Genomic DNA, 54,839 nt, shown 5'->3' with positions numbered 1-54,839 from the left:
TGTTTTGTTTTTTCCCAAGTTGAGAACTTCAGAAGGCCAAGTATATTTTGGAATGTGTGTGACTTTTAACCATATGATTTATTGAAAATATGTTGTGGGAAGGACCTGGCTTATGGCCAGTTGATATTTGAGACTGAACACGTGAATATCATCAGTGCAATATCTAAGATAATGGCCTTATGCAGGCTACAGTACCAAGCTGTACTGCTACATGTATCATTGCCACTGTTCATCGAAATCTCCCTTTTCTCAAATTCTGACTTACTAAATCCATTTTTATAAACTTTCTTAAAAAGGTCATTTGGGAGCAGCAATGTGTGTGTCGTTTTTTATTCAGTATTTTCTTGCCCTGGATCTGAGTTATAGTTGTTTTTTATTCAGTATTATCTTGCCCTGGATCTGAGTTATAGTTGTTTTTTATACAGTATTATCTTGCCCTGGATCTGAGTTATAGTTGTTTTTTTATACAGTATTATCTTGCCCTGGATCTGAGTTATAGTTGTTTTTTATACAGTATTATCTTGCCCTGGATCTGAGTTATAGTTGTTTTTTATACAGTATTATCTTGCCCTGGATCTGAGTTATAGTTGTTTTTTTGTGTTATAGGGATTTGGATATGACCACACTAGTCCCTTTTGCTCCACTTATTAACCATTCTGATTCCACTTTTCATTGTTATTGAGACAGAGTGGAAAGTAGAAAAAAAATGTTACTTTATTTTTCAATGTTTACCTAAACCATACAGATACATGGGAAATGTTTCTTGAAAAACTCATTATAGAATGCATATAAGGGATAAAGAAAAGGAAAATGTAAACATTAGATAAGAAATGACAGGACATTGAAGAGCATATTGGTTTTATACAATCATATCATTTTCATACAAAGACAGATGAATACGGTTGTTGTTCCTGTAAGAATAAATTACAGACACGGTCAAGCAGGTCAGACACATATAAGAAAATGTATGTTTCATGGTTCAAATGTTCACAGAAATAAAATGGGAGTTGAGACTCAATTTAAAGATGAAAAATCTCTGGGAAGACCAATGACAAGATCTTAACTGCGCTGTCAATCTTTCACAAATTATTCTAAGACAGAAATCCTTAAAGACAACTAAATAAAATGCTCATCACCTTCCACACAACCCAGGATTCCTAACAATTCCCTTCACTGCTTAAACGATTTATTAAAATGTCATTTTCACAACATTCCACAAATGAAACATTCATTAATGAATCAATTAAATTAAATCAATAAAGACAAGTTATCCGAATGTAGATAGAAAATATATATTTTTTAAAGGACCCACGTTAAGTGCAAAAAAGGTGGTTAAAAACATGTTAGATAAAATGGTTTCCTTCATAGTAAGTGTTGCTAAAGTTATAGTGCTAAAGTTCAGGTAGGTAAATTACAGTCCTCACATCTGTGATACATTGACATTTTAATACATATTAGCTTTGCATAAACCTCCCCTCTTAATATAACGCATTCTTAAAATGACACCGTAATCTCCATTGTGAATTAATTTGCAAGTCTTTGAAATGGTACAAGCCACAAACCGGTTTAACAGTTGCTGGTCCTATGTGGGTTGTGTACCCACACTGGGTACACTGTACAGTACCTGCCAATGTAATTACTATGTACAGTTGAAGTCGGAAGTTTACATACACTTAGGTTGGAGTCATTAAAACTCGTTTTTCAACCACTCCACAAATTTCTTGTTGACAAACTATAGTTTTGGAAAGTCGGTTAGGACATCTACTTCGTGCATGACACAAGTCATTTTTCAGTAATTGTTTACAGACAGATTATTTCACTTATAATTCACAATTCCAGTTGGTCAGAAGTTTACATACACTAAGTTGACTGTGACTTTAAACAGCTTGGAAAACTTCAGAAAATGATGTTATGGCTTTAGAAGCTTCTGATAGGCTAATCGACATCATTTGAGTCAATTGGAGGTGTACCTGTGGATGTATTTCAAGGCCTACCTTCAAATTCAGGGACTCTTTGCTTGACATCATGGGAAAATCAAAAGAAATCAGCAAAGACCTCAGAAAAAAATGGTAGACCTCCACAAGTCTGGTTCATCCTTGGGAGCAATTTCCAAATGCCTGAAGGTACCACGTTCATCTGTACAAACAATAGTACGCACGTATAAACACCATGGGACCACGCAGCCGTCATACTGCTCAGGATGGAAACACATTCTGTCTCCTAGAGATGAACGTACTTTGGTGCGAAAGTGCAAATCAATCCCAGAACAGCAGCAAAGGACTTTGTGAAGATGCTGGAGGAAACATGTACAAAAGTATCTATATCCACAATAAAACGAGTCCTATATTGACATAACCTGAAAAGCCGCTTAGCAAGGAAGAAGGCACTGCTCAAAAACCGCCATAAAAAAGCCAGACTAAGGTTTGCAACTGCACATGGGGACAAAGATCTTACTTTTTGGAGAAATGTCCTCTGGTCTGATGAAACAAAAATAGAACTGTTTTGAAGCACGAGGGTGGCAGCATCATGTTGTGGGGATGCTTTGCTGCAGGAGGGACTGGTGCATTTCACAAAATAGACAGCATCATGAGGAAGGAAAATTACGTGGATATATTGAAGCAACATCTCAAGACATCAGTCAGGAAGTTAAAGCTTGGTTGCAAATGGGTCTTCCAAATGGACAATGACCCCAAGCACACTTCCAAAGTTGTGGCAAAATGGCTTAAGGACAACAAAGTCAAGGTATTGGAGTGGCCATCACAAAGCCCTGACCTCAATCCTATAGAAAATTTGAGGGCAGAACTGAAAAAGCGTGTGCAAGCAAGGAGGCCTACAAACCTGACTCAGTTACACCAGCTCTGTCAGGAGGAATGGGCCAAAATTCACCCAACTTATTGTGGGAAGCTTGTGGAAGGCTACCTGAAACATTTGACCCAGGTTAAACAATTTAAAGGCAATGCTACCAAATACTAATTGAGTGTATGTAAACTTCTGACCCACTGGTAATGTGATGAAAGAAATAAAAGCTGAAATAAATCATTCTCTCTACTATTATTCTGACATTTCACATTCTTAAAATAAAGTGGTGATTCTAACTGACCTAAGACAGGGAATTTTTACTGGGATTAAATGTCAGGGATTGTGAAACATTTAAACTCAGTTTATTTGGCTAAGGTGCATGTAAACTCCCGGCTTCAACTGTAAATGATGGTCTTAGTCACACTACATACAGTACATGTCACTACTTAATAAACATTCATGTTGGAGTGTTGTATGAATGACAGTACCCAAATGGAAATGGGGAGATGCCAACCATCAGTTTCAACAAAATAACAATGGCAAAAACTAGGACTGCTGAGCCTTCAAATAAACCAGTGCTAATTTGGCTTCCACTATCCAAAATAATTGAGTTACGAGTTCTTAAAGCTGAGATCTGAATAAGGTGAAACAGCATCAATGGTCGCCCCAGGCATATATCTTATTTGTTTTGATTATGAAGAGGATAGTAGCATCTAGCATCGTGGTAAAAACAAGTCGTTGTACATACTGTGCTGTTCTATTGTGTGTGCAATGATGTCCGAAGGGGGGAAAAAACTGTGTTGGTTGTTGAAGTGTCTTTGTTGTTGTAATATCGCAAATGAACATGGCAGTTTCACCACTACGAATTTAGGGATTCCAGCTTTAAGGGTTCTTAAGAACATGGGAATGGTTGTGATTTTTTGTCAGAGACACTTTCCCTCTAACAGCATCTAACATAGTGTGACAGAGAGTGGATCATTATTCGTTACTTATTATTTGCTATCATGGCTGGTATAGTAGGACTTTAAGCTTAACCAAATTAATTATGGTATTCAGCACATCAGAATTCCTGTGGTCTGTTTTCAATCATCAAAGTGCATCACGAACAGAAGGAGTATAGTCAACAGTCCTATCATATAACTCAAATCAAGTAACATTTTATTTGTCACGTGCCAAATACAACAGGTGTAGACCTTACAGTGGAATGCTTACTTACAAGCCCCTAACCAACAATGCTTTAAGAAGTTAAGAAAAATAAGTGTTAAGTAAAAAAATAGATAAGTAAAAAGTTGAAAATAAAAGTCACAAATAATTAAACGGCAGCAGTAAAATAACAACTGAGACTTAGAATCTGCACCTTTGGCTCTCAGTTTTGCTTTAAGATACTACAGTAGTTAACAATATTGTGCTACAACCGAGTCACTTGCTTTCATTTCAACCTGTTACAGTAGGGTACTACAGTATAGCCTACATGTATGTGAATCCAAATGGTATTAGGTAGCTACAGTAGCTTGTTTTCGAGCAGTTTAAAAGTCAAATAACTGTATACTGGAACTAGCCACTTGGACCAGGATTCATTTAGTTAACATTACATAATTTAGTTAACAGGTAAGTTGTTTTTGTTTAAATTACATCATTATAGGGTTGATCCCATAGAATGTATAAATATCGACCCAGCTGCCAAAATCTCCAAGATTTGGATCAGACAGAGACATATAAAGGCCTCCTTTAATAAACAGATTGTTTTAATATCTAGACTGGAGCTCCTTTATCACAAATTAAACAACATGTTAATTGGGTCCCTTATAGCAACAAGCAGGAGGGTGTCCACTGACAGTACAAAATGCACTCTGTTTCCTTTGTTCCACTACAGTACAGTATGTGTCCAGATACTCACTGCAGTTCCACAGGTCAGTGACAGGAGTAGAGGCCATGGAAACAGACTCATCAACTTAAATTCTAAGAGAAAATAAAGAGTGGTTTTGATCACAAAGGGCAAAGTAAATTATTTAAAAAACAAATGTGGAGAGGGCCCGGGCATTTACTTCTGGTTTAAGGGCAAAATTTGTTCATAAAAGCTTAGCAAGGCCTATTTCAAACCAGTAACGTGTTTGAAACCCATTTCCAGGTATACTGTACGTATGAAGCTGAGCTATTATCTCAACTAGCTCTAAATCGCTTCTGCAGTAGCTCAGTCAAACCATTACTCTCCCTCTGTCTGCTTGTTCACAAAGTGTAAGAGGGGAGGGGGGGGGGGGGGGGGGGTGAAATCACAGGACATCATACCTCCTCTTTCACATTGAGTAAAGTAGATGCTGGAGGTGAGACCGATGAGCTACATGAGGAAAGCAGAACAACCCATTAAACATGAAATAAGCAACAATGTCAGATACAATATTATTTAAAAAATACATTTAGAATTTCTCCAACAGTTACAGTTGGCAAGCAATACTATTGTCTACATTAACCTGTCAGCTTCAAAGAACATCCCTCTACGTTATTATTCTGCATTTGCTTTACCCGCCTGGCTTGTGTATACAATAATTATTTAATTATTAAATACTATTATAATTGATGATTGAAGTTTATCATTACTGTATATACAGGTAACCGCCAAAATAAAGTAAACACTCCAGTAAATTAGGGATAAAAAGTATATTGAAAGCAGGTGCTTCCACACAGGTGTGGTTCCTGAGTTAATTATGCAATTAACATCCCATCATGCTTAGGGTCATGTATAAAAATTCTGGGCATGCCATTATTTTGGCTACCATGACAATGCCCCCATACACAGGATACGAATGGTTACTGAATGGTTTGTTAAGTATGAAAACGATGTAAGCCATATGCCATGGCCGTCTCAGTCACCCAATCGCAACATAATTGAACACTTATGGGACATTCTGGAGCGGAGCCTGAGAAAGCGTTTTTCACCACCTTCAACACAACACTTGTGGAAGAATTACATTTACATTTAAGTCATTTAGCAGACGCTCTTATCCAGAGCGACTTACAAATTGGTGCATTCACCTTATGATATCCAGTGGAACAACCACTTTACAATAGTGCATCTAACTCTTTTAAGGGGGGGGGGGGGTTAGAAGGATTACTTTATCCTATCCTAGGTATTCCTTAAAGAGGTGGGGTTTCAGGTGTCTCCGGAAGGTGGTGATTGACTCCGCTGACCTGGCGTCGTAAGAATGGTGTAGCATCCCTCCGATAGAGTTCCAGACACTCGTAGAATCTATGCCACGGTGCATTAAAGCTGTTGGTGGCCCAACGCCCTATTAAGACACTTTATGTTGGTGTTTCCTTTATCTTGGTAGTTACCTGTAACAGCATACAATGATTTACTGGATTTGATCCAAACGGTCACTAAGACTACTGATCATTTGACATTTGAGGTTGGCCTCTATGCTAAATTTAGGACAAAACAAAAGCCATCCCATCGGTGCCTGAGCTTTATTTATTCTGAAACTCAAGTGGTTCTTTCAAGGTTTAACTCATAGTTACCAGGTCACACCTGACACCAGGAAAACACAACATCACTCATGGCTCTATTTTAACAAACCTAACGCAATGTTGAATCTTAGCACTGGCGGTAGCACTTTAGGTTCAGTGGTATAAAAAATATTTTCAATATTTTTACAACTGGAATTATGGGCGCAGTAGATGAGAGGCAGGAAAGGGCTGGGTTTTGATGAATAAACAAGTTGTATGTGTTGATGATTGACTCTTCACTGACCAATCGGAACGTGCTCCATGACTAAATATGCGGTTTCTGGAAGTTGTGTATTTACAGTCTTATGTATTGCGTTGGAATCAACTCCAATTCAAATGTTAGTACATTATAGGCTAGTTAGTTAAAAATAGCCTACAGAAACAAAATGTATGTAGGCCTATCCCATCTTTTCTAAATATGTTTAACATGTAAGAAGCCTAATTGTATGGCTTCAATATGGAAATATACTGTTAAACATAGCATTCACACTGATATAGGGGCTAGGCCTATAGTAAATTGAATTATGTCTGCCATGTCTGAGCCATGGACATGCCAAACGTTGTCAATAAGCAAGATTAAATTCACTATTGATAAGGCTTCAAAAGAGAGTGAATATTTGTAATCAAATGAAACAAGTTGTTTTAAATAGGTTATGTCTTAATACAGTTACAGGCACTACAATTCAAGATGGCACTATCCATACCTCTAATAAACCTGGTTCATTATCAAAATCCTAAAAATAGAGATGTTTCTATGTTAAATGCACATGTTTAGTATTAGTGGATGGAATTTCTTTGCTTAGCTTTACTTCCTAATGTGTTTCCATTCCCCTTTAAAAATTGTTTATTTTCTTGTCTCTACACTTTACATTTTAGCCTCAAGGCAAAAGCAGTTAGCCTACTAATAGCTAACAAAATCTCTTCACCAAGTAATGCTAGCCTATCAAAAATGAATGATTACCCCTCTAATACGAATATAAAAGTACTGTAGGCCTAACTTACAACAAAACATGATTAATTTTGATCAATATCATGCAAATCATTAGGCTTCATGTGGCAAAAGCAAATTGCAACTGAAAACGTGGGTATAATTCACCGGGAGTTGAGATGTTGAGCAGATTTATATGGAAGCCCATTCCCGCCACACAAAAATAAAGGTTGCGTTTCTTCATTTGTGCCATTTTGTGTCGATTTCCATCTATCTATGCTGCAGTGGGCCGCTGGTAGATGTGTGGCGAGCAGGCATTTGCCCCAGCACTTTGATTTGGTTTAATAAAAAATATTGACACAAAAGCGTTGAAAAGAGGGACAAAGCACTGTTGTTTAGACTGATTCGCCTCATGATTTGTTTGACAGGATGTTCATGTTTTCATCCTCCCTAGGGTTTTTCCAGGATTTCATATTTTTTTAAATATTTTAAACCATATGACCGGATAAAAAAAAAAAATTCACATCAAAGCCCATATAAAACAGTTTTTATTTACAGCTGGTTTATTAGTCATACCACCACTCTGGGATCTGTTGTGCCACCTTTGAAATCACCACACAATGTTACAAATTAAAAAACATTCTATTCGTATGAATATTGACTTACGCAGTTTTACTTGCATATCTCAACATTTTGACATACATATCTAAACATTTTGAGGTAGTGCTCGAGACGTGATAATTTCACAAGTTTACACAACAGTATTGTCTCTAAAGAATCGATACCTCTCGAGAACCTGTCGAAAATGTCCCTTTGCTATCGTCATTGTGAAAAAGGTCTAAGAGGACTATATATTTTAAAAGATGAGACATTGAGGATTATAAATACTTATGTCACATGAGCAAGTCAAACACCCGTGAGTCGAAATATGAACTTCACATTTCATGTCATAAAACATATACAGTGTCAATGTTTATGATCACAATGTTTGATGTACAGTTACCAGATTACATGGCATCATACCCTGGGTTGTTCTGAACAGAATCATGTTTGTCTACTGTGAAGAAAATGTACCGCGGCACACGCACCTGAATGCACTCATGACTCCTTTCTATCCGCACCAAAATTACGTTATGTTTCTCTGAATTGCATTGTGAAAACCTAACACTGATATATCGTATTTTATAACTTTGGATTGCGTAAACAACAACAGTAACTTTGTGATGGCAGGGATGCAGGGTTGTGTTCCAAACAAAACTACTACAATTGTGCTTGCTCTAGTTCCTTAATGGCAAGGCTAGGAGAGCTCAAAACAGCACCTTATAGTTGAAGACTGTTCTTTGAAAAGGGCATTGAAATTACTTAGGAAATGTGCGCACTTTGGAGAGGTGTGTGGCCATTTGGAGACACCAGTTAGTACTCTCACTCAAATCCTTGTAATTATTTTGTCTTATGTCGTACCTACAACACATTTTCCAGGAATACTCTTATCATGTTACTGAATGTATCCAAAGCATTTTCAGATTTTGTTATAAACAAATATGTCAACGTACAGTAAATCTAAAATGCACATAAAATCAAAAGTGTAATGTTTGGATTCAGCTTTGTGTCAGGTGAACTGTTGTGTCCTCACATTTGGTCTGATAATTCCCCCATAATCTCCAGTGTTCCCTTTCAATTGCTACTATATTCTTCTGTACGAAACGTTTAAATTTATCCCTATCTGTATAGGCCAATTGCCACGAGTCTAAAGGGTTAAGGGGAGGTTAGGCTATGCATTTCGCTACACCCGCAATAACTGCTAAATATGTGTATTTGACCAATAAAATGTGATTTGATGCTTGGTTTTGTATCAAAATAAACAAAATGGGCAGAAAACAATTGTTATGTTTCACTATATTGGATCACTCCATTATATTGGTATCACTCCACGGTGGAGGGATACATCCGAGGTGAGGATTTACAGATTTACGCCCGTGTACACCTGTGTCACGGCTGCGGTCCGCCCCTATATATAGACCCCATGGCCGCGACACACGTTCTTTCATTTTCTCGGCGGACGTCTGTACGGTTTGAGGTACAAACTTTCTGAAGTTTGCTTGGTAAGTCACTGGTAAGTGTAATATCTTGCGTAGAAGTATACTCACTGGCTGTTTACAGCCTGGAGCAGCTGGCCACATGACCAGCCCCTCCTCTTAAGTGCTCCACTCGCTGCGTGCGGTTGATCTGCATCTTCCGCCCGTGGTTTGTCGTGCTTATATTTCTTTAGTGTTACACTACGACTCTGTGTGCATCTGTCACGGCCGTCGTAGGGAGGAGACCAAGGCGCAGCGTGGTATGCGTACATTCTCTTTAATATAAGAATGAACACTGAACAAAACTAACAAAACAACAAAACGAACCGTGAAGCTATACAAAGAGTGCTGAACAGGCAACTACACATAGACAAGAACCCACAAAACCAAAAGGGAAAATGGCAACCTAAATATGATCCCCAATCAGAGACAACGATAAACAGCTGCCTCTGATTGGGAACCAATTCAGGCCACCATAGACCTACATATACCAAAACCCCTAGATATACAAAAAACCCTAGACAATACAAAAACAAGCATACCCACCCTCGTCACATCCTGACCTAACCAAAATAATAAAGAAAACATAGATAACTAAGGTCAGGGCATGACAGCATCTATTAATATATTGGTGGCTCTTGCGGCCACAAACTGTATTTACCTTACACAATTTGCCGACTGGCTTGTTTTGTGTGTGTTGTGAATTGCTTTAACATGCTGTCCCCACGCTATAGGCGTGGGTTCTCTGCTAATTACTATACATGGGTTCTCTGCTAATTCCCCTACAGGTTTCTTTTGTTCTTTCTCTGCAGAATGTAAGAGTATGGTGGTGGGCTGCCACTACGTTGAGACATTAACTTTGGAGTTCCTTAACATCATACGGTGCTGTGTTTTGTTTTCTGCTTGGATATTAAACCTGCTAGGTAAAATCGCAGTTGGCGTAAAACAAAAACAAAAAACCACAAATCAAATCCATTACCTGGTTGCTGTTTTTTTTTGTCTGCCTGTTTTTCCCACAGGGGCCTTCCCCTGGGTTTGCAGAGGTACTGGGTAATTTATCCCTCACCGGGTTCCTATTCCTCCGGGCGGGTCACACCATAAGGTCTCCCAGGGCGTCGGACCCCTGCTCCGTGGCCTTCTTGGCTGAGCTTATGGCTTCCCTTTGTGACAGGTGTCAACCGTCACCGCCATAGGGACGTGCCTGGGGGACCCATGCGCTCAGGGCGCCAGAGGAGAGTCGGGCCCCGGCAGGTCCCCTGACACACCCTTCCCCTGCCGCTTCTCCCGGTCTCAAAGGGTAAAGTGGGAGGAGTGTGTGGATCACCATGGGTGTTGTCCTCAATGCTCGAGGGGTACTGACTCCAATTCCGGTGCCGGCCTCCGTTCTTCAGGGGCCTTCGTGTCACCACGGTGGCCAACCCCCTGAAGAAAACCCTGCGGCTGGAGATTTCCTCACTCCTGGACAAGTGTGTCGTCCGCAGGATTGAGACATCAGAACAGCTAGGTGGGTTCTACTCCACTTATTTTGTGGTCCCAGATAGAGACGGAGGGTTTCGACCGATTCTGGACCTCCGCAACCTCAATAGGTACTTGAAGGTACTGAGGTTCCACATACTGTCCCCAGACCGCGTGTTGCAGGGACCAGTGGTTTGTGACGCTGGACATGATGGATGCGTACTTCTATGTTCCTGTTCACCCAGCTCATTGGCAGTACCTCTGATTCGCTTTCGAAGGGACGGCTTACGAATTCATGGTTCTACCTTTCGGCCTCTCCTTGGCACCCTGCACTTTCACCAAGTGCATAGGCACTGTCCTGGCACTTCTCACGTCCCGAGGATTGTTGATCCTTAATTACCTGGACAATTGGCTGATTGTGCACTGACCAGGACCCAGGTCCTGTCAGACAGAGACGTGCTCCTGACACACATCGGTGGGCTGGGCATTACTGTAAACGACAAGAGTCGTCTGACGCCCACCAGAGTGTGGCCTTCATTGACATGGAACTGGACTCAGTCCTCATGAGAGCACGCCTGCCCACCAGAAGGGTTCAGGCAATCTTATCTTGCCTCGACTACTTTCGGCAGGGGCGGGTGGTATCCGCCCTAACCTGCCAACGCCTGTTGGGCTTGCTGACAGCGGCCTCGTTGTTGATTCCCCTGGGCCTGCTCCATCTCCGGCCTCTTCAATGGTGGTTCAACTTCCACCAGCTGCACCCAAAGCGCCACAGTCACCGCCAGCTATGGGTGACCACACAGTGCCTCAGGGCATTGTTGAGGTGGCGCTGTCACTCCTTTCTCTCAGGTGGGGTGGAGATGCTGAGGATGTGCCGCCGTGACCTGGTCAGCACAGACGTCTCCCAGATCAGCTGGGGGGGGGGGTGTGACCAAGGGCAGGTCGGCCATCGGCTGTTGGCTACCCCCTTGGAGCGGCAGGCACATCAATACACTATAGCTCCGAGCTGTACTGCTGGCCCTGCAGTCTTTCCTTCCACATCTGAAGGGAAGACATGTCCTGGTGAGAACGGAAAACACCACAGTGGTGGCTTACATCAACCATCAGGGTGGACTGAGGTCCCACCGCCTCCATATTATGGCACGGGAGCTCCTTCTCTAGGCTCAGGGATGTCTAGCGTCTCTACACGCAGCGCACATACCATGCATCTTAAATGTGGCAGCGGCTATGCTCTCGAAGGAGGGCCCGCCAACTTGGGACTGGAGCCTACAGTGGGGAGAACAAGTATTGGATACAGTGCCGATTTTGCAGGTTTTCCTACTTACAAAGCATGTAGAGGTCTGTCATTTTTGTACACTTCAACTGTGAGAGACGGAATCTAAAACAAAAATCCAGAAAATCACATTGTATGATTTTTAAGTAATTAATTTGCATTTTATTGCATTACATAAGTATTTGATACATCAGAAAAGCAGAACTTAATATTTGGTACAGAAACCTTTGTTTGCAATTACAGAGATCATACGTTTCCTGTAGTTCTTGACCAGGTTTACACACACTGCAGCAGGGATTTTGGCCCACTCCTCCATACAGACCTTCTCCAGATCCTTCAGGTTTCGGGGCTGTCGCTGGGCAATACGGACTTTCAGCTCCCTCCAAAGATTTTCTATTGGGTTCAGGTCTGGAGACTGGCTAGGCCACTCCAGGACCTTGAGATGCTTCTTACGGAGTCACTCCTTAGTTGCCCTGGCTGTGTGTTTCGGGTCGTTGTCGTGCTGGAAGACCCAGCCACGACCCATCTTCAATGCTCTTACTGAGGGAAGGAGGTTGTTGGCCAAGATCTCGCGATACATGGCCCCATCCATCCTCCCCTCAATACGGTGCAGTCGTCCTGTCCCCTTTGCAGAAAAGCATCCCCAAAGAATGATGTTTCCACCTCCATGCTTCATGGTTGGGATGGTGTTCTTGGGGTTGTACTCATCCTTCTTCTTCCTCCAAACACAGCGAGTGGAGTTTAGACCAAAAAGCTCTATTTTTGTCTCATCAGACCACATGACCTTCTCCCATTCCTCTTCTGGATCATCCAGATGGTCATTGGCAAACTTCAGACGGGCCTGGACATGCGCTGGCTTGAGCAGGGGGACCTTGTGTGCACTGCAGGATTTTAATCCATGAAGGCATAGTGTGTTACTAATGGTTTTCTTTGAGACTGTGGTCCCAGCTCTCTTCAGGTCATTGACCAGGTCCTGCCGTGTAGTTCTGGGCTGATCCCTCACCTTCCTCATGATTATTGATGCCCCACGAGGTGAGATCTTGCATGGAGCCCCAGACCGAGGGTGATTGACCGTCATCTTGAACTTCTTCCATTTTCTAATAATTGCGCCAACAGTTGTTGCCTTCTCACCAAGCTGCTTGCCTATTGTCCTGTAGCCCATCACAGCCTTGTGCAGGTCTACAATTTTATCCCTGATGTCCTTACACAGCTCTCTGGTCTTGGCCATTGTGGAGAGGTTGGAGTCTGTTTGATTGAGTGTGTGGACAGGTGTCTTTTATACAGGTAACGAGTTCAAACAGGTGCAGTTAATACAGGTAATGAGTGGAGAACAGGAGGGCTTCTTAAAGAAAAACTAACAGGTCTGTGAGAGCCAGAATTCTTACTGGTTGGTAGGTGATCAAATACTTATGTCATGCAATAAAATGCAAATTAATTACTTAAAAATCATACAAATGTGATTTTCTGGATTTTTGAATAAAAATTACAGACCTCTACATGCTTTGTAAGTAGGAAAACCTGCAAAATCGGCAGTGTATCAAATACTTGTTCTCCCCGCTGTACATCCCCAGGTGGTGCAGCACCTGTGGGACAAGTTCGGGAAGTTGCAGGTGGACCTGTTTGCCTCCCTGGACAATGCACACTGACCCCTGTGGTACTCCATGTCGGAGCCACCAGGGCCTCTGGGCTTGGATGCTCTGGCTCACGATTGGCCAGAGCTGGAGCTTACGCATTCCCCCCTTTTCCCCCCTTTTCCCCTGATCCAGGCTGTGCTGGACAGGACCAGGATGGCAGAGCATCGTCTGTTTCTGGTGGCCCCATACTGGCCCAGACGACCCTGGTTCAGCATTCTCCTGTCCCTGTTGTCTGGGACACCTTGGCAACTTCCCCTGAGACCGGACCTGCTGTCTCAGGTCGGGTGAACTCTGTGGCATCCGAGGCCGCACCGCCTCAGTCTGTGGGCTTGGCCACTGAACGGCACCAATGGTCTATCTTAGGACTACAGGAGGGTGTAATGAACACCATGCAGAGCGCAAGGGCGCTGGTTACAACCGCGGCATACCAGTTGCGCTGGTGGTTGTTCTGCTCTTGGTGCACTAGTATTGAGGTTGTGCCCGAGTCATGTGGGGTGCAGTATGTCCTCCAATACCTGCAGTCTCGCTTGGATGAGGGCTATTTGGCCGCTATATCTGCCTGCCATGCGGGGTGGATGGGCAGGCCAGTGGGGCGCCATCCCTTGGTCGCCTGGGTCCAGCTAGGACCAGCTCAATGGCCAGCTGGGATCTGTATGTGGTCTTGGCAGCTTGGCAAAGCCGCCTTTCGAACAGTTGGAGTCTGCCTCCCTGAAACACCTCTCTATGAAGGTGGTTTTCTTGGTAGTGATTACTTCCATGAAGAGGGTGGGTGAGCTCCATGCTCTTTCAGTAAGTTCTGAGTGCTACAGGATGGACACTGGGGAGAGGAGTATATCTCTCCGCCCCAACCCTTCATTCCTGCCGAAGGTCCTATCAGACAGTCATGTGAACATCCCTTTTTATCCTATCTGCTTACGACCCCCCCGGCAGTGGCGGGGAAGTCTGGGCCTCCCTCTGGCATGCTGTGCCCTGTGAGGGCACTGGCTGCCTTTGTGGAGCGGACACGGTCAGTGAGAACAACAGACCAGCTCTTTGTCTCACTGGATCGTGGACACGATACCGCCTGGCTGGCAAGCCAGGGCTGGGATCTGTGGTGGCACATTCAACACGAGGTGTGGCTGCGTCCTGGGCTCTACTGAGAGGAGTGTCCCTTGCTGATATCTGTGCTGCGGCCAGCTGGGCACCTTTGCTAGGTACTATCGGGTAAATGTGGCACCTCCCTCTGCGGTTGGTTCAGCGGTCCTGGGCGGCACAGTCCCCGGAAGGGGACTTCCACATTGACGGCCCCTGCGTCTTGGTCCCACGCTGGGACTGTTTCCCGCTGGTTGGCCAGGTCCCTCTAGCACCGACTAATCTGGTACGGGTATACCAATATATTGGAGTGATCCAATATAGTGAAACATAACGAAGGTTACGTATGTAACCACGGTTATGTGAGCTATACGGATCACTCCAATCCTCTACGGAGCTAGAGGCGCCTCAAAAATGATGTGGAGAACGTGTGTCGCGGCCATGGGGTCTATATATAGGGGCGGACCCCGGTCGTGACACAGGTGTACATGGGAGTAATTCTGTAAATCCTCACCTCGGATGTGTCCCTCCGCCGTGGAGTGATACCAATATATTGGAGCGATCCATATAGCTCACATAAGCGTGGTTACATATGTAACCTTCGTTTTTATGTTTTGAAATACGAGATTGACTGGCACAAAAAGGTACATTCCATGGGCACTGCTCTCATAATCCATGCTATTACTAACTGTGTTACCATTAAGACCCGCTTTTTGTGGGTCTTAAAACATCCCATTAGCACTGCATGAAATCGTCAATTTTGCGCTTGTTTTTAAGGACACACCTGAAATATTGCCACCACTTCCACCTCAGCGCAAGCGAGCTGATGTTAGACTGGTAATTTGCTGAACCTGGCATAAGGGGTGGAAAATGCCAGTGTGTTTGACACTTGCGCCTCCTTAGCGCCAGGCGAAAATAGAGCCTAATCATGAGCTCAATCACTTGTTAAAGCTTGTTCGTGGGAAAGACATGTAGGTCTGTGGCAGTTAAAGTTGGGGGCTTATCACTTTAGTCATACAAGCATGGACATAGTTGTATGGCCAAGTATGGATAATTTTCAACATTCATTTGAGATCATTCAAGGCAACCTCTCAGCTCCTCTTTAATTATAAATGGCCAAACAAGCTGAGACCAGGGACAGTGACTACTTCATTTTTAAGAGCAAGTTACTTTCAATAGTTCATCTTTAAAGTGAACTCATTGATTTATTTCTCAGCCATCAGCATGAAGCATAATGTTTAAACAACTTGGCTTTGGAGCATGTTGAGACCTTGCCAGCCATGGCAGTAACCACTGCCATCTCATCATGTAACATGCATATCTTGCTGATTTACTCTACATAAGGATTTCATGGAGCAAAGGGGCATGTAGAGATTGAGTTTATTTTCAAACCTACCTTCCAAATTACCTTGAAGCATTCTCAAAAAACTTGGCTTTGGAAGCAACACTGGAAAAAGAGTAAGAGAAAGACAGATTAATCCCAGATGATCCCTGAGACATGTTGGTCTTACAGCATACCAAACACTGCTGGAGTACAATGACAAAAGTTATGGGCAACATTTTCTGCACACTAAACAGCCCTGGCAATGTGAAAATGACATGTTACTTAGAATAGGATGTTACAAAACAACTGTAGTATTTGAAATAGACAGGTCACCTAATACAAAATGAGTTTGGAATAATGCAGCTTGTGATCTCATTACCTACATCTGTGGAGCACACTGTTAACTTGAGATCCACATAAATGATTGCCACAATCACATGGACATTGTAAAAGAGAGCTTTTGAGATGCAGTACAGTGAAAGTATTATTAGTAACATTGTTTTTCTTTTGTGCATTTTAGCTGTATTTAGTGGGCAGAAAATATCTCCCTAAATATATTATGGCATTGCACGGCATACCCCTTGTAAAACAACAGGGGCAGGCATGAACAGAGTACAAGGGTCAATGGTGAGTAGCAAAATATAGGTTCTTTTGTTGCTACAATGTGATATCGAATAGGACACTGAAGCTGAAATCATAGCAGGGAATTTCTGAAAAGACTAGTGACTAATAAGAAAATACATTGACTAAGACTTCATGTACACCTTTCCAGAAACAAGTCTCTCACCGTTGCCGCTTGCTATAGACCACCCTCTGCCCCCAGCTGTGCCCTGGACACCATATGTGAATTGATTGCCCCCCCCATCTATCTTCAGAGCTCATGCTGCTAGGTGACCTAAACGGGGACATGCTTAACACCACGGTCATCCTACAATCTAAGTTGATGCGCTCAATCTCACACAAATTATCAATGAACCCACCAGGTACAACCCCAAATCCGTAAACACGGGCACCCTCATAGATATCATCCTAACCAACTTGCCCTCCAAATACACCTCTGCTGTTTTCAACCAAGATCTCAGCGATCACTGCCTCATTGCCTGCATCCGTAATGGGTCTGCGGTCAAACGACCACCCCTGTGTCAAACGCTCCCTAAAACACTTCAGCGAGCAGGCCTTTCTAATTGTTCTGGCCCGGGTATCCTGGAAGGATATTGACCTCATCCCATCAGTAGAGGATGCCTGGTTATTCTTTAAAAGTGCCTTCCTCACCATCTTAAATAAGCATGCCCTATTCAAAACATTTAGAACCAGGAACAGATATATCCCTTTGTTCTCTCCAGACCTAACTGCCCTTGACCAGCACAAAAACATCCTGTGGCATTTTGCATAAGCATTGAATAGCCCCCGTGATATGCAACTTTTCAGGGAAGTTAGGAACCAATATACACAGGCAGTTAGGAAAGCTAAGGCTAGCTTTATCAAGCAGAAATTCGCATCCTGTAGCACAAACTCAAAAAAGTTCTGGGACACTGTAAAGTCAATGGAGAATAAGAGCACCTCCTCCCAGCTGCCCACTGCACTGAGCCTAGGAAACACTGTCACCACCGATAAATCCACTATAATTGAGAATTTCAATAAGCATTTTTCTACGGCTGGCCTGGCTACCCCTACCCCGATCAACAGCCCACCACCCCCCACAGAAACTCGCCCAAGCCTCCCTCATTTCTCGTTCACCCAAATCCAGATAGCTGATGTTCTGAAAGAGTTGCAAAATCTAGACCCCTACAAATCAGCCGGGCTAGACAATCTGGACCCTCTCTTTCTAAAATTATCTGTCGAAATTGTTGCAACCCCTATTACTAGCCTGTTCAACCTCTCTTTCCTCTCATAGATTGGAAAGCTGCCGCGGTCATCCCCCTCTTCAAAGGGGGAGACACTCTAGACCCTAACTGCTACAGACCTATATCTATCCAACCCTGGCTTTCTAAGGTCTTCGAAAGCCAATTTAACAAACAGATCACCGACCATTTCGAATCCCACCGTATCTTCTCCGCTATGCAATCTGGTTTCCGAGCTGGTTATGGGTGCACCTCAGCCACGCTCAAGGTCCTAAATGATATCATAACCGGGGTCAATAAGAGACATTACTTTGCAGCCGTATTCATTGACCTGGCCAAGGCTTTCGACTCTGTCAATCACCACATTCTTATCGGCAGACTCAACTGCCTTGGTTTCTCAAATTACTGCCTCGCTTGGTTCACCAACTACTTCTCTGATTGAGTTCAGTGTGTCAAATCGGAGGGCCTGTTGTCCGGACTACTGGCAGTCTCTATGGGAGTGCCACAGTGTTCAATTCTCGGGCCAACTCTCTTCTCTGTATACATCAATGATGTCGCTCTTGCTGCTGGTGATTCTCTGAACAACCTCTACGCAGATGACACCGTTCTCTATACCTCTGGCCCTTCTTTGGACACTGTGTTAACAAACCTCCAGACGAGCTTCAATGCCATACAACTCTCCTTCCATGGCCTCCAACTGCTCTTAAATGCAAGTAAAACTAAATGTATGCTCTTCAACCATTCGCTGCCCACACCTGTACTCTCTCGTTGGCTGGCCGTCGCTTCATACTCGTCACCAAACCCACTGGCTCCAGGTCATCTACAAGTCTCTGCTAGGTAAAGCCCCGCCTTTTCTCAGCTCACTGGTCACCATAGCAGCACCCACCCGTAGCACGCGCTCCAGCAGGTATCTCACTGGTCACCTCCAAAGCCAATTCTTCCTTTGGCCGCCTCTCCTTCCATTTCTCTGCTGCCAATGACTGGAACGAACTGCAAAAATCTCTATAGCTGGAGACCTCCCTCACTAGCTTTAAGCACCAGCTGTCAGAGCAGCTCACAGATCACTGCACCTGTACATAGCCAATCTGTAAATAGCACATCCAACTACCTCATCCCCATACTGTATTTATTTATTAATCTTGCTCCTTTGCACCCCAGTATCTCTACTTGCACATTCATCTTCTGCACATCTACCATTCCAGTGTTTAATTGCTATATTGTAATTACCTCGCCACCATAGCCTATTTATTGCCTTACCTCCCTTATCCTACCTCATTTGCACATACTGTATATAGACCTTTCTACTGTATTATTGATTGTATGTTTGTTTATTCCATGTGTAACTCCGTGTTGTTGTATGTGTCGAACTGCTTTGCTTTATCTTGGCCAGGTCGCAGTTGCAAATGAGAACTTGTTCTCAACTAGCCTACGTGGTTAAATAAAGGTGAAATAAAATTTAAAAAAATTTAAAACTCTTGACTATATAATGCTTTACAACTCAACTCCAAAACAGAATAACACATGTTTGGAGAGGAGTAAACCAGATAGACAATGTTGGCAACAAATGCAGTCAATGGAATTGGTATGGTGTGGAGGGTTCATTAGGAAAAGGGGATACAACTTCATGTGATATTTCAATTTGACAGGGGAAACATTTAACAAGGGACTTACAAGGACTGGAAGAAGACCAAAAGGAAACTCATAGCTAACATTTTGTGATTGTTCTCTTGATTACAATTTGAATCAGTCTGGATGGAGTGTCTGGGTCTGAGTTCTAAGATCTACTTACTACGACGCTGGGGTGTCCTCGCTGGGGGCTGCAGTGGGGCTCTTGTGGGGTGCAGGGTATCGGCTAGGGGGGTCAGGGGGTCTGGTTGGAGGTCTGCAGATGGCAGGCTTCTCAGCTAGAGACCTCGGTTTTATCATGCCGTCACTTTTTGCTGCAATGCAAGGAAGGAAAATCTTAGGTAAACTGTTGTAAAATGTAGATTCAAAATGAAAAAAGCTAACAATGTATGAAAAGCCACTTTCCAATTTCTCTTCTCATTGCACATGATATGGCATCAATATCCCAGACCAGCTAGGCACTGTGGTTAAGCCACATATAAAAGTCTAGAATTCATAGTGTGTTTGTGTTGTGAGATGATGTAGTAGGCTAGATTGTTCTGCTACCTTCTCTGATGACTGCAACACTTCGCGGAGGTGGTCTCCTACATTGGAAGGACTGCGCTCGGTTCACAGTGACTCCTGTCTCACCATTGGCTGTTGCATCTGACCTCTGACCTCCGTCTTGTAGCTTAGCGACAAGTTTGGCAACGTCAGAGTCTGAGTGTCTGTCCTGGCGGGTGGATGGCTTGGGCAGGAGGGCCTGCCTTTGAGTGTCCCTATGGAGCCGTGGAGGTGCGGTAATGGGTTTGGTCCTTTGGAGAGGTGTGGGGCTCGTTGGGGTGTCCCCGCCAAAATCCACCCCCTCTGGTCTGCTGCCATTCTGCCTGCTGCCTTTCTGCTCATCTGTGACAAACAGTTTCAAAACATAGTTAAATCAAAATACAAATAAAGTGCAACGCATTTTCATCATAGCCCGATTCCTGTACCACCTTCTTGTGGTGGGTGTATTGGTTAAAGAACATGCAGGTAATTCCCCACAGTCATAATGCAGAGGTTGCTGATTTAGAACTTGATATGATCATTACTTCTCCTGAGCTCCTACCGATCACGTGTAGCATACTGCTACTATACATGTGGTATATGTGATTTAACCATGTTTAACTAATACAAACAAATGACCCACACAAACCAAGATATATTATTTTAATTAGTACTTTCATTCATTCATGCATTCTGAGTATTATGAAAGCAATGTCTAATGTGGGCATTTGGGCAGATTTATTAAATAATGGAGAGAAAAAACAAAGCCTTTTGTGGATTAATATAGTCTGTGATCCAGAGAAAAATTATGTTTTTAGGAAAGAGGATTGCATATAACAATTATCTATTCATCTAGGAGATTAAAAAGTAAACAGACGACTTCGGTGTACTCTTTGTCTCATCTCGAGTCATGCTGTTGGCCAGGTTTCCAGTGGTACATGCACTATTCAAATGCTGCGATGGATTCAGACAGGTGGTAGTTACTTGTCATGCAAAGCGGAGCTGGTTATTTGGTAACTCCACGCAGGAACTCAGAGAATAGCAATAAATAAAATACCACACAATGAGGGGAGGACACGTAGCAAGTGCTCCACATCTATCCATACCACAGTAAATGAAAGGACTGACTCACACAGAGACATTTAACACAAAGTTACAAGAGGTATAAATTACATGATTTAGCCTGAAGCAAAAACTTCCATTCAGTGAGCACACAAGACCTCCATCTGCCTCTCTAAGTGCAGTTAACAAATAAAAAGTATGGTTAAGCTTGGCTTAGGAAGAGGTCGGAGTAAGCCAACATCTAGATATGACATGACATTTTGTTATGTTTATTGTTTCCAATTCAACAAAATTGGTTTTAACTTGATAAAATAACTCACACCTTTCCCTCAAAGGGCATGCAATTAATGTAAAGATCAAACATTTAGAAATAAAAGTACATGCTGTATTCTGGCTCCCGAGTGGCGCAGCGATCTAAGGCACAGCATCTCAGTGCTAGAGGCGTCACTACAGACCCTGGTTCGATTCCAGGCTGTATCACAACCGGCCGTGATTGGGTGTCCCATAGGGCGGCGCACAATTGGCCCAGCGTTGTCCAGGTTAGGGTTTGGCCGGGGTAGGCCATCATTGTAAATAAGAATTCATTCTTAACTGGCTTGCCTAGATAAATAAAGGTTATATATATATTTTTTTTTATCATTCTATGCTAGCAATTCACAAGTACTTAGGATTCACACATCAGTAATACTGTGCCCAGAATAAACATCAGCCACCTACTGTATAAATCACCTTACTCATACCAACTGAACACTGTAATAATCTAAATATAATCTGCTTTCGCAGGACAAGGGATGGTAATGATAATAATGGTTATGGTGATGATGAGGAGGATCATGATGATTAAACCAGAGGCAAATAATTACTCTCAGTGTTCTGGAGCTGGCCACAATTAACTGCTAGGCAGATGCGGAGCGGACGCTTGGCGATGGTGATTGGTTGCCGTTTCCTTGGGGTGATCCTTGGAGGAGGCATCGGTGGGGCTGTGGAACTCTCATCTGGTGCGCTGCAGAAGATCTGTAATCACACCAGCTCATCTAAAAGGACTTACATTTAATATACATTACATTATACTTGAGAATACGCATTAAATAGTATCTAGATCAGTGGTTCCTAAACTGTGCACCTTGTGCATTCTACTAATCCAACTTTCAAGAGTAAGTTGAATGACCGACTCAGGCTTTCAACATACTCTTGAAAGTTGTAATAGTAGAATACACAAGGTGCAATTTCGAAAATGGGTAGTACATCATCAGTTTTCCTCTTGTCATGTCAGGCATTGCAGACCTTTGAAAGCCATTTATAACTTGTCAGAAATGTCCAGATCAAGTAGCCCATGTCAGCTGACGTTTTTTCTTTTTAGCTAAGTTGTTCCCCAATGATGGAAGAGAGCCCCCCCCCCCCCCCCCCCGAGAGAAAAAGTGTTTTGAGATTCACTGATCGAGAATGTACCATGGCCTACTTGAATGTTTATGATGCCACAGAGCATAAAATAACCATCACATGACTCTTGACCTCTTTGCAAGGGAGGAGCGGAATATTAATCTTTCAAATTCACCTTGGTATAGTCCTCAATGAGAATCTCAACAACAATGTTCTGGAACTTTATATCCAACATGGCTGCCACAGTCTCCTCCTTTGCCCTCATCAGGGTGGGGCCAAAGATCACACCCATGTTGGAGGGAGTCATCAGGTTGTCCCCACTGTTACCGCAGACACTGTCAATAGCAATCCAGACAAGTTCGTAAACAACATGACTCTCTAAAGACATGTCCAATAGGAACAAACATCTCTCGAATAGTGAAAAACTTAATGCCAGTTAATGTCAATTTATAATTGCACAACTATCATAAATGAATGAACAGGATATTGATGATATTGGAGGACTGGACAGGTATTTCCCAATTGAAAAGTACATTACATTTGTGCTATACATAGATACAAGTTTCTAGGTCCGATACAGTAATCATCTGAACAGATGCCAGTTAACCCCTTCACTGGGCCCACGGGCAACACAACAGATATGTAATTACACCACAATAAAAGGCCTAAATAAGAATAACCCTTGTAACTGCATCAGTTAGGAGGCAAGGCACAGAGGCTGCAGCACAACTTACTTGACCAGGTGTTGGATCAGTAGGCTTAGCATTTCTCGATTCTTCTCTGGGAGTTTGTACGTCAGGCAGTGGATTGCACCCAGTCGATCATCTAGATTATCCGATTCTAAGAGACGAGAAATACTTTTTACATGCTCAATAATTTATATATTATCCTCAACTGAGACTGACCTAAACATCACTGCTTTTAGGGCATTTATCTGTTGTCGATTTTACACAATCCATTATGTATATATGGGGTGTTAATTAAACATGCATAGACATTGTGCATGAGCAAATAAATCAGCAAAGCCTAATCCCAGTCAAAACATTTCAGGGGTCCAGCTCCACACAGCTGCATTGTGGTGTAATGTGAAACGAGGACCTCATTCAGTTGAACAATAGGTCTCCTGGGGCATGGGGGCTTGTCTCAGTTAAGAGGATTAGAGCTGGTGTACAACATACCATTACAATGATTTTACCATTTAATTATGGCATTTTCAAATACAAAATATGGAGTTTCACACACCCACTAGGATACTGTGGATCCAGTCTGTGGGGAAACGGAACACAAAAGAAGGCAGGGGACTAGAATCCCCCGCAGGAGAACTGAATAAGCTATCTGGAGGTTGGAACTTCTAATTGATTGGAAAGACCTAATAAAAGAAAATGCATTTGTTCTTTGTTATTGCTTATGTAAGGAACACACAGATGTGTGCCTGTGTACTTTTTTTCTTCCCTTTTATAGCTGTAACCCAGCCTGTAGAACTTGAGAATGAACTCACTCTGATGGAGAACAAATGCACAATGAATTAACTCTACAGAGAGCATTTGGCAAACACACGACAAGATGTGGAAGTAAACAACCTGTTGCTCAGCTCCCAAAGCCAACCTTAAAAATGTAATGACTTGTACAATACAAATGTACAGTAGTGTCAGACAAAATGTGTCCTACAAAAACATGCCCTCACATGAGAAGGAAACGTACGTTTTATGTGCAATGAGACTATGCTAAAGATCTATAAATCTGACGTCTGTTATGATAACAGAATTCCATCAGTTTAGGGGACTGGTGCAGTTTCTTTTTAAATGTGTAAGCCATATGCAAATCAGATAATATCTTATCTTGAAGTGGGTTTCAGTAATTGTTTCCCCAATGTTGTTTTTAAGTCAGTAAGTGCGAAAACACGTCTTACTTGCTGCTAAGATGAGGTCCCTGTTGAGACCGTAGGTCATCAGAGGCTCTGCTAGACTCCTGTGGATGAACACACGCGATCAGGTAAACAAGTACAGTACAAATACTCCAACACTTACATCATACCCTAAAACACCGTTTTTAACAACTGCTACTCATGTGTTGCTCATGCACTTTCAGCATCAACAAGTGCTACTCATTCTGAATGAATGAGAGTTCACTGGCAAATTTCTCTTTATCAACATTTTTATTTCCTGATCTGAAATTAGATTTATCAGCGCAGTGTTAAGGCATGAGAGACCAAAGGCCTTGAGCAAGCTCCTTCAAACAGCTGCCTGGCCTCTTCCAAGCGTGGCAAAAAGACATGTGAGTAAATCATCATGATGGGTATTGGGGGAGGATAAAAACCTGGCCTTGAAGCCAAGAGGCCTTGTAACGGAGTACTTCAAACAGCAAACAATTATACTAGGCTCATGGAGCAGAGAAAAACCTCTCATCCTCAGCCAGCATAGATTATTACAAAGTATCTCTAATCATTAGACATAACTAACTTGAAACATAATATTTTCATATAAAACATATACAGAATATACAGTCTGGAAATGCCATAGAACTGCAAAATGTACATACTATACTGTGCATACTGTACACTTCACGCAATACAGAGCCGTATATAATTTTATATGGCTCTGATGTAGAAGCTGAGTGCTAATGGGCTTCAGACAAAGGCTGGTGTAACATAATTATATTGAACTTGTTGTTACAGAGCAGCTGGCTCTTGTGTGTCACCTGCTGGATGATTTAAGAGGATGGGAACACACCTGAGATAAAACTTCATGGCACTGGTGATGGTTTTTATGTCCCAGTCACCGCTGTGGAAATCCACATCCCCTGGGCATTTCTGGTCTACAGAGAGAGGAGGGAACCAATTAAAAACAAATATGCAGTAATGGTCAAAATAAAATATATAGCTATATATATATTTAAAAAAAATAACTGGCAAGTTATCTACAGTAGGTCCAGCCAGTTGAAATATCTGAATGTATTGGTCTAGAGTTAATTAAACTATTTTATTAAAGAGCTTATTTGTCTCAGATTATTTATTTATATGCAACCATTAATTGTATTCCTTCATTCAAAAAGGCAAGTAAATATAACATTTCAATGTTTCCACAACATCATTATAGAGGGCTGCAAACATGGATACAATATAATAAATTTAGCCTTTGCAATGGCACATCTTAAATATCGGATCAATTAATTGTCATCCGCCTTAGGGGCGAGGAAATTACTTATAAACTAGTCCATAAATTAGAAATAAAACAATATTTACTAAGTACTTTTTAATATTGTTTCAAATCCTGTTGTGTGTGCCAGTGAAACAGGTACATTTAACAACTTAATCATTTTATTCTGCTTCAAAACAGCCCTTCTGTTTCTATGCATTCCTCAATCCCAACTCAATAGAGAGCACAGATGTTGACTGGGTAATTTCCTCACCAAAAAATACATTTAAAAGCTTCTGGACTTGGATGTTGCTGCCAACAGTTCTGTACACTCCTTCTTGTGTGAGTCCTGTAAAAGAGAGCAGGAGATGGAGAGAGTGGATGGGGTTGAGGTAAAAGGAAACTAAAGGGGGAGTTTCCTCCAGAGAAATTCCAAGCAGTGGAAATGTACAGGCTGTTCCTCAGTGCAGGCCTGTCTGAACTGGAGTGAAAATGGGAACGTAGCAGACACCGCCTTGACAACGCTAGCCTACGTCTCAACCTCTTTCAAATGAATGATTTGCTTCACTGCTCCAGTGGACAGCTGGAGTTTATGTTATTATATGATGCCTGCATATCTTACTGGTTGTGAAAGATACAGGGAGCATATCATAGTGCTGGTGCTTCACCAAACTCATAAATACAGACTGAGTGTATTTTTACTAAATTAAAGTAGAGTATAGAAGAGTGAATTAGGGAGGGCTGAAGTGAGAAGGCCCATGGAATCTAAAGAATTTAAGCTGCTTGAGAAATTGAAACAGTTGAATATGAGGTGACCACACTGTTAAAAGTGTTCTGATGCCACATGTGAATAGACTCCCTCTGGAGTAATACCTTTGTTGCCTACCTGCAAGCATGATTATTAATAAGCTATGCACAGTACTGTTGCGTTATTAATAGTTCCATTGATGTAAACAAAGTAAAACAGCTCATTTAGTACGGACTGAAGTACTCTACTGTAAGGAAGTTTATTATGTTGAGCTACATGCCAAAGTTATGCTCTCCTGGCCGGACGTCACATTGGAGCCAGTGTTTTTATTTAGTGCTGGCCTTTGGTGAGAAGGTTCATTCAGGATAGCAGTGAGGCTTTAGCAGATCTCATTCCAAACACAACTCATCTCTGCCCTCTAAAGGGCAATGAGGCAAACTGACTAGACTATGACAAACCTGGCATGAAATCTGATCCGAGACATACAAAGAGAAAACACATGGTGTGTACTGGAACTTTCTGGTAACTTTACCTTCAGTTTCAACAAAGTTGATGCATTTTCTCACAAACTTGAATCCAACTTCATTCAATTGCACTGTGGAAGGCAAGTAACATTTTATAGATTTCACAAGCAGTGGCACTACATACAAATGTGTGTGTGTAAGGATGTTCAATGAGACGAATACATTTTAATTCACTATAATATACTGCAGTAAAATACAAAAAAATGAACACTGCTAATGGTACATACTTTCAGCTTGCTTGTGAATTGGGGAATGATAAATCTGGAATGAAAGGAAAATGTAAGACACCAAGAAACAGAAGTATATGTGGAGCTTTCTGTGGCCATCATAAATGATCTGTATGATGCAGAATATATGCTATTATTATAAAGAGATGCTGCTTTTATAATCATATTATTGTTTATCAAAACCAAAGTAAACAGCAAGATGAGGACTATAAACACAATGCCTTTACAGTACAGAATAACTTTTGGACCAGGGGGGTTGTATGGACCCTCCAGTAGGAGGCAGCAAAGAAACTCACAGGCTCTTTTCCGTACATGGCCTCCATCCACAACTTCCTGTTGGCCTCCGAAACTGCCTGGAGTGTGACAGGTGTGTTTCTATGGTTATAGGAACAAGTGTCACAGTTAGGGCATATATTTCATTTATTTGTCTACAGTTTTGTTACATGAAACCCATAATCAAAATAAAAATTAACTTAAATCTACATATAACTGCCAAAAAAGAGGAAGTATGAGGGATATAAAGTATATTGAAAGCAGGTGGTTTCCACCACCATCAACAAAACCACAACATTATGGAATTTCTCATGTAAGAATGGTGTCGCATCCCTCCAATAGTTCCAGACACTTGTAGAATCTATGCCAAGGCGCATTGAAGCTGTTTTGGCGGCTCGTGGTGGCCTAACACCTTATTAAGACTCTTTGTTGGTGTTTCCTTTTGGTAGTTACCTGTATTTGTCTGCCCTGATTGATCAACATTTTATGAACTGGTGTCTGACATCCCTCGGTCTGATATGAAATGTCAGTGTATGGCTTGTGTCCCTCTGCTGTGCATATTGTACAGAATGTTTTGCTTGTATACATATGAGTTCATGGTGTTCCCTTCTCCTGAAATCACTGAGTTTGCCATCTGCTTCCAGCAGGATATAGAGGAGCCTGCTGCCAACTGATTGTTTGGGCTAGAATCCACTCTGTACCCACACACTTAGTGTCCTTGTAGACCACCTGTTCACTTCACTGCTCAAACTTGTTTATCCCACAAGGCATGTATCATCTAATACAAAGTCTACCTCATCTCGAAGTCTCAAAGTGGAGCATTTGTACTAACCTCTCGTAAGTTTCAATATCAAAGCAGAAGCGCTTGTCTATGGACTCTGTCTTTCTGCGGAAGCAGGATTTAAGCTTCAGCTCTGTGGGGCCCTGGAAGAAACCATGATAGTGTGTAGTTAAAAAGTGGGGGAGAGAGGACTAGAGAGAATCTCTACATTAAAGCTTTGCAGAAAGTTAATAAAACAGTAAAAACACAAGTAATATATGAGCGCATGTGCATTTAAATAATTCCATTGAGTCTGATCAATTATCAGAGATGTGACAAATAGTTGTTCAAGTGTCTTATACAGATTATACGACCCATTTTATGACCTACCTGTTTGGTTGCAGGTTTTGGTTCAGCAGGGACCATGACAAACAGCTTACTGTCTTTGTGATACTTACAGTAGTACTTCACCCATGACACACCCAAGGCCCCTGAGAGAGCAGGGTGATAGTTTATCATGTCAGGTCAGGGCTTATTGAATACAACATGTTGAGAGGAATGTAGCAGGTTTACAAACTATAGCATGCATACTTACACTTCTCCTGAGAGTACAAGTAGCCCTCAATGACTGGTTTGCTGTGCATTTTACCAATCTGGGTTTGCTGCTTCATTCTCTTCATCAGCTCCTCTATCTCCTCACGAGTGCTCTCAAAGTGGTTCCGCGTCTGCAGATCACATCAAAACACACTCAGACTCACGGTCATGTTGGATGGTTATTGGGAAGCCCTATGACAGCTTCCTGGAGTCCTAACTAGACCCATCACCATTAATATATCTATCGCCTCCAGGTTTAGGCATCATCATTATTGAGTCTCATTTAACTAATGTTGTCATTACCATCGGTAGCTACTCACATTCTGCAAGCTGAGCTGCAGCTCCTGCTTATAGGGCATGAAGTCCTGAGTCATCTCCACCGTCAGGTTGTTGAGTGTTAGGATACTGTGAAGAAATGCCAGCACCTGTCCATTGAAAACAACCCAACATACAACCGATTATTAGTATATTGATAATTATTCAAAAATGGTCCGTTCACTATATTCTTATAATGGGCAAATTAATTTTATAATACTTAATGAAGTGAAGTGTAAGAGTTCACCTCCGTACTACAGTAGCCTTGCGTACCAGACTTCTAGACTCTCATAGCTAATCAAAGGCTGTTCTTAACACTCACTCATACCGTACTCTAACACTGACCTATTGCTAATCTAGCCATTGGTTCAAATGAGAAATCAAAATCAATGAGATTGTGAGTAATTCTTTCCTAGTGTGCCATGTTAGACTTGCCTGTCTCAATGTGCAATGGTGTTCAGAGGTAATTATGGTTGTTCAGGATGTGTGCCACTGATCCACTGTGGCCGTATCATTTAATAGCTTACACAGGCAGCATCTGTAGCTGTGTGTGTGTGTGTGTGTGTGTGTGTGTGTGTGTGTGTGTGTGTGTGTGTGTGTGTGTGTGTGTGTGTGTGTGTGTGTGTGTGTGTGTGTGTGTGTGTGTGTGTGTGTGTGTGTGTGTGTGTATATATATATATATATATATATATATATATATATCCGTGCAGCAACACAGGGAGGTGTAAACAGGAAGTGTGGACGACCGAGAGGAAGAAAACACTCACAGGCTCCACCACATCAAACTTCTTCCTGTCCTGCACCTGCTGGATCTGGTACACATATTCCACTGACGACTCATAGAAGTTCCGCCTCTCTTTGTCCAGCAGCTCGTCAGCCTTTGGAGGAATGAAATGGTGATTACAAAGCAGCTTGTTTCCGAATAGTCTTAATATTTGTTGTTATTGGCTAAACTTTAAGCCGGTGAGCTTGAGCCAGTTGAGTTATCCAATTAGGGAGCATTAGAATAAAATATTCACATTTTACAAACAAAACTTTTAATCCCTTCAGAGTTCCATTAAACTCTTTACAGGAAGTCTCTGTTGAGGGATTTCCACCAACCTCCTGCAGCTGAGTTTCCTTCTTCTTAGCTGACAAATTCAGATGTTTATCTAACTGAGAGTAATATTTTTCACTCTCTTTCTCAAACTTCTTTCTTCTTTCCTAAAAGATAGACAGAAGTTTATTCAATTAATTACACAATAATTCAACAAAACATTTGAATTGTTTTTCAGTGTGAGACTTCATCATGTGTCAACAATAATAATAGCAAGATCATAATGTCATAATAGTAACAGTTTGTCTTGCTCCCAGACAGACTAAACAACTTCTTTGCTCGCTTTGAGGACAATACAGTGCCACTGACACGGCCCACTACCAAAACCTGCGGACTCTCCTTCACTGCAGCCGACGTGAGTAAAACATTTAAACGTGTTAACCCTCGCAAGGCTGCAGGCCCAGACGGCATCACCAGCCGCGTCCTCGGAGCATGCGCAGACCAGCTGGCTGGTGTGTTTACGGACATATTCAATCAATCCTTATCCCAGTCTGCTGTTCCCACATGCTTCAAGAGGGCCACCATTGTTCCTATTCCCAAGAAAGCTAAGGTAACTGAGCTAAACGACTACCGCCCCGTAGCACTCAATTCCGTCATCATGAAGTGCTTTGAGAGACTAGTCAAGGACCATATCACCTCCACCCTACCTGACACCCTAGACCCACTCCAATTTGCTTACCGCCCCAATAGGTCCACAGACGACGCAATCGCAACCCCAATAGGTCCACAGACGACGCAATCGCAACCACACTGCACACTGCCCTAACCCATCTGGACAAGAGGAATACCTATGTGAGAATGCTGTTCATCGACTACAGCTCAGCATTTAACACCATAGTACCCTCCAAACTCGTCATCAAGCTCGAGACCCTGGGTCTCGACCCCGGCCTGTGCAACTGGGTACTGGACTTCCCGGCGGGCCGCCCTCAGGTGGTGAGGGTAGGTAACAACATCTCCACCCGGCTGATCCTCAACACTGGGGCCGCACAAGGGTGCGTTCTGAGCCCTCTCCTGTACTCCCTGTTCACCCACGACTGCGTGGCCATGCACGCCTCCAACTCAATCATCAAGTTTGCAGACGACACTACAGTGGTAGGCTTGATTACCAACAACGAAGAGACGGCCTACAGGGAGGAGGTGAGGGCCCTCGGAGTGTGGTGTCAGGAAAATAACCTCACACTCAACGTCAACAAAACAAAGGAGATGATCGTGGACTTCAGGAAACAGCAGAGGGAGCACAAGATTCTCTCGATTGTGCATCTGTAAAAGTTTGTGAGTGCTTTTGGTGAGAAGCCGAATTTCTTCAGCCTCCTGTTCCGTCGATGTGGATAGGGTAGAAAGTTAAGTTCCTCTGCGTACACATCACGGACAAACTGAATTGGTCCACCCACACAGACGGCGTGGTGAAGAAGGCGCAGCAGTGCCTCTTCAACCTCAGGAGGCTGAAGAAATTCGGCTTCTCACCAAAAGCACTCACAAACTTTTACAGATGCACAATCGAGAGCATCTTGTCGGGCTGTATCACCGCCTGGTATGGCAACTGCTCCGCCCACAACCGTAAGGCTCTCCAGAGGGTAGTGAGGTCTGCACAACGCATCACCGGAGGCAAACTACCTGCCCTACAGGACACCTACACCACCCGATGTCTCAGGAAGGCCATAAAGATCATCAAGGACAACAACCACCCGAGCCACTGCCTGTTCACCCCGCTATCATCCAGAAGGCGAGGTCAGTACAGGTGCATCAAAGCAGGGACCGGGAGACTGAAAAAGAGCTTCTATCTCAAGGCCATCAGACTGTTAAAACAGCCACCACTAACATTGAGTGGCTGCTGCCATACATGTAAAAAATGTATCACTAGCCACTTTAAACAATGCCACTTAATATAATGTTTACATACCCTACATTACTCATCTCATATGTATATACTGTACTCGATACCATCTACTGCATCTTGCCTATGCCGTTCTGTACCATCACTCATTCATATATCTTTATGTACATATTCTTCATCCCTCTACACTTGTGTGTATAAGGTAGCTGTTTTGAAATTGTTAGGTTACTCGTTGGTTATTACTGCATTGTCGGAACTAGAAGCACAAGCATTTCGCTACACTCGCATTAACATCTGCTAACCATGTGTATGTGACAAATACAATTTGATTTGATTTGAGTTTGTACATGCACATGTTGCTCCACACAGCCATAACTGGCCTTGATCAGTTGAGATAAGTGTTTCCCAACTCTCTCCTGGGGGACTACAAAAAACAGTCCACAGTGTTGTTCTCGCCCTGCACTGAACCCTCACACACCTGATTCAACTACTCAAGGGGCTCTATTTTTGTCTGGCACTAAGGCGGTGCAAGTGTCAAAACACAAGTTAGCTGGCAATTACAGCATGTAAAAACTGGCACTCTGGCATTTTCCAACCTTTGCCCCAGTATCATCTCGCTTGCACTGAGGTGAAAGGAGTGGCAATATTTGAGGTGTGTCCTTAACAACTAGCGCAAAAGTGACAATTTCATTCAGCGTAAATAGGGAGATTTGACTCACCAAAAGTAGGTCTTAGCGTTAAAGCGTTTGGTTATGTAATATCCATGACGCACAGTGCCCAAATGCTCATGGAACAACAGAAATGTGCTCTTTGTGCCCGTGTACATATCAATGAAGGCAGTTTTTTTTCTGCCCAATGCATTCACCAGTACCCAATACTATCAATAAAAGGTTTGGCTCATGAGACCGCTATGAAATAAATCTTAATCACCAAAGCTTTATTCAAAAATAACGTTTGGGAGCAGCAAAACAGTAAGCGGGCATCCCCTTTTTATCTACAATAGGACAGAATAATTTGAGTAATTTTGGAGGAGCACGTCTTTGGTAACTGGACAAGAGGCACTCTTTGGAAATGGGGATGGATACAAGTAAAATGGAGTATGCAGGTAGGCCTACTGTATGTGAATTGTGAATAACGCAAAAGCATGCCAGTAAAAGCCTCACAAGATGACCATTTAGACACCTTTTATGATAGGCTACTTGGCTAATGCATGGCCAGAAAGACAGCAGACACATTGCTATTTAACCAGCTTTCGTTATAGTAGGGTAAGGGTAGCCTACTGAGGGCTTGGTTTTTAATCGAATGAAAATAACTTAGATGTTTCTAAATACAGCACGTGTGTCACCGTCATCGTCTCATCTCTCATTCCATGATGGGCATATGTGAGGCGCCTACGTGAGGCGCGTTCACACTGCACCTTAGCCCAGGGCTAAGGGAGATTTTAGCCTGGGGCTGAGCGAGTGTTCACACTTGCACATTCTAAAGTGGGCAAGCACCAACCTTAGCCCAGGGATAGCTGGCCCTGCTCCTGAGCAGGGTTAGCGCTGACTTTTCAGGGCTAGCCCAAGAAACATGGTTCCAAAATAGCCCGTGTGAAATGGGATCAAGAACAACGCATATAATTTTCTGGGTAACAATTAAGTACCTTATTGTAATAGAGTTCCATTAAAATGGGCAAAAATAGCTTTTTAGCAAAACAAAATACTTTTCTCAAGCAAGAATTTAGCTAGGACTGTCTCTGGGACCTATCTGAATGGGGAAGGGAAAAATGAAAATTAGCTGTTATTGGCAGAGAGGTTTGGAACTCTTTGCTGCTATTGGTCTATTGACCAATTTTCAGGATGGTCATATCACCATGGACAGCCAAAATGCCACACCCATGCAAACCTGCTGGTTAGAAGGTCCTGTGTAGATTGTGTTTCCAAACAGCAACTATTAGGAAATAACACTGATCAAATTGATCAAAGGAAGAAATGAATTTTGACTGCATTGGGCCTTTAATAAACGGACGAGGACACAAATATTCCGTGCCTCCAGCCGAATTGGAGTTGATGACAAGGCAAAGGCAGTCAATAACATACACAACTTGAGACAACCACATGAAGTATTAATCCTTGGAACAAGTTGATTGGCCAGTGAATGGTCAAGCCCTTGTCCCACAACTCCTACCGACAACTTATATATGAATCAAAACCCAGCCTTTTCGTAGCACCGTCACCTATTGTTCCCATAATTCCTGCTGTGAAATTAGCAAAAATATTTCTGACACACCCCCGGACCTATAGCGCTACCGTCAGCGCTAAGATTTACCATTGCATTAGTTTGTTAAAATAGAAGGTTTGGGCGTTGAGTATTAGTTGATTAGATGAATCAGGTCTGTTAGTGCAGGGCTATAACAAAAATGTGGGCTGTCTGGACATCCTCAAAGACAGAGTTGGGAAACCCTGGTGTGGATAGTACTGCCAACACGCTTGGGATGCCAAGCATTTGTTTGAGCTAGCGTCTCAGCTGAGGTCATCTGCAGTTGATTACAGATGCCAAAGCACTACAGTCCACAACCTAGACCATAGCTTACTTGGCAAAGGGAAGAGAGTCACACAAATATTTAGTTGGATAAAGGCAATCTACCACTTCTTGAAAGCAATGTCCATGTATTTAGTACAAATGCTGAGACTAATGTGTGTTAGATAGATCTGGACACACTACATAATTTCAATGTGGTTGAGACGTTGATCAATGGGATTACAAATTATATTCACCCTCTTAAAAAGACAGTTGAATTTCCTATGTGTTATCACTATGCTTTCAACTATCTAAAAGCACAACCAAATTCCCATGGAAAACAATGTCTGATTTTTGGTTTAGTTGTCACCCAAATGTCTATCACTGTGCTTTCAACCATTTAAAAGCACAGCAAAGTTCAAATGGGAATACAATATCAGACATTTTGTTTATTTAGACAACAGATTAATGTGACATTGCTGTGATTCATCTAAAAGCAGAACCAAATGACTGGGATTGCAGTTGAGATGACATTAAAAGTACATGGTGCAAGTGATCAATGCCATTTGAGATTCAGCGCAGATTATTATAGCAATGGTGAAGATCTCCACAGACCTGTGATGACTTATGAATGTGATCTTGAACATAGTATATATGATTACATAAGACCTTTATAGTTTTAGTAACCTCAACATGTGGCCACAGATGTGTTACTCGTTTTAAGGTAGAATATTACATTCCTTTGTAAGATAACCTAAATTAAGGAAACTATTTACTGCATTACAAAGGTAATATTAAATTGTGTTTGGTTGACAATGCAACCAAATATCAACATTTAAAGGAGGAGATGTATCTACTGCTTGGATATTTCCATCTGAGCCACAGGCTTAATCACATTATTTTACTTTTGGTTGAGTGTGAGATGTGAATCCAATATCATTTGTTAACTTGTCGACAAGTTAATAGGCTATTTATTGGATTTCAAAAGTGATAGTGTGTTTGGTTGTCAACACAACCAAATATAAACATTTGAAGGAGATGTATCTTATGCTTGTGTAGTTCCATCTGTGCCACTGACTTTAAATGCACTATAAATAAAGTGTAACTTGGGTTAGTCCTATACTTTCACTTACAGTGAGCTCCAAAAGTATTGGGACAGTGACAGATTTTAGTTTTGGCTCTGTACTCCAGCACTTTGGATTTGAAATGATACAATGACTACGAGATTAAAGTGCAGACTGTCAGCTTTCATTTGAGGGTATTTTCATCCATATCGGGTGAACTGTTTAGAAATTACAGCACTTTTTGTACATAGTCCCCCATTTTAGGGGACCAAAAGTATTGGGACAAATTAACAAGCTTAGTATTTGGTCCCATATTCCTAGCTCGCAATGATTAATTACATCAAGAAATGTGGGACCAAACACTAAACTTTCGACTACTTTAATACACATAAGTGAATTTGTCCCATTACTTAATAATTCAATATCACATTAAATTTGAAATCAACCAGAGCTTGAAACCCTAGACTGTTTATTTTAAACAATTCTGGGTTGAATTCAAACAATTGTTGTTGATGACTTTGTAAAATGCTACATAGGTCTAAATATCATCATTGCTGAAGTATGGCCACATTTCATTTGCTCAGTTTTAATTTATTTTATTTAACTAGGCAAGTCAGGTAAGAACAAATTCTTATTTACAACCCGGACAATGCTGGGCCAATTGTGCGCCGCCCTATAGGACTCCCAATCACGGCCGGTTGTGATACAGCCAGGAATCGAACCAGGGTCTGCAGTGATACCTCTAACACTGAGATGCAGTGCCTTAGACCACTATACCACTCAGGAGCCCAAACCAACCTGGACTCAGGGGTAGATGTAACATAGTACATTTAAATCCGTTACACTCCAATTAGTATGATATGTTACGTTTTGTATGGTTTGTATTAATTTGTAGATGTCCATCATCAATTTTGTTTGTTATGTTACAAATTCCAATTCGTATGATATGTTATGAATTCTAATTTGTTGTGTCTAATGTTAGCTAGGTGGCTAACGTCAGCAAGGCTAGAGGCTAAGGTTAAGAGTTAGGTTAAAGGGTTTAAGGTTAGGGTTAAGGGGAAGAGTTAGCTAACATGCTAAGTAGTTGCAAAGTTGCCAATTAGTTAAAATTCTAAAGTTGTCTGCGATGACATTCGAACATGCAATACCTATAAACGTATTTTCCACTTTGATTCCATATCACAATACGTTGAAAAATTACATTGATTCAACCAGTTTGTGCCCAGTTGGAAGCTCCTTCCTCCAGGACATGTCTTTCTACATTTATGTAGTTGGACACTAGTGGTGTTACTACAGCACATCCACTGACTTTGGCTATTTATTCACTTAATCTAAAGGCTCAATTCAATCAACCTGCATTGCAGTAGGACCAAGTATAGATAGAAAGAGTACATTTGAATAGTCTTTGTAATGGTAAAAAAGTTTAAAGTTGATCAACTAGGTCAGTTTATGGTGGGACTGGGTAGGTACACTAAAAACAAATACATTGTGTTTGACTGAATGTCTTGCTGAATAAGTAGGTTGGTGTCATGAGCTTCGCACTGAATTTTCACAACAAGCAAATCTGGAGGAGATGGAGGAAGGGGAAGGGGGCCCGTGTCACCTCAGCAGCACATGAGCGTGATTTATATGCACTGCCAAAACTCAGATCCTGTTTATCTCCCATCTAGTTAAAGTGAAAAAGTGCTACATGGGCACATGACTGTTCAATGAAAAGTAGGTATACTCAACAATCCAATCCAACAACCAATATTTGTCAAATGTAAATACTGAAGTATCCACCACACTAAATATTATAAATAAATTAATATAAAGCTAAATATGAACTCACCTTTGTCACTCCTATTTGCTCCTTGCGAAAATTCTCCAGTGGCTTGATAAGCAGATCACAAGCATTCTGAACCTGAACGAGGAAAAAACATGAAACATTGAGTGTTCTGTTGGCCATTTGGCAAAAGCATGCCATGCATTACATTACAAACATGCAAGATTAGTTATGATAAGAAATTGGATGAAAAAGGTAACCAAGCAATTAGAAGCCTAGAAATGAACCGGGAATTATCTTGCACTCCAGCAGGTGTTGCTCTTCTTCCCCTCAAAAAGAGCATCAGCTGTAATTATAGAGTAGCTGTGTTTTTTTTAAATCCGTAAAGCATCCAGAAAGCCCAGTATAACAGGATGTGCTGCTTTTCACTGCACACTGATAATGCAGTATCATGACATCATTATTTATATTGCACAGGCCCAAAGGAGGACAAGACCAGAGACAGAGTTCACCCCAGGAAGCCAGTTCCAGTTGTGGTTTCTCTTATTTCCACCTCTGGTTGTATCAGGGTCAAAAAGGTGCTGCTGATAACCCACCAGCATCATCCTGTCATCCTCCACTTCCTGTAGGAGACCAGCAAACTCCTGGAAAGACTCCGCTGTAGACAAAGAGAAAGATAGATATTAGGTTACATATCATAACTAGGACACATGTACATAACTACATATTCTTTAACCTTGGACACTGTTTTGACAAAAAGGTAATGTGTTATCAAGACATTCTAGCTGTGTGCTGGTGTCACAATACATTTACAGTATGTCTTGTAATGTCACATTACATTATGGTGTGGCCTGTGTTATGTAACTGTATAGTGAATATATTTGGCAGAGTTCTTGTTTCATTATTATATAGTGTAATTAATGGGGTAAACATGTTCCCTAGAAGATGACAGGTTAATATGCACTGAACAAGGGAGGAAGTGAAATCAATAAAGGCGTTGTGCCATCACCAACAACAAAAAAGAGCTTCCTAATTCAATGAAGTCAATTACACTGAAACTTTGAGAAACATTAAGAAATCTATTGCCAACCAGTCAATGCTGGGGAGAAAAGTAATAAGGCTGACTAGACTAGAGCCATATAGAGATATGCAGAATATGGCTTTCAGGCTGACCAATACAGTAAGTGTAAGTATGACAAAGCACTATATGAACTTACCAATGTTCATCTCATCATCTGTCAGAGAATCACCAATGAAGTCGAACTGGAACACACTGAGTGTCTGGGAGAACTTCTGCACTGCCACTGAATAACCTTCATAAAACACACATTACACTTTATCGACACAATCAACATAATAACAGTAGCACTTTACATTTAGATATAAAAGGATAAAGGGTGTAATTAGGACATTATCAATTAAATTGTGATATTTATTTTGGTGATTGCCAAACATGGAGCTTATATGTGATTGAACTGTCATCATTACAGTTCAGCCATAAATAAATAAGCACAGTATTTGGAGAGCAACTAAACAGAAAAGGTATGTTTGAGGAAGTCATGCTGCCTGGAATAATAAGAATAAAGAGGCCCACCTACTTCCTCTTAGACAACTCTTGGTTTGGGCTAACTCAGGACTATTGTCAAAGTTAGAGACAGGTACTGGTTGGTTCCCATGACTAGCCCAGACAGGCAGCATGAGAACATATCAGATAGTTTTTGGTTGCTGAATTTCACTATCAGAAATACAAATAATATACTTAAGCAATAAAGTCCGAGGGGGTGTGGTATATCGCCAATATACCACTACTAAGGACTGTTCTTATGCACGATGCAACGCGGAGTGCTAGGACACAGCCCTTAGCCGTGGTATATTGGCCATATATCACAAACCCCTGAGATGCCTTACTGCTATTATAAACTGGTTAACAACGTAATTAGAGCAGTAAAAATAAATGTTGTCATACCCATGGTATATGGTCTGATATACCACGGCTTTCAGCCAATCAGGATTCAAGGCTCGAACCCCCCAGTTTATAAATAATCTATTTTCAGCATTCTAATGAGTGAAGACAGTCATTACATTAGCATAGGTGTGTCAAATTCATTTTACCTCAGGGGTGTGCCAATGAAGAGGCAGAAAATATCAGACAAACTAATCCAACAATAACATAGCCCATCCTTTCATTCAAAGGCAATTCTGTAAGTAGGGTTTTCAATTCTTTATAGAAAGTCAACCTCCTCACTTCAGTGATTAAAAAAATAAATGATATACTATACTAGAGGACTTGTGTTTGCACCCAGATGGGTGTTGGGGGGAACTCTTATTTCAGCTCCTAATACCTCGACAACAAAAACTCTCTTCAAGTGACTCCCAGTTATCACCAAGACAGAATAAGTGACATATCCTATACGCAGCAACACTGCATCTCTCCTTACAATGACAGTTTTTGTTTTCGAGATAAAAAGCTTGACTTTTGTGAATTGGGCTACAGAACGGAATCTCGGTGGGTCTAACAATGCAAATACTGTTCCAGTAAATTTGGTCCTATACCAACAAAGGCAGCGGTACTCATGGAGAACATCCAAGAGCTGACGTTTGGGATTAGCACAGTGGTACTTTGGTGACACACTGAGGCTAGCCTTCAGTAAACCATTGGCCCAGTCTGGCAACCCATCTTCCAGTCACCCCTCAACTCTCTCTCTCTCTCTCTCTCTCACACACATGACTGGAAAACATCTCATATCATCCACATCCCGAAAAAGCCATGCCCCAAGGAACACAATGACTACCAACCAGTGGCCCTGACCTTTTCATTTGGCCTTTCATTTCGGCGATTAGCAAGCTGGACAGTCAAGAAACTGTATGAATGTAGGTCCATTATAATTTCTACAGCTTCAATTTGGTTTTAAAGTATATTTAGTTTGTATGTGTCCTGCACCTGCATCACTGCGTGGTAGAACAGTGTCATTGTACAGGCAAAAGCCAGTGTGACAAGTCTGCTGAAACTGCAAGAAAGAATTATCAGCAACCCTACCAACACAACTTTTCTGGACAGCTACCACACATATGCTGAGGATGGCAAACAAAATAGCAGAGGACCCCTCCCATATGCTAAACTCAGAGTTTGTGCTCCTGCTGTCCAGGAAGCGCTACAAACTTCCCTGATGCAAATGAACTAGGTACAAAAACTAATTTGTGCTACACCCACTGACCCTTAAGAACAAATAAGGACATTAGGGGCTGACTCACTCATTCAGGAACGTGCAATAATGAAAAGTGATAAGCAAAATGTAACTGTGTAAAATAATCATGGAATCATTGACATTGAAATTATAGGGTTGTGCAATAACATTATGCGCAATGCTCAGGGACCTTGGACAGTAAGGGGATGTGCTATATTGAGTATATGAGGGGGGGGGGGGGGGGGGGGGCACAGCTATGTAATGTGGAAGGGATGGGTAAGAATCCTTAAGCTGCACTTTTTATGATCTGCAAAGGCAGCATTTTCTCCTTATATGTAGAGTAAAATATCACATGGCAGTGGTTTTGGTGGAGGAGAAAACAGGAAGGAAAAGAGACAGGACCATGGCACGGATAAGGCACAGCACGACAACAATGAAAAAACGTTGTTTATCCTACAGGTTCATGTTGCTTATGCAGTTGCGTCGAACAAGGAATCACTGAGGAAGGCCAATGTTCACTTACGCCTGCTTAGCATGTGGTTTGGGTTTGGTTATTGACTGTGCAAACGTCAGGTCATATTTTTTGTATGACTGAAACAAACATTTAAGCCTACCTAAAATGCTGACTGACTTTATGAAGCACAGTAAAAGTGTCACATGCGCAAGTCAGCATAGGATGAGTCATACATACCAGAGTTCACCAGAGTTAAATTACACTATAGCTGTAGGTTGTCTGTATATTAGGTCATGATTTCTTACATGTTCTGTTAGTTACATAATTGATAGTCTGCCGTCACAGCCCACTGTCATCCACAAATTATTTATCAAGAAAAGTAACATGTTAGTTAGGCTGATAAACTGGTTGAAACTGTTAGCTTGTCATTCAGCTGCTAGACAAATACTGAACTTGTGTTACTGTAAAATTTTGTTAAATCAAAATTGAACAGAAATCAATACCAATACAGTCATATTAGGTCACTATTTGGCACACAATGAATTGGCAATGTTTTTCCATTGATGATGTTATGGATCTGTTCACACTCATGTATTTTTACAGGAATCCATCAGGAGCTCCAACAGATTATAAACTGTCTGGTTCGAGCCCCGAATGCTGATTGGCTGCCAGCCGTGGTATATCAGACCATATACCACGGGTATGACAAAAATATTTATTTTTACTGCTCGAATTACGTTGGTAACCAGTTTATAAAAGCATTAAGGCACCTGGAGGGTTTGTGATATATGGCCAACATACAAGGCTAAGTGCTGTATCCATGCAGGCATTCCGCGTTGCGTCGTGGGTCGTATATATGCACAGCCCTTAGCCTGGTATATTGGCCATACTACACCCCCTCGTGCTTATTGCTTCATTATATCATATCAAAGCAGGCTTTGTTTTTTGGAAACAATTGCTCAACTAATTTGTATGTTGGCTGTGTCTAAACAATGCAGGTTCCTCTTCTTCGACATACTACATAGAAAAACATTTAAAACCCACAAACAGTCTATATAGAAAATAGTAAAAAGGGTGAAGAAAGAGAGAAGCTTACCCTTGATTGCATTGATTACACTGTTGCCGTCTTTGATTACATCTTTGAGAAATTTGCTTGTTCTTTCCAATTCTAATTCATAGCATTTTAGTCTTTCTCTAAAATCCGGACTGTCCTCATAGCAGTCGCTGAACTCAAGAGGAGGATGCCCCATTGCTTATTTTTGGAATGCTGTACAGTAGCCTAGATGTTTAAGTTAGAAATCTGAATTAATGCATCGAATCAGTGCAGAACATTGTTGATAACATTTCCAGATTGAGATTTGAATAGCCCACTCCTCCAGATATGAATGCTGTCGAATCCTTGGACCCGTGGCACACAGTGACTCTTCTTTGGTTCCTTGACACATTAATTCATTAGGTAAACAATGTTAGCTGATTCTTGTTACAATGTATTTTCGTGTCTATCTGGGTCTGTGTTGCCAAGGACCTCCTCCTTTCACACCCATAGTATAATTCTTAAAGGGACAACTACACCAAATATTTTCCATATTGTAATATTTTACTTGTAGTTATTGTCTCTTACTTCATATCAATTTGACAAGTCAAGACAATATACTTTGATCCCGAACCCCACATAGCGCAGCGCCCATGCTCTTGAAAATTGCAACGCAAACCCCTCCATATTGGCATCAAACATCCCATTATTTGTATCAGTCACTTTTTATACTAGTATTGCATTCTAACCGGAATATATTCCTTTTGAAAAGGTGCTAATCTTAGAAATTCTGGAGATCATGCAAACATAAAAGTGTGTCTAATTTGTCTAGTTTTTGTACGTGTTTTCTCTCCAGCATGTAGCCAGTTATCAAGCCACGTGACATCATGGTCAAAGCATGACGTCTCATATCCGTCTGGACAGAGAAAATGGCGGAAGTGGATGAGTTAAGTAAACCTATGGTAAGAATAAAGTACATAATGTAACTACCGGTATTATTGTACAACAGTGTATGAATTCTTTAATATCTTGTTTTTCATATTATACATGAACGTTCTATTAAGCGTTTCTGATGCCAATATTAAATACTATTAGCTAGTAAGGGAATGTCAACATGGGTGTTCAAGTTAGCTAGCTAGCTGTTAGCTATTGTAGTTAAGCTAACGTTAGGTAAACGCGTCAACACAGAGAGAGCGAGAGAGACAAGCACTCCAATGAAAGTCGGTGTTCGTTTCTGAAAAGTCACTGTCCATGCAAAAGTACTAAATGGCTTCCAAAACCTGAGGGAGAACTATAGCAACTGTAACGCTAGCTGTCTAATGTTAGCTAGTTAGCTAACTGTGTAACTAACGTTAGCTAAAGTACAGTAATTATATTTGCGCTTGCTAACAACATGTAATAAGACTGCAGTGAATTATCACGACGAAAGTGCATTGGCTAAATGCCCAAAATCGGTTGTTGTCATTATTGAGAAACAAGTATTTATGTGTAACGTTATCTGTGTTTAGGGTGTCAGGTAGCCTAGTGGTTAGAGCGTCCGAGCTGACAAGGTACAAATCTGTCGTTCTGCCCCTGAGCAAGGCAGTTAACCCACTGTTCCCCGGGCGCCGAAGACGTGGATGTCGATTAAGGCAGCCCCGCACCTTAAATTCGGAAGACACATTTCATTTCAATGCATTCAGTTGTACAACCCCTTTTCCTGTTATTATCTCCAGTTTGCAGGTCTGTCAGATGTATCCATATCAGGAGACATCCCTGTTGAGGGGGAGATCAATGTGCCTGTTGGAACCCCCAGTCATGATGATGAATACTCCACACTGGATGAACCTGTCAAAGACACCATAGTAAGATTTCCCTCTTCATGCCATACTGTGCACACTTCCATCTTACATGACCCCTTTTTAATTTGGCTTACATTATATGTTAAAGGCCCAGTGCAGTCAAAAATTTGATTTTCATATGTTTTCTATATATTTCCACGCTATGAGCGTTGGGATAATATTGGGACAATTATAATAATGCCCTTTTAGTGTAAAAGCTGTTTAAAAAGACTGCCTGAAATTTCTGCCTGTTTTGGTGGGATGGAGTTTGTCTCCCTGGTGATATCACCAGGTGGTAAATTACTGTTAACAGACCAATAAGAAAGACAATTGTAAACCTCTCAATAACTGCTAGTTTTCAGTTTTCCCCTCCCCATTCAGACCCCTCCCAGACAGTCCTAGCAAAATTCTTGCTTGAGAAATTGGTCTTTGCCAAGAAGCTATTGTTGTTTCATTTTGACAATTCCAATTGAAATCCATCACTATGACCATGTTTCCATCCACAGTTTTTAATGCAAGTAAAGTCATACCATATATATTTTTTAAATCACTACAGATGTGATGGAAACAGGTAGATTCGGTACATAAAAAAAAAAAAAATGGCAACAGATCATTTGTTTGTTTGACATGGTGGGATCTTTTCGTGTCTGTACAATTAATTATTCGAGAAGTGGAGGTGGTGGAAACACCTTTATGCGCAAATATTGATATAATAACCATCATATCGAGGTAAACTTGATATGGTGTATGGTCCTCCCACTATGACTCGCGGAAACCTAGGCTACAGATTAAATAAGTTATGATGAACTTCACAGGGTGGTGAAAGTGCACAGTGATCTTGATGCTCCTTTCCAATAAATATTGAGGGTCTGATTCTGGTGACATGATGATTGATACTTGACTACCGTTTGACAAATAAAAAATATTCCTTATCCATAATGATCTCATCATGTAGACTAGCCTACCCACACAGCCTACCCGCACTGTATCTGTGAGCTGTTGGCAAGAGTGCACATGCCAAGACCAGAGTAGACACATTTGCTATTCAACACAACAGTTTTCGTAACAACTATCAGTAGAGTTTTGTCACTTTAGATTTTTCTTCGGTACATGACAATGTAAGAGTACATTTTGTGTGCACTATGTCATCACGCACTGACTTTTATCCGCAACAAGTCAGTTTGGTGGGAAAATGCACATATTTTCTTTATACAGATTTTTGAATATTTACATGACAATCTGTTGCCAATTGAATGGAAACCTAGCTAGTAATGTACTTAATTGTCACCCAGAAATGATTTGATATAGGGATAGAAACGGCTGCATTAGACCTTTAAAACCTCTTCTAAAATCCCTCTCATGTCTCAATTACAGTTACGAGATCTGAAAGCAGTGGGGAAAAAGTTTGTTCATGTGATGTATCCTAAGAAGAGTTCAACGCTACTGAGAGACTGTGAGTACTATATACTTTGAAAGATTAATTAATCTTTTATACTATTCCAACACAATAAATTGGTATTACATCATGTGACCTAGCTGTACTTTACTTAGTGATATCTATCCAACACGTACAAGAATAACAGTATGTATATAACAAACATGATTTAAACTGACATTTGTAATAGTACCTAGGAAAATGTGACAAACTAAATGTGCCAGGTGTTTGGTCATCACTACTTAACATAGCCACAAAGTCATAATTATGGCTTTCAATAATTTCCTTTTTTTCCCCCAATCATTTTTTTTATTTTTTTTATCTGATTTTAAACCTAACCTTAACTCCATTGCTAACCTTATGCCTAAATTTAAATTAAGACCAAAAAGCAAATTTTTGTTTTCATAAATGTTTACGATATAGACAATTTTGACTTTGTGGCAGTGGTAACTAGTGAAAACACAGGTGTTCTAGTAATATTATTTTAACTTCCTCCTGTACTACCTAGACAAATGTGGCAATGGTAATTGTGTTTGATGTTCTAGGAAGATTGTGATAACTTCCTCCTCTTTTCCAGGGGACTTGTGGGGCCCATTATTGCTCTGTGTGACACTGGCTCTGTGAGTATTCGTGTGTCAATGTAGTAGCAGAATATGACTGATACTTTTTTAAAGGGGCAATCTGCAGTTGCTACATCCATTTTTGCACTTATAAATGAATCATATGTACCCATTGATTCTTGAAGAATATAACTTAGAAATGCCTCATGAGCTTGGTTCCACTGTCATACCCCATCAGAACCCAAAATGTAAACTTGTTTTACTCCAATGTTTGTAAACAAAGTAAATGTAAGCAAACACTATATAGCCTCAAAATATGGTTAAAACGATCATTTTAATGTAATAGATGGTCTTTGTATCCATAGCCCTGTATATGAATTTGAGAATGGTTGCTTTTCTCCAGCCCCATCCCTTTAGCTTTTTACTAAAATGGGGGCAGGTAAAATTATTTGTTATTGTTTCAAGTGATGATTGCCATTTTAAGAATGAAAGACAACTGGAAAAGGATGTGCTATGGATTTATAATGTTTCTTTCCTGTTTTCAGGATGCTGCAGGGGGGTTCAGTTGACAGTAAGGAAGATGGAGGGCCCCAGTTTGCAGAGGTGTTTGTGATCATCTGGTTTGGATCTGTCATCATCACACTGAACTCAAAGCTGCTGGGAGGCACCATGTACGTATCCATCATTTACATCTGCCAAACTTTCTAGCCAGCTTCCAATCATTATAGTCAAATTAAAAATGCTTTTGAACATGCAAGTACTGTAATATGATTAGTTCCTTGAGGTGAATTTTATTTATTAATTGAAAACTTAGAAATATGTGCATTTCAAATTCCTGTTTTTCTTTCCTCTAGATCTTTTTTCCAGAGCCTGTGTGTGCTAGGCTACTGCATCATGCCTCTGACTGTGGCAATGGTTGTCTGTAGGCTGGTGCTGCTGGGTGGGTCTGGGATGGTCAGCTTCATCGTCCGACTAATTGTGGTCACAGCATCATTCAGTTGGTCCACGTTTGGTAAGGAAAGTCCTTTTCATAAGGAGACAACTATATTACACGTCTTATTTGGTTGACTACGTTTATTGGTGCCAACACACCTCTACAAACACATTGACTGTTTGCAGTCATACTGACTTACAGTAGGTGGAGCTGTTGCATAAAGATTAAACCTGTTCAAGTGTTCCTCATAACATTAGTACTACATTTTAATAGATTATACAGTCTAATCTTTATTATAACCTGGGTTGTTCGATCCCTGAATGCTGATTGGCTGAAAGCCATGGTATATCAGACTGTATACCACTGGTTTGACAAAACATGTATTTTTACTGCTCTACATTGTTAACCAGTTTATAATAGCAATAAGGCTCCTCGAGGCTTTGTGATATATTGCCAATATACCATGGCTAAGGGCTGTGTCCAAGCAACCCTTAGCCATTGTATATTGGCCATAAAACACACCTCCTTATTGCTTAATCATAAAACAAGTCACTGATAACATGTAACTGAATGTATGTATATTATTTTCCCCCAGCCTCTACAGCTTTCTTAGCAGATAGCCAGCCTTCTAATCGCAAAGCTTTGGTGGTGTATCCCGTCTTCCTCTTTTACTTCGTTATTGGATGGATGATTCTCACGTTCTCACCGTCTGCGTAGCAGTGGACTTGTCTCTAAACTGAACTTAACACAATCTTTTTGGAATAGAAGGATACAAATCAACACCATGTAATTTGTGGAAGACGAGGACCATGGTGTGTTGGGGGTACTCTTGGTGTAAAACGTTGTGCATTTTCCTTTGGTGCCACAAGGAAAATAGTGAGATTTGACCAAAGTGCACAGTGCTTTGCCTCTTTCTTTTTTTGTTTCCATTATTGCTAAGCTCAGCTAAGAAATACAGTAGAGTACAATGCATACAAAAGAGTCAAAGTGAGGCTTTTCTGATATCCTTACAGGGACTATCTGCTTGATTAAACAGGCTCTCTGTGTCTCCCATGAAGAGATGACTTCTTACTAGTACACTAGCAGGAGTAAAGGGGACCATGAGATCTATATTCTATGTGACATGGTCCATTTACCTATATCACTGACTAATATGTGATGCCAGTGTGTATGTATACTGTACACTGCCTTATGCCTAATTTTCAACATTTCTTAGGTTTCTGTTTTATTTAGATTATTTACAAGTAGTATTCTCATTTAGAAATTAAGATTTGATTATCCAAGGATAGTAAGTGGCAGTGTTGCTCAATTTTCATATCAGCAACATTTAAAATTATGTACAGTAGGTGGCTGTAGTTAACATTTTCTGGGGAAAGTTATGTTATTATATATTTATAAAGGCCCTGTTCTCTCTCAGTAATATAATTTAATAATTTAATTTAATATAATTCTATTAAAACAGAAATGTGAATATAAACTGTAATTCTCCAAAATCTGAATAATTTGTATTTGGTTCTATAATTGTTTTTATTTTTTATTTGGTTCTGTAATATGGTGCAAAATCATTTTTTCTGTTGTTCAGATGCCAGTCAAGATCTTTGTGTAGCATGAATCACAAAGTTCACCTTAAGTACAGTCATCAAATGTATTGTACATGGGGGTAATCGCTCTGCCATTTACCACTTACAATTGGCCATTGGTCCTTGTGGTTAGCTGTTACCTAAAATACCTATCCAGGTGTACTAAGATCGGGCATGTGTCAGGAAAGCCTGGGCAGAGGAACAGGCCCATTTAAAGGCGAGTTTAGACTCAACTACTCAATATTACTTGTAGATCAGTCAGTCACCATTTACCCATGATGCATCACGGTTTTATGCTCTCGAACACGGCCACTGATCACATCTGGTGTGCATCGTGATTTTTAAACATCTATGAGCAGGCAAAGGTTAGTAAGCAAAAGTAAGTTTATGTTGAAAAAGGGTGAATTTCCCCCTTAAAACTGACAAGAGGCATCACGCAGAGGGATTCCTGGCTTGAAGATATTGGGCTTTAGTGGTAAGTTTTAGGGGTAAGCCGGAAGTAGTTTACAAGTAAAGCCGGAAGAGGCACATATGCATCTGCTGTCGGATGACTTCTGCTGTTTCTGGGACATGGGATTTGCCTTTGTTATTGCCGACGAGGTGGATGGTATTGAAATTCCACTTCTACACAAAGCTGAACATGATCAGCATGGTCCAAGGAATGAATATCCTGATAAAGAAATTAGACACCAGCCCAAGCTCTAACATTCACAATACTTGTTTTGTATCTGTGATGGTTTTCTCAAAATATAACCAGGAATTGAGTGCATAGGCTACTAGAATGAGAACATATGTGTTATTGCATTATATGGGATATGCTCTTTTCTTTGTCATTACTTTATGCCCTTGTACCTTCCTCATTATTTGTGATTGCGCAACATGGAATTGTAACAGATGTGATTAAATATGGTCCACAAAGATTCTTACTGTATGGTAATTATTGCATGTCAGCATCACTACAGCCTGCAGTGTATTTATTTAATTCTCAACCTTTAGTAAGCATGTAAAGAACACAGTTGTATTTAATCACATGAAGGACAAAACACACTGTACAGAAAAGGATTAGACTATACATGTACATCACTTCACATAAGTTACTGGGTAAACAATATGAAAAGCAGTCAAATGCACTTGGTATTGACCCCACGACTGGTGTCGGGTAGTTTCTCGTTAAGGGACGGTGTCCTGGACACAGATTAAGCCTCTAAAATTGCCTGTGTAGAAATCCCCTACAATAACCCATACATATCCTACAATATCTATTCCATTTTATTCACACATACTAGACAATCAACAAATTTGAATGTTTGGTGACATTATTACAGACAAGAAAAATTGTAGGCTATAACATAGCACATTACATTACAGTAACATTGAGATAGCTATATTGTTGCAAGTAGGATATTTCATTTATTCATGTGGATCACATGAAGGCCTACGTGATTCGATTGTAAGGATATAGAGCCTGTAGTGCCCTTTGCTTCCAAAAATCCCAGAAGGTTGTCTCCCACAATGCTTTGGTTCCGACTTCAATTTGCTGTTGGCGAGGAGCAAATTTCCAGTCGACTGCAGTAGAAAGTTCATGACCTTTGATCACATGGTTTTGTAAAGGTCATACCAAAGACATACAGTCGACATGTAGTGTTTCTGATTTTGAACTGTTCAAATATAGGGATTTGGAAGAATAAAAGTCCTTGCCTTGGTATGTGTTTTTCATGTCACTAATAGTATAACTCCAATGTGTGCAATAAGAACCGAGGACTACAACAGCAGCAGTTTAACTAAAAAGCATTTTTGCATATAATACAGGTAGTTAAATAACCTCTGTGAAACTTCTTACAGCAAACAGCATTTTCCACCGCCATCAACAAAACACCAAATTATGGAAATTCTCGTGTAAGAATGGTGTCGCATCCCTCCAATTAAGTTCCAGACACTTGTAGAATCTATGACAAGGTGCAGTGAAGAAACTTTATGTTGGTGTTTCCTTTATTTGGCAGTTACCTGTAGCTTGTCTGCAACAACTATCTTAACCTCTTGCAAATGTTTCTGCCTGCATCATGAAGTTTGTACTTATATAAGACTGTAACTACACCTAAAATAAGTGAAGGGAAGAAAATGCATGTTCCCTTTTCTGTCAAATTAGTAGTTTTCCGGAAGCTACTTAGGCTACACGGTGCTGAGTTACACTGACTAATCACAGTATTGTACATTTTCATCCACTTGTATTTTGGTAATAAAGTGTGAGAAATCCCTCAAGGAGTATTTTCTAAAGTTATCTCAATGACATATTGCATTCAGTGTAGTCTACAGAACATGTTTCAGTTAGATGGGTTTTGCTCTCCACAGTTACTGAAGTTCCCACAAATACCCGAGCCACCCTCTATTATCTGACACTCATCTAAAGTCCTTGATTGGACTGAAGACCATCACCAACAGAACAAAGACAGCATAGATCCCACTAAAGCATTTTAATTGAAGTTATTTCCCATCACCATCTCACCACCATTATATAAGTCCACTAAAGCTTTAGAGGGATCTTTGTAAAATGAACTATATTGGCCCAGGAAGCGATAGTTTGATATTCTTGTAGAGGACAAAAAAGCAGGTAAGATTGCCACTTCCCCTGAGTCGAGAAGTCAGGCTTAGCTGCCTGCCTAGCAGACACTTTTTCTATTGTATCTGTCTATCAAATCACCCGCTATGAATCTGTTATAACAACCTCAACAGTGTTCTAGAAATGTCACTCAAGCAGCACTGTCCTTTTGTTGAATGGACAGGTACATTTAGCCGTAGAGAGAGGTGTGTTCAATTACCAATGGGCTTCTCTTATAGCAGACAACACACATACACATTGTATCATTTGTGTAATGAAAACAAAGACATGTAATGAATGCACGTAGTATAGAACATTTCCAAAAGGCACTGTGATGAATTCCAAGAGCACTTGAGAAATTCTAAGTATGACTGGCATGTAATCCCTACCAGGTCAAGTGTTTTCTGATGAATGACCATGAATATATTGACGATGAATATATCCCCACAATATAGAACAAATCCATTCTTGTCATTGTTGGCAGTTCATTATTTATTCTGCATTATGCTTGTCAGTCTGTAAGGTGATAGCTTCTCTTTGCATTCATGATAATACCACAAACAATAAACTTGTGTTATGTATTCTGCATGTAGTCAAGAGTGAAAACCATCTGATTGAAGGACATTACCAGCCAATTCAAATTCAATCAAATGTATTTTATAAAGCCTGTACATCAACAGTTCAAGGGTTCCATGTGGACTCTATTAAATTGGAACCAAGTTTATGTTATTGTTGTGGATGGAAACACCATATTATGCAGTCTTTGAGCTTTGTTGACTTAATATATTGGAAATCTAAAAATACAAAATATTCAGATCTGTCACGTTCCTGACCTGTTTTCTGTTTAGTTTTGTGTGTTAGTTGGTCAGGACGTGAGTTTGGGTGGGCATTCTATGTTGTCTGTTTCTATGTTGGTTTAGGGTTGCCTGGTATGGCTCTCAATTGGAGGCAGGTGTTTGGCGTTCCTCTAATTGAGAGTCATATTTAGGTAGGCTGTTCACAAGGTTTGTTTGTGGGTGGTTGTCTCCTGTGTCTGTGTCGATGTTTGCACCATACGGGACTGTTTACGGTTTGTTCATTTCATGTAGTCTGTTCCTGTTCATTTCGTTCTTCACGTTGTATGTAAGTTCGTTGTTCAGGTTTCGTCTACGTCGTTTTCTTGTTTTGTAATTTTGTAAGTGTTTTGTTTTCGTGTGCCGTCGTGTCAAATAAAGAGATGGCATATTTCCCTAATGCTGCGTATTGGTCCACTGATCCTTCTCTCCTCTCCTCATCTGAGGAAGAGGAGGACAACAGCCCATACAGAACCACCCACCAATCCAGAGCCAAGCAGCGTAATTTGGAGCAACGGGCAAGTATACAGGACTTGTGGAGTTGGGAGCAAATATTTAACGGAGAAGGACCATGGGCTAAAGTAAATCACCGTCCATGGGAACGGCTGGAGGCAGCTCGGAGAGCGGAGGAAAATAGAGAGAGGAACCGGCGTTATGAGGGGACGCGTCTTGCACGGAAGCCCGAAAAGCCCGTGAGTAACTCCCAAAAATGTCTTGGGGGGGGGGATAAGGGGTAGTGGGCGAAGGGCAGGTAGGAGACCTGCGCCCACTTCCCAGGCTAACCGTGGAGAGCGGGAGTACGGGCAGACACCGTGTTACGCAGTAGAGCGCACGGTGTCTCCTGTACGTGTGCATAGCCCGGTGCGGGTTATTCCACCTCCCCGCACTGGTAGGGCTAGATTGGGCATTGAGCCAGGTGTCATGAGGCCGGCTCAACGCGTCTGGTCTCCAGTGCGTCTCCTCGGGCCGGCATACATGGCACCTGCCTTACGCATGGTTTCCCGGTTCGCCTACATAGCCCGGTGCGGGTTATTCCACCTCCCCGCACTGGTCGGGCGACCGGGAGCATTCAACCAGGTAAGGTTGGGCAGGCTCAATGCTCAAGAGAGCCAGTACGCCTGCACGGTCCGGTATTTCCGGCGCCACCTCCCCGCCCCAGCCTAGTACCTACAGTGCCTACACTACGCACTAGGCTACCAGTGCGTTTCCAGAGCCCTGTTCCTCCTCCACGCACTCTCCCTATAGTGCGTGTATCCAGTTCGGTGCCTCCAGTTCCGGCCCCACGCACTAAGCCACCTGTGCGTCTCCTAAGTCCTGTACACACTGTCACTTCTCCCCGTACTAGTCCTGAGGTGCGTGCCCTCAGCCCGGTGCCACCAGTGCCGGTACCACGCACCAGGTATAGAGTACGCTTTGAGAGTCCAGTGTGCCCTGTCCCTGCTCCCCGCACTAGTATGAAGGTGCGTGTCCTTAGCCCGGTGCCTCCAGTTCCGGCACCACGCACCAGGTCTACAGTGCGCCTTATCCGGCCAGAGCCATCCGTCTACCCAGCGCCATCTGAGCCATCCGTCTCCTCAGCGCCATCTGAGCCATCCGTCTCCCCAGCGCCATCTGAGCCATCCGTCTCCCCAGCGCCATCTGAGCCATCCGTCTCCCCAGCGCCGTCTGAGCCGCCCGTCTGCAATGAGCCTGCAAAGCCGCCCGTCTGCCATGAGCCTGCAAAGCCGTCCGCCAGACAGGAGCCGCTAGAGCCGCCCGCCAGACAGGAGCCGCTAGAGCCGTCCGTCAGACAGGGTCTGCCAGAGCCGCCAACCAGACAGGATCTGCCAGAGCCGCCAACCAGACAGGATCTGCCAGAGCCGCCAGCCAGACAGGATCTGCCAGAGCCACCAGCCAGACAGGATCTGCCAGAGCCGCCAGCCAGACAGGATCTGCCAGAGCCGCCAGCGAGCCATGAGCAGCCAGAGCCGTCAGCGAGCCATGAGCGTCCAGAGCCGTCAGCCTGCCATGAGCGTCCAGAGCCGTCAGCCTGCCATGAGCGTCCAGAGCCGTCAGCGAGCCATGAGCAGCCAGAGCCGTCAGAGAGCCATGAGCAGCCAGAGCCGTCAGAGAGCCATGAGCAGCCAGAGCCGTCAGAGAGCCATGAGCAGCCAGAGCCGTCAGAGAGCCATGAGCAGCCAGAGCCGTCAGCCAGCCATGAGCGTCCAGAGCCGTCAGCCAGCCATGAGCGTCCAGAGCCGTCAGCCTGCCATGAGCGTCCAGAGCCGTCAGCCTGCCATGAGCGGCCAGAGCCGTCAGCCTGCCATGAGCGTCCAGAGCCGTCAGCCTGCCATGAGCGTCCAGAGCCGTCAGCCTGCCATGAGCGTCCAGAGCCGTCAGTCAGCCATGAGCTGTCCCTCAGCCAGAAGCGGCTAGTAATTCAGAACTGCCCCTCAGTCCAGAGCTGTCTCTCTGTCCGGAGCTGCCCTTCAGTCCGGAGTTGCCCCTCTATCCTGAGCTACCTCTTTATCCTGAGCTACCTCTCTCTCCTAAGCTATCCCTCTGTCCTGAGCTATCCCTATGTCCTGAGCTACCTTGTCCCAGAGCTGTCCTTGATTCTGGTGTTGCCCCTAAATTTAGGTGGGGTTATTTGGAGGGTGGTCATTGTGGGGAGGATACGGAAGCGGGGATTGATTATGGTGGGGTGGGAACCACGCCCGGAGCCTAAGCCACCACCGTGGTCAGATGCCCACCCAGACCCTCCCCTGGACTTTTTGGTGATGCGTTCGGAGTACGCATCTTGAGGGGGGGGTTATGTCACGTTCCTGACCTGTTTTCTGTTTAGTTTTGTGTGTTAGTTGGTCAGGACGTGAGTTTGGGTGGGCATTCTATGTTGTCTGTTTCTATGTTGGTTTAGGGTTGCCTGGTATGGCTCTCAATTGGAGGCAGGTGTTTGGCGTTCCTCTAATTGAGAGTCATATTTAGGTAGGCTGTTCACAAGGTTTGTTTGTGGGTGGTTGTCTCCTGTGTCTGTGTCGATGTTTGCACCATACGGGACTGTTTACGGTTTGTTCATTTCATGTAGTCTGTTCCTGTTCATTTCGTT

At 42.0% G+C, this 54,839-nt stretch overlaps 2 protein-coding genes across 4 annotated transcripts; one reads left to right on the top strand and one right to left on the bottom strand.

Moving 5' to 3' along the window:
• Window positions 1–841: 841 nt before the first annotated feature.
• Window positions 842–42,495, bottom strand: LOC139537239 (oligophrenin-1-like). Of its 3 annotated transcripts, none has more exons than XR_011667491.1 (24): window positions 42,060–42,490; window positions 38,542–38,637; window positions 37,921–37,982; window positions 37,391–37,462; window positions 30,165–30,266; window positions 29,831–29,941; window positions 29,069–29,173; window positions 28,750–28,879; window positions 28,545–28,645; window positions 28,227–28,318; window positions 27,418–27,496; window positions 27,122–27,155; window positions 26,903–26,965; window positions 25,897–25,971; window positions 25,218–25,302; window positions 24,398–24,456; window positions 23,223–23,328; window positions 22,664–22,823; window positions 21,972–22,122; window positions 20,071–20,409; window positions 19,688–19,838; window positions 16,130–16,180; window positions 5,086–5,134; window positions 842–4,758 (listed from the first exon to the last, which is right to left on the bottom strand). XR_011667491.1 is itself a non-coding variant. In XM_071338337.1 (24 exons), the coding sequence occupies exons 1-24, from the start codon at window positions 42,211–42,213 to the stop codon at window positions 4,747–4,749; spliced, it is 2,427 nt and encodes an 808-aa protein (XP_071194438.1). In that variant the 5' UTR covers window positions 42,214–42,495; the 3' UTR covers window positions 842–4,746. The 3 variants fall into 3 exon arrangements, 2 of the variants coding, with proteins under 2 accessions (XP_071194438.1, XP_071194439.1); XM_071338337.1 differs by having other exon boundaries at window positions 16,142–16,180; window positions 42,060–42,495; XM_071338338.1 differs by lacking the exons at window positions 842–4,758; window positions 5,086–5,134 and adding an exon at window positions 7,759–7,830 and having other exon boundaries at window positions 42,060–42,492.
• Window positions 42,496–42,834: 339 nt separating this feature from the next.
• LOC139537240 (protein YIPF6) lies at window positions 42,835–49,245 on the top strand. Its single transcript, XM_071338340.1, has 7 exons — window positions 42,835–42,958; window positions 43,712–43,840; window positions 45,191–45,269; window positions 45,829–45,871; window positions 46,357–46,482; window positions 46,666–46,823; window positions 47,341–49,245. The coding sequence occupies exons 1-7, from the start codon at window positions 42,926–42,928 to the stop codon at window positions 47,460–47,462; spliced, it is 690 nt and encodes a 229-aa protein (XP_071194441.1). The 5' UTR covers window positions 42,835–42,925; the 3' UTR covers window positions 47,463–49,245.
• The last annotated feature ends 5,594 nt before the right edge of the window (window positions 49,246–54,839 follow it).

This window comes from Salvelinus alpinus, chromosome 13 (assembly GCF_045679555.1).
Source record: "Salvelinus alpinus chromosome 13, SLU_Salpinus.1, whole genome shotgun sequence".
NCBI lineage: Eukaryota > Metazoa > Chordata > Actinopteri > Salmoniformes > Salmonidae > Salvelinus > Salvelinus alpinus.
This window is presented reverse-complemented; position numbering and strand designations above follow the sequence as displayed.

Coding starts and splice junctions, on each gene's coding strand:
- LOC139537240 (XM_071338340.1), top strand. CDS start 42,926: ATGGCGGAAGTGGATGAGTTAAGTAAACCTATG. Junction 45,270..45,828: donor TTCAACGCTACTGAGAGACT/GTGAGTACTATA, acceptor CCTCTTTTCCAG/GGGACTTGTGGGGCCCATTA. Junction 46,824..47,340: donor ATTCAGTTGGTCCACGTTTG/GTAAGGAAAGTC, acceptor ATTTTCCCCCAG/CCTCTACAGCTTTCTTAGCA.
- LOC139537239 (XM_071338337.1), bottom strand. CDS start 42,213: ATGGGGCATCCTCCTCTTGAGTTCAGCGACTGCTATGAGGACAGTCCG. Junction 28,646..28,749: donor CTTGTACTCTCAGGAGAAGT/GTAAGTATGCAT, acceptor CTGCTCTCTCAG/GGGCCTTGGGTGTGTCATGG. Junction 26,966..27,121: donor AATTCACAAGCAAGCTGAAA/GTATGTACCATT, acceptor TGCCTTCCACAG/TGCAATTGAATGAAGTTGGA.